The sequence below is a fragment of the Hypomesus transpacificus genome, chromosome 12, assembly GCF_021917145.1.
Source record: "Hypomesus transpacificus isolate Combined female chromosome 12, fHypTra1, whole genome shotgun sequence".
Lineage (NCBI taxonomy): Eukaryota > Metazoa > Chordata > Actinopteri > Osmeriformes > Osmeridae > Hypomesus > Hypomesus transpacificus.
Window position 1 is genome coordinate 9216623 of NC_061071.1, and position 59546 is coordinate 9276168.

A 59546-nucleotide genomic window follows, 5' to 3' on the forward strand; every position below is an offset into this window, starting at 1 on the left:
TAGGCTACTTCGTTAGGCTACATGTGTCATATTCATAGTTATTGTATCTTCCTAAGCAATATTCTGCTCTTATGTTAAATCGTGTATGTTTGAACTTTAAATTGGTATCAGTCTCACTGTTTACCTCCAAGTCTATGCGCACTAGCTCCAAATCGGGATCAAGACTTTATTCCTACGCCATCAAGTGGTCAGATTGTGTAATTGCACTCCCATGTGTACCGCAACAGGTCGCCCTTATCAATGTTGCTATTCCACGCTCTACATATTTGGCAGCAACTTGGCAGCAAACTTGGAACTGTGGAACAGTTTAAAGACAGTCAGCCTTACTTGTCTTTTATTGAACTATAGAACTTAGAGCTCATCCTGTAGAGTTTAATCCAACAAGCTTCAGCTCAACACTCCTATACTGTATCCTTACCACACACTATCCTACGCTCTCACAATTCATCACCTTGTTGTAGACAGTCTTTCTCTTTCTCTTCCTCTCCTGCTCTCTCTCTCTCTCTCTCTCTAACTCTCTATCTCTCTCTCTCTCTTTATCTCACACACTGTCTTTATATCTCAGTCTTTATTTCTCTCTCTCTCTTCCTAACTCACTGTTTCTGTCTTGCATACGCATCACACATTGCTCTCTCTCTTTCACACACACACTCAAGCCTATATCCTCCATAACAGACCACATATAGAGATGATTGTCTGCATGTCAGTCTGAGACACTTCCGGGTCAATCACGAACATCGATAACGTATCGGAAAGCGAATGTTCATTTAACGTTTTCAGGCAGCTAATGGACTGATCCACTGCAGTGGCTCACTTTTAGTCAAGTTTGCACGTAAGTAAGTAGTTTTAAACCAAGCCTATAGGCTACATCCGGAAATATAGACAGACCTTGATTAATGCCTTCCTCACTCAGTGAGGAATTCATGGAATTCATGGTGTCACATTTACCGGAGGTATTTTTCAGCACAGTGGGCGACGGCCTATCAGCCCACACACACGGCTAGCCCTTGCCTCCCACACCTGCTAAACTCTGTGCTTTGGAAGTTTCGGTGAGACACTGCGCTGCCAAGAGGGAGTGGTGATGAGCGCTAGGCAGGGAAAGGTCACTTGCAATTATGGAGCATTTTGTGTTTTTCTTCTGCTTCAGTAGAAGTTGGCATCAGCAGAAGGGGGATGGCTGTAAACGAGAAAAGGAGGCTGGAGGATTGAACAGGAGTTACGCTGAGATACAGGATTTTAATCATTCATGCCAATGCATGAGTCAATAGGCCTACCTGTCGATCACATTCTCGGAGAACAGTATAGGCCTATCCCTGCCACTCTCTATAAAACCAACTTTCATTGCATTGAGTGTTCAAAGTTTATGTAGCCTACAAACTGGCGGTTACGCTGAAAATATCTTATTTGCTCATGTAGCCAACAAGGTGCTATTGCGGTCAGTTGTTTGCCGCAAATGTATGCCATGTAACTGCCAAACAGAAGAAGCCTGGCAGAGGGAGAGGCCTGGATCTGGTCGTGGCTGGAGATCAGTGAACGCCGAGTGTTATTTGGATCGCTGTCATTCGAGTTGCCGTGTGTCAGTGCGTCTGTAGTTTCGCTTGCTTCTCTCCCAGCACCAGCCCACGTAGGCAACACCACCTCCTCTAAATCTGTGTCCTCGCGGCAATTAAAGACTGGCTGCAGTAGTTACTGGAATCACATATTTGTAGAAAATTTGCTAGGTGTGAAATTAAGTATTCAAATAAGGGGTAGGTGTAAAGGAAATGTGAATATATAGGCAATAGGTTATGTGCTGTGGAGAGCAAGCCTCGCTAAACAATGCAGAATTTAGACAATGCTTTCGGTTTAAACATCTCCATTGCCGCAGTTTCAAATGTCCATTTACTCCACACATGCCCATGCAAGATCCAAACAATCAAATAAGACCTTAAAAGCCAGAGCCCATCAAATATATATTATTCAAGTCCTCCATAATTTATGTTCATAAAATGATGCACGGCATTACCCAATAGCCTACAGGAAAAATACGGCGATGTAATAAGCTTCGATGTATTGGCAGATGCACTTTAATGGTATCGATTTCCGGTAGGTTTACAACTACCTTCAAAACTTTCCAGTTTATAGACGCGGATTAGCTCCTCCTCTGGTCGGTGTTGACAGCTATTCTTGATGATAAAACTACCAGCGAAAAACACTATAGCAACCAGTGCAACATGGTCAATAATGCATGTGGAGGCAGAGGCTACTCAACAAATTCGTTGAGACTGGTCTACACTAGTGTCTATTTAAGTAATTTGGTCAGTATCTATTGACAGCATTGCATAGGCCACTCTGAATTTACGGTATCACAAGAAAATCGTCGTCTGGAAATAAGCTTTCTTGGTTTTGCTGTTTTTGTTTAGTCCACTCGCATAACTTTTCGAACATGAATCAAACAGCCAGCGTCTCTCATCAAATACCATGCCAGTCATCCAAGGATATCAAGGTGAGTTTTTTGGTATATTTTCTTCTCCCAACAGAGATTCGTAGAGCATGTTTTCCTCTTAAATATAAAATAAAGTATCTCAATAATATAGTTTAGCATATGTCTGAGATTGTCTCCTGCATGTTGGCTACCCTGCTGAACCTCACTGTATATGCAATGTAAAATATATATTTATTTCTCAAATGCAAATATCCGTTGTGTGAGCAATATGTAAGATATCGTATTTGTACGTATATTTAGGGTTCAAGTACACACACGATTTGCCAAGTAAATAAAACATGAAACAAATTATGTATTCACTGATATATCTCCAGGTGAAAATGTCTTAATTGCCTGTGGAAAACAACTTATGGGACTGGTGGAAAAAACGTCAACTGTAATGTTCAGTCAGTATCCCCACAAAGATATAAATATGGTGATCACAGCTAGTCTCCTAGCAACAAGTGATTAGTACTTGGTCTACATGTGCATATGGGTCCTGAAATATTACAGTTTTTATCCACAGCGGGTTGGCAAGAAACCGCCCCCGACATGAGATGAAGTATGTTGGAGAACTGATTGCATTGATACAATGTTTTGGGGGCACCTGCTAGCTAGTTTATACATAAAAACACCCCTCAGAAATCGTTAGAAATCTACTTCCGCGAACAGAATTGAAGGCAATTGATACGTATTGCTTAAATGAACCACAGCAAAGGTAACTAGTAAAATATACTTGTGAAATTAATTGATTTAGGGAGCCCCTCAAACGGCTGCATCATGAATGCAGGACAGTAGATTTATGCGGGTCCAAATCTAATCCCAACCCTCATTCACATATTGGAATAGCTGTAGAGGAGACTGATGATGAATTGATGATTATGTCACTGGGTTAGGGTCAAAGGGGGGGGGGGGGGGGGGGGGGGGGGGCTAATGCTGTATGCTAACATAAGAAAACTAACATGTTTCTAATTTTAACAGGAACATTTTGCTTTAATGAATCATATATAAGCTCCATCTCCACTGTACATTTCCAAGACAAAGGTTTGATATGCTTGACACCTTCCTCCTCCATCCCAAGTGTCAGTTGTTTGTAACTCCTGTCTTTGCCAGTAGAGGGCAATACCTTCTAATTTTCAGTTTTCAAACAAAATTATTCACAGAAACTGTTCTTTCACAGAAAACTGGGACACAAGACTTGATAATGACTGTCCACCAGTGAAAGTCAAATGGAAGCAACGTTTCTCTGGCTCAGATCACAGTTTCGTGAGGAACAGTGAGAGAGACACAGAGAGAGAGTGATGAGAGAGAGAGAGAGAGGTAAAGGTACAAAATAAAATAAATGCACCCCTAGCTGGCACTGAGGTCAGATTCAAAGTTCTTGTCCTACCCCTGTATCCCAGTGGTTCACTCAACACCTGTGGCTATAGGAAATTAAACCAACTATTTCTCTACGCTCCCCCCCCCCCCCCCCCCCCCCCACACACACACAGACACACACACACACCCTACTGCCACCATACGCAGAAACATCCCAGTGGGCTCTTAAGCAAGTCTGCTTACTGTTTCTCCGTTTCATGTAGCACCAGATAGCTGGTTTGAGGTCAACTTACAAAGGAAGGGCCATGGCATTTTCATGGAAGGCAGATGAACTGAATCATGCCTCTGTGTGTGAGAGAGCACCTCCTGGTCGCTCTCAGTAGAGTTGCACATCTGCAGCGAGTGTGCCTTGGCTTGTTTTGGCTGGGTTTCGTTCACATGAAGGTCAGCTGACTTGTTTACTCGAGAGGTGCACCGCCCGCAGCATGACCCACTTTCTTGCTTTTGTCACGATCATCTGCCTTGACTCTGACCAACGGAACGCTGTTAGAACTCGAGCCTTCCAATTCTTGATCTTCTGCTGTACTTTCCATATGCGCTATTTGTAACGTCGCTTTTGATGAAAGTGTCTTCCAACTGTGTGAAATGTTTACGTCAAGAAAAGGTGGAAAATGAACCATGTTCGGTGGGTTCATGTTAACTGAGCTAACATAAGATCAAGGTTGTGAGGTTGTGGAGACTGGAGGCTTCGCCCGGTCCTCCTCATGAATACAGCTCGAGTCTAATGAGGAGAGACCGTGGACCTGTGGCACAGCTCGAGGAGCAGACAGCAGAGGGGATATTTAGGGAAAGTGTGTGTGTGTGGGGGGGTTAGGTCTCTGTCTCTGTCTCACACGCACAACCCCCCCCCCCCCCCATCTCCACATACACCCCCCCCATCACCACCTTCTCACACACATGCACCCCCCCTGTCATCCCCACATAACACACGCATACACCCTCCAGAATCTCCCACCCCCCCTCCACACACGCATACACCCCCCCATCACCCCTTCCACACACGCATACACCCCCCTGTCATCCCCATCTAACACAGATGCACCCCACCTCCACCACACACACCCCTCCACGCACAAGCATAAGCACACACACACGTACACCCCCCACCACCACACACACCCCCTCTGTGTGAGATGATGCTGTCATCTGTTCTACTGTAAAAACAGGGGCAAATGCCTCTTATAAATCCAAAGGATGCAGTGAGCTGGGAAATCCAATTAATTTGTGCATTAATGTGGAGAGAGGCGGTGAAACAAGCCTACTTTGTTGGTGTTCAGAAAGCAAACAGGGCGCTGCGGTATGGTGTCAAGCCCACGACAGTCTCGAGGCCTAGAGGCCTCTTTTCAGGGTTAACTAATCCAAAGGCCTATACGTTTTTTCCCCTGCACCCCTGTGTCCCACAAACCCAATTTTAGACTGGAGGATGGAAGTGTGTATGATGCAATGTTTGTAATCCATGCTGCAACAAGTCCCAGTGCGTAAAGCTGTCTGACAGACCAGCGCCCTGAATAAGACTCATGAAAACCAGAGACACCTGGAGACACCTGGCTGTTTCAGTTCTGGTGCAGCCTAATGATTTGACGAGAGATTTCGGTGGCTTCAACGTCCTGAGGGAAGGGAGGCTGGTGTAGAGGTGAGGTGTGCCTGTTTGGATAATCCTACTTTGATCCTTCTTTCCCCATGTGTTGAAGATGGAAGATGAGAGTGTGTCTGTGTGTGTTCTGGAAGGTACCATTGAAGTGGGAAATGAGTGGGCCTCAGGGGAAATGAGGAGCTCTCCTCAGGGAGGGAAAGTGTGTCAGGACAGAGTTTGTTCCCTTAAGTAGGACTCATCATGTCCTTGCCACTGACACACATAAACATGTTCTATCTCCTGTGTGACAAGCAGTCCCCTTCTTTGTTATTATGGTTACTTCTGCCATTGCCATAAATACAGATATTTTATTACATATAATATGTTGGATAAAAAGTAATATTTGGGAAAAAAAACCTTTGTGCCAGACAAGATAATCTGAACCAGCCCCAGAAATAGACAAGTGATGTGTTGTAAAATATTGATGTTCTTGTACCATTTATGTCTGATTATTAAGAATGTTTCCGCCTGCCTGAACAGCTGTATTGTGATTGTAAGCTAATCCTTCCCAATTGAGCATGTACAGTATCTCATGGCAGTGTGGATTGAACATTTCACATGGGCTCTATTATAATCACCATCTAAAACTAGAGAAAACAAGGGCTTAAGTGAATAATGGAAAAACACTGTGACCTAAATATGAGTAATTTACTCAGATGAAGCGATTCCTGCTATTGGAAATATGTTTACATCTGTGCACTGCAAGGCCTGGTCAAGAACTGCAAGCCATCTGCAGCCGAGAGAGGGGGATGAGCAGAGGAGCGTTATCATCCAGAGCCCCTGAGACGAGGGGGATGAGTCAGTGCTGTGATGGCCTCAGGGAGGCTGGAAGCGGAATTTTATAGATCCGGGGCCGCTTGTTGGCTTGGCGATGGTGTCTGTTGGCTACTCTGCTGTAGCACTCGATGTGGATGGTGATGGTGATCCTTTCGTCAGCCACTCCCTGTTTGACAGTCTGAAACCCAGAAAGGAAACGAGATGGTGTGTGTGGTTCACCTCCAGAGCACTTCATCCTCTACAGAATAAATAGACCATAGTGCTCTGGGATCCATTAAAAAAGCGGTTACAGGATATTAGTGGCCTAGCAGGATGTTTAAAAACAGCACCCAAAGGCGTCTCCTGTCAGGTCGTTATCAAGCCTTTGTCTGATGCTGCTGTCTGTGTACGGCTTAAGAGAGAAAGTTTTTGAGAGAGCATGGCTCTGTTTCATACGACACACCACCACTTTAATATTCTGTATAGCGGAGGTATGAATAATCCTTATTATTATTCAATCCCTTGTAATTCATTTAATCTCCATCACTTTATTGAATTCAAAATAATGCACGACCACCATCTCACCAGAAAGGGATTAAGGCTAATTAAATTACATATCTAGATGGATATGTGTGATTATTCCTGTTGTAAACACAGAGCCTCCGTAGTCTCCACTGCCCTGGTCTGAGTAGTCCTGATGTGGGGAGCGGGTTCCCGTGTCCCTGAAGCTGCCCTTTCAGCCAACAGACTGGGGATCAGCAACACCCAGCCACGGCTACAGCCCTGACCCCAGCCCTTGCCCCATACCCAGCCCTGGGGCTGTAAGTGAACTTGGAGGGACCCGTGGAGGTCATCTCTCTGAACTAGCAGGGTTTCCATGTGCTCTCTGATTCCACCACTTAAATATTTAATGGGGAGAGCAAACAACAACTAAGGTTCAGACTCTTCTCTTTCTGTCTCCCTCCTTTCTCCCTCCCTCCCCTCTCTCCCCCTCCTTTCTCCAGTATTACTCATTCCAGAACATTTAAAGTCTCCCAAGCAAAAAAAAAGAGACAAAAACGGCATCCTGTGTGTCGCTTTTGATAATAGCAACTGCTAAATGAATACATTGTTGACATTTAATGAACTGTCATCAGCTCCTATGATATATGTAAGAAGGCTAACGATGTGGAGTTGATTTAATGTCAGTTAGTGGATAGGCAGAGTGTTGGACTGCAGTTCAAATCCCCCCTGCCCCTGGACATATCTTAGGATAAGAGTGTCTGCACAGTGAACTCAGTACTATTCACCTGTTGATCATCACACTTATAGTCTGCAGTCTCTACAGAAGAGAAGATGATTCTCTCCTTGTCCAGAACACAGTATACACACACTGTGATGACGGAATGCATTCATGACATATGGAATTAGTACCAATGTGTTCCACAGTTGGAACTGGTACAGTTTGAGATCTCGTTACGAAGAGACAGGATGTGGTGGGTCTGGGGGGTAGTTCTGACTCATTCACTAAAGGACAGGACAGGACTATTCTGGGACGTAATTGCATTGGCTACAGATACAGGCAGTAATCTACATAATTAACTCGAGGGGGAACGATGTCAGATTGTCGCTCTCTGCCCTTAACCTTGCTTGGTTTCATTTATTGGTGTTATGGTTGGACGGTCAATACGTTGATGCTTTTAAGTTGTTCCGCGAGACCAAGGGTTTTAGGACCTACGCTACGTCAAAACATGATCACATGATAAATGAGTTACTTCGTTTCAGGACCATGGACAGCTCAAACGCATGACGCGTGAGATATGGTTCTAGAACGTTCAACATTTCGTGAACCAATCACCTGTTTGATGATCATACATCTATCCCTTCATGCGCGTGGATCCAATCCTGAAAACTATGTTCTGATCACGAAGTATCCGTGTCCCCGCCCCCTGTTTCTGGGACTATTATGGGGAGAGCGTAGTCCGAATAGACTTAAATTCGTTGGTCATAACAGTGCTCACCAGAAACTTAGTTATATTGATATCGCTTGGAAGATAGCCTATGTAATGACAGGAACAATGCTCAAGTACTTAATAGCGTAAATAGGTTGCAAACTGGTATTCGTCCCGATGCCCGTCTGCTAGCCTTTAGCGGTACGCGCGTGGTTGATCTCCAGGTGAGAGGCATATTGCTCGTGTCATCCTTGTCTTTCCCACAAGTTGACATTCGGGACTTGAGACCAGCTACTACACGATAAGCTGTCTTCCCTTCTATATGGATTAATTTGTTAGCTAGCCACATCTTCTGTCAAAAGGTAATAAACGTTGGCAGCATTGACGTGCTATTTAACGAGGTCCAAAAATCAAGACTTTAAAAATGACAGCTTCGAAGGAGCAATCAAAAAAAAAATCCAGTCTGCAACGGGAAGAGGTAAAAACTCGTTTAATATTGTGTCAGTTCGTGCGATGTTTGTGCTGTTTGTGCTGTTTGTTCGAACAATTTTTTATTAATATAAGGCTGTTGATGCTGTCCGTGGTATGAAGACAAATTTCAAATGCGACTAACAGTCAATCAAATACAAGTTAGTTCTTCATTGCATTTTTTTCTTGACCTGCGTAGCTCAAATATGGTGTAGGCAATATTGTTGAGAAGCACTTTTTGTCGTATTTGCCGAAATAAACTTCACATCTTTCTTGATAGCAACCAATACATCTAAAGGTTTGACGGTAATATTAAATCAATCCCATTGTCGTCCCACTACAAATCATGAAGACCGTTCCGAGACCTAATGATTGACGGGTTGTAGTGTTGTCTCTGAAAGGCCATCACATTTTACGTCATCTCGAATTAAAATACCTTTGATTGAGATCAAGCCGCTCAAGCTACTGTAAGAGTGAGTGGCCGAGAGCCGTTTCATTCTTGTTTTAATAGTACACGGGGCTAATCAGTTAATAAGCCTGTACAAAGCAGAGCGTCAATCAGTAAGTATAAGCCTGTTACACGCACGTATAGGAGAGGACTACCCATCGTGATATGTTTACTGGGATGCTGTTTCCAAATCTGAACATAAACAGTCGAACATTGTTTCTGTCAGACAGCTGTGATAGTGAGCCTGCAGAGGTCTGTACAGGTCTCATTAGAGGAGTGAGTACTGCTCATCTGCATGTTCTCTTTCCCTGACACTCATCACTGACAGAGAGCCTGGGGAACGTCTGCCCCCCCCCCCCCTACACATACACACACACACTCACACCGGCACAAACACACACTATCACACACACACTCTCTCTCACATACTCTCATACACAGACTCACCCCCCATCCTCATACACACAAACCCCCCACCATCGACACACGCACACACACACACACGCACACACACACACACACACACAGACTCACTCCTGTCGTGACCCCCTCCCTCCCTCTGGAGGTTCGTCTGGCTGCACTGATGCGAGAGAGATGTCATCCCAGGGATGTTGAACACACCTGGGGAGCTGGAGCCCCAGTGCTGCCCTCTGCGGAGGCCAGGACAGCATCCTTGTGGTGTAGAGCAGGATGTCTAACGCAGTCAGTCTCGGTGAAACCAAACCTCGGATGAGGGTTGCACAGGTAGAAAGTGGTAGAAGAGGGATGAGGGATGAACTGGGATGAGGTGGTAGAGGAGGGATGAGGATGTTGTGGAGGGATGAGGTGGTAAAGGAGGGATGAGGGATCTGGAGACATATGTGCCACATTCCTGTCCCACTGCACTCTGATACACACATGATTGGAGTGACTGCTATGCACCGGAGGGTTAATGTAGTAGATATGGACAGACAATTCTCTGTATTCTCTGTAACATTCTGATCGCACCCCAATGCAAGTCCAGGATTGGATTAAGAAAATCCGGGAATTTGGAAAACACTAAATTCTATGAAACATCTGCCAAAAAAAAGAAAAGGGAAGAATGCGTTTATTTGCAGGCAGCCAGAGTCTTCACAGCCTGTGTCCATGTTTCTACGTCGTTATCCAATAACAACAGCTTCCAATCACAGCAGGTACGCAGCGATGCAGCCGGCTCCAGATGGGATGTGTCCCGTGGTCAGGACCAGATCTGTCTGGGTGTTCTGTAGGACAAGGTCTGTCTGGGTGTTCTGTAGGACAAGGTCTGTCCGGGTCTTGTGTTCCTACACATCCATCTCCAGCAGCAGCTGCTTCCTGTCAGAGAGGCTGCCTGCGCAGCAACCTGGAGGCTGGGCTGGAAACATGGGCTAAGAGGCCAGCATGCTTCAGCTGTCCATGTTTATCAGAGACAGAGAGAAAGAGACAGAGAGAGAGAGACAGAGAGAGAGAGACAGAGAGAGAGAGACAGAGAGAGAGAGACAGAGAGAGAGACAGAGAGAGAGAGACAGAGAGAGAGAGACAGAGAGAGAGAGACAGAGAGAGAGACAGAGAGACAGAGAGACAGAGAGAGAGAGAGAGACAGAGAGAGAGACAGAGAGAGGGGGAAACAGGGAGAGAGAGGGAGAAAGGGGGAGAGAGAAGGACACAGGAAGAGAGAGGGAGACAGGAAGAGGGAGAGGGAGACAGGAACAGAGAGGGAGAGGGAGAGGGAGACAAGAAGAGATAGGTAGAGCGAGACAGGAACAGAGAGGGAGATAGAGACAGGAAGAGAGAGAGCGGGAGAGAGAGACATATTTTGAGTGAAGGAGAGACATGGAAAGATACAGTGAGGGGGAGACTGATCCAAATCATGGTGTCAAATCTGCTATTATCAAAGCATCCTTCAAACCCTCCCCATCCATCCGTCAGTCCCACAATGGTCGTTTGTCCCATCTGATCCGCTGTCATGACAACCGTTAATGGGTCTGTCTGGACGGGGGTCAGATGATGAGAGGAGGATAGAGCTCAGTGGTTAGAGCACTTGACTGGAGATGGAGAGGTTGCAGGCTCAGATGTCCACCCGTACTGTACACTACTTTGAAGGGTCCGCTAAATGAAACATGGTTTTATTATTCTGCCTGGTGTCCCTGTGGAGACGTTGGGTAAAGACCTGGCCGGCTGCCCCCATCTGCCCCCGTCCTAATTACTCCTGTTTGCAGACCGAGTCTGCCTTTCTGACAGGTGGCTGGAGCCACAACATTCTCTACTCCTCACTAGCAGACAGGTGTTGTGGCAGTGCTGCCATAGCCAGGCTAGTTTAGGATAGTCTATCAAGGATAAATCAGCACTTCATGTCATACATACAACAACAAAAATGGGTTCATAATGTCAGACTGAAAGGCAGACAGACAGACTGTAAATTCAACGGAGGTAATTTTTGCATAAGTGGATGTAGCAGAGATTCATTGATCTGTATGGCAGTGAACCCCAGTTAGATTACGTGCCCTGGATCATTCACACACACACACACACACACACACACACACACACACACACACACACACACACACACACACACACACACACACACACACACACGTCTAGGTTGACTGTACACAATGTGCGGGCTTGCAACGGATTTGTGAGCAACCCACGTTTCACCCTAAAGATGGAGTGATGTCCATCTCCAATATTTACAGAATCTGCATACATGTAAAAAACAAAACAAAAAACAGTTGTGATAGTAATCGTCATGAAATAAAGCCAAGGTCAAAAATCGGAGAAATCAAGCCCAAGAGTTTCCCTCTTTGTGAGGAGCAGAAATTGCCGATTTGTTTTTGAAGGTCTAAGGATGGTGCTCTCTGCTGAGAGGGCTTCTAGAGTACGATCGATAGGTTAGTTTCTGGCTCTCCATGCCTCCCTCCAGACCCCCTGTTTCTGCAGAGGGAGGTGTACAGTAACATCACTCTATTTTTTACACTGTACTCACAAAAAACGACTCCCCCCCCCCCTGGGCTGTCACAGGAGGGAATGTTTCATGTCTGGATACTTTGGGGGGGCTTAATCAGAATATTCTGTGTCCACCCTGAGTCAGTTTCTGTAGGGTTTGCACAAAGAACGGCCTGTGAGTTGTCTCTAACAGGTGGGGGCCATTAATTACGTTTATAACTGGAGCCTTTGAGACCAACAGACTAATTATGGATATGAGGGTGTAAAATTAAAGCTGCCTGTCTGTCATGCAACCTGTGTCTTTGTCACAAGAGCCAAGTCGCAGTCCCCATCATTTGAGTTTACAGAACATGGAAATGTGTGCTTCTCTGTGCATAGACAGATGCACTGTTTCAGTTTTGTTGTATTTTATTGAAACAGGCGATGCTGGATAAATCCTCTCTTTTTTATTTCCATAGTGAACTGATGTCTTTTTCTTCCCAAATTTTTTACCAACGATTTTGAGACACAGGTTCATTCTTCTCCAGCTGGATCTGTTCTGCCAATCCTGGTCATTGTCATAGATGTTTACAAGGACGGGTGTAGATGTGGGGCAGTAGGCTGGTTCATTGTGAAGATGATTACCGCTGTTTTGAAATGCTGTACATCTCATAATGTGTGTTTGTAATGTATTGTGTTGTAGGCGGTTGCAGTGTTAACTTGGCCATCTGAAAAGTACAGTCTCAGTGGTTCACAATCACATTTTAAAAGACATTCCTGTTTCTCTCTCTTTCTCTTTCTCTTTTTTTCTCTCTCTCTCTCTCTCTCCTCCTCTCTCTCTCTCTCTCTCTCCTCTCTCTCTCTCTCTCTCCTCTCTCTCTCTCTCTCTCTCTCTCTCTCTCTCCTCTCTCTCTCTCTCTCTCTCCTCTCTCTCTCTCTCTCTCCCTCTCTCTCTCTCTCTCTCTTTCTCCCCTCTCTCTTTTCCCCTCTCTCTCTCCCTCCTGTCAGGACTTTGTAGAGGTGAGTCCCCAGCAGAGGAACTGGAAGGGGATAGCCATCTCCCTGCTGGTCATAGTGGGGGGTGTGCTCCCTCATCACCATGTCTGTGGTGGTCCTCACTCCACGTATGTACCCTCCACCTGCACAAACATGGCCTACGTGTGTGTGGTCGGGCGCAAAGCTCTGTGTGTGTGTGTGTGGGGGGGGGGGGGGGCGTGTGTATGTGTGAGAAGGTGCAAATGCATGTGTATGTACTGTATGTGTATTTGTGCGTCTGTGTGTGTGTGTGTGTGCATCATCCTTCGTGTGAAACAACACAGCACAGCATATGATTTAAATCTACAGCCCGTTTAATTAGATTGTGTCATTAAATTGCATGATTTTAGTGTTATTTATAAGGATGCAGCATGAATGTATATGGCTCTACCATCATCCCTATGACGGTGTGTCTCTGTGACTCTGCAGTGGGGAGGTGGCAGGTGGCAGTAACTCCAGACTGATCTCAGATGACCTGTTCAGGCCAGAGTTCAGCCTGCACCACCCAGAGCCCAAATGGATCAGCAGTAAGTCTTCTGAGAAGGTCCTTCCCCTCCTGACTGAACAATGCCTTTTTCCTTCCCTGTTTCTTTCATCACTGTGGGTCCCCTTTTCTCTCAGACAAATTAGTTTAGAATATAAAGTGTGTGTGTGTGTGTGTGTGGGGGGGGGGTATGCTAAAAGCTTTTTTCTCATACATTTAACACACACATTTGAAATGAGTTGAATTATGGAACTATTAAAGATTAACAAATATACATATGGATTTGAGCCCTTGCCGTTCTGGGTTTTTCTCAAATGTGGAGAGTTAAAAGTCCCTAAAGCCCCTACATTAGACTTGCAAACTTGAACATTAGTTACAGTATTAGTAAATCCATCATTATACTCTCATCTTAATCTTTAGAATTGACTGCTCTACCTGTAATACTGCAGCTGCAAAACCATAACAAATGATGAATTGTAGTCATTTTTTTTTCTTTTTGCCCTTGTCAAAAGAAGAAAAAAACAATATTATCTACAGTCTAGTCCTGGTATGCCCCTACGGAAAGCTCCAGTCTTTCAGCCAGGCCCTTCCCCTACAGGAACACAGACCAAATGCCAGCCCTGCCCTATTTTCTATTCCCCTGTATCAGTGCTGGAGCCAGCAGGGGTCCCGAGGGCTGCTTGAGCTCGTATATCCTCCACACTGCCCGGGCCTCGCTGGGCCCCAGACAGGGCTGTGGAACAGTCTGGGCGCCGGCTTGTGATTTGTGCGTGGCTCCTTGCCACAGCTCCCCCCCCCCCCCCCCTGCCCCCCCCCCCCCCCCCTGCTCCCCCCCCCCCCCCCCCTGCGCCCCCTCCCCCCCCCCCCTGCTCCCCCCCCCCCCCCCCCCTGCTCCCCCCCCCCCTGCTCCCCAGACTCCTCTCTGAAACGGAGAGCGGGAGAGCGTGGACATGGACCAACCCCCCCTTCCCCCGGAGGGACGCAGATATTAATGACTTTTTCCCATAGCCTGTTGATTCTCATCATGTGTTTCAGGGTGTGAGGACTTCTCCCACGCTGCTTCTCTCCCTCCCCCCACACTCCTCTCTCCCGCGCCCCCTCTCCACCCCCCCTCTCCCTCCCTCAGACGTCCTGGATGGTCGTCACGCCAACACTGGCAGACGGGACAGCGCCACATCTCCTCTCCCCCCCTCCTCTCCTCTCCATTCTCCTCCCCTCTCCCTCCTCCTCCCTCTTCCCCCCCCCCTCCTCTTCCCCCCCCCCTCCTCCGATCTCCGTCCTCCTCCCGTCTCCCTCCTCTTTCCGCTCTCCCTTCCTCCTCCCCTCTCCCCCCCCTCCTCCCCCTCTCCCTCCCCTTTTAACCCCCCACCCCTCCATGAGAGAACAGCCAGTCATGCACCACTCTGAGTTACTGATTCTATTCCCATCATTGGGATGAGTATACATGACGATAGAGGGAAGGGGAGAGGGTGATGGAGATACAGACATCTGAGGTGAAGAAACAGTTGCAAAGAAAAAGTATGAACAGATAGAAGGAGAGAAAGAAACAGTTGAGATGGTAAGTGAGAGAGAGGGAGAGGAAGCAAGAGAGAAACTTTTGAGATTGAGAAATGAGGAGAGAAGGCAAGAGAGAGAGAGGGTGGGAGTGAGAGAGAGAGAGAGATAAACAGATAGTGATACTGCAGTAGCCCAGTCTCGGCTCCTCCTAGCGCTTGGTTATTACATTTAAGGAGAGATTCCAGATCTCTGCAAGCCTGCTGCTTCTCAGTATATCATCATCACTCTGAGACAGACCTTGTGTTCAGTCATGCACATATCTACAGCACTTGGGTTATTTAATCCTACATGTTGTCTGGTTGCGGGTGGTACAAAAACAGCAATTTTGTCAATTTGCAATCAAATAAAAAGACAAAAACTAATTGGAAGTGAAGGGGGTCTGGATATTTCCGGAAGCCTCTGTATCTATAACATTGGGGTTGTAGATAAAGACACCAGTAACCATCCTAAATGCTGTCTGGTTACTGGTGTTTCAAATCAAGGTTTTTTAAAAGTTGCTTTCACTTGTGTTCACCAGGTATGGGCGTGTCACGTCGGCTGAGGCCTTATTGCAGGGGCCCGGGTTCGATTCTTGCCCGGGCTCTATCCTGCCTCTCTATAAAGCAGAAACACGGTGAAACCTATCTTTAAAGTTACTTTCAATTCATTCTTCAGTTTGGTACCTTTTTTAGTTTGTTTAACGTGGTTGATTTTCCAGTTACCGAGGCAAACGGACGTCTTTGAAACAAGACTTGCCACGCAAAGACCATAAATAAAATAATCATGCAATGTGATATATTCCTTGTCACCGTTGAGAACAGATTACAGAGCCTAGGCTTTAATCTATACCCAGCATCCTCGGTGTGACCCGCCTTCTTGGCGCTCGCTTTCTTAACCCTAGCGTTTCAATTAGCGTAACCATGGAAACCATATAATTTTGACATCTAAATATAGATGTTTGTCCTTTTCGTGTGGTGCGTTTTGATTCCCAGCATTCCGCCAGTAAACATACAGTACGCAATTGATTAGTCGTGAGTGGGGGCTGTCAAAACAGCTTGTTTTCAGAGAGGGGAAGAGGGAGTAGGCAGAGGCAGTGTGTTAGGTTGGAAACTGTAGCAAATAACCAGAATATATATATATATATACATCTAGACCATAACAGCATCATAGCAATGAAGTGATGTGTCTTGGTCTATAGGCTGTATACGCAGCACGTTCACCAAAGTAGAATGATTTTAATATTGTATCAAAGACTATGAGGCCCAGTATCCAACACAATACGGTGTGTATATGCTCTCAGAGAAGGGCTAGGGTTTTCGGAGAACGCAGAACGCTGCACCTCTAGGGACAACTGGGATTGCCTCGATGAGCATGTCGAGATACTAAAAGCAAAGCTCGGAAGAACGGTAGGTTCTGTAGTTGTAGGGATGTGAAGCGTGTTAACACAGTGTGTGTGGTGAGCATGGAGGTCATCACAAGTTGTTAGTGAGAACAACACACGACTGCCTAATGACGGGACTGCCCTGAAACACAAGCAGCAGGGTGAAAGGTCACGGAAAGGTCAGTTAGTCGTCCTTGCATTCAGCATCAGTGGCGACGCTCATCGCCTCTCCCGTCCTCGTTCTGAATACAGAAACAAACGTGAACTGAGAAACTACTGTGGTTTCCATCAACACTTTGAATCATCACAGGAAAAGGCTATACCAGGTCATCCCTGTTCATCAGCTTAGTTTGAATGAGATCATGAGTTCACCCAACTTGTCAGAATAGAATAGAATATCTATTTTGCCGAATGGAACTGTTGGTGTATACAGAATCCCCGGGTATACAAGGAAAAAATATAAAGTATTTTTATAATTTATTGTAGAGAGTTGTTATTATATTTAACAGCTATACTGAGGCTGGCACAAGGTTATTTGAGGCTCCCTGGGGCTTGTAGAGTTCAGACATGAGAGCCAGTTTATCAGTCAAGCCACCTTGTATTAGAGGGGCAATGAGGTGTGGAGCTGCCTGGTGTCCTTCTACCAGCCTCTCTATGGATCCATTACACACACACACACACACACACACACACACACACACACACACACACACACACACACACACACACACACACACTAACAAACCCAGAGCCTTCAACTTTTCCTACAAAACAACAACCTCCACCAACAGCCTTTCTATGGATCCAATACACAACCACCACACAAACACACACACACACACACACACACACACACACAAACGGCAGTCTTGACGTATAATTTGAACCTTCCTTAAAATGAACAAATGTCATGGGAACAGAGCAGAGAGAAGGAACAGTATCGCTACGGTAACATCCTTGACGATCAACTTTCGACTAAACACCTGAATCCATGGATTTAGTTTAGGTGAATGAATACCTTGACGAAAAGCCTTGTGGGAAGGGACTTGTTAGTTTCATTACACACTGTCAGTCCTGTCCTAAGTGAGCCAGTTTATATTAATGATATTTCTTGCTAAAGATATTTTTCCTACTGAGATTTGGAGGATGTGGTGACCAAGGATTCAGCTTCTACAGTATCAGGGACGGCCACACTTGAGACACCCTGAAATATTTGTGTTTAAACCCATGATAATTTAGTTTTTGTATTCACATTTTTCTCTTTCAAATTGGCCTTTGTGGTTGCTTTCAAAAGGCACCTGAAAGAAGCCGTAACAAGATCCTGATGAGCAGATTCCAGTGACCCATAGACAGTGAAGATGGTTTCTACAGTTCCATTTACTGATACTGAAAGTTTGTAACTGTATGAAGGTTGTATAGAAGCCCTTTCGCACAGTCAGTACCGGTATACAGTTTTTGGAAACACAGTACTGTCCCCCCCCCCATAATATATCTTAACATGTGGTGGGAATGGCTCAGCAGTCGTATAACACAGTGACACATTATTGCTTCCTGTCAGCTGGGAAGAATGGGTGAAAAAAGGGAGAGACATAGAGTAGGAGAGAAAAAGAGTGAGAGAGAGAGTGAGAGAAAGAGAGAGGGAACAGGAAAGAGAGAGAGAGAGAGAGGGCTAGTGGCTAAAACTGTAACAGCCAGTCCCAGTGATAGATGGTGTGGTGAACACGTAAGCTCTCTGTGTCAACTGTTGATCAGTATTTCCTGACCACAGGCAGTCACACTCCCCTTGTCAGCACTGACCAATCACATCACTGAGTGAACAGGGGCAACAGATGGACATAAATATATCAAATCGCATCAAAAGGCCGTCGTGCTGAAAGGCTTCAGGGCTCTGCTGGGGCTTGTCGCTCTGTCTCTGCCGGCCTTCCGTCGACGTCTCAAAATGTTTGTTCCAACTTCCATCTTAAACATCAACAACGTCTTCCTCTGTCTTTATCACAGATTCTGAAGTTCTGTACCGAAACGGAGATGGACACGTGATCAAGTTTAACTTTGTCGTAAACAAAACAGACATGTTCCTGACCAACAGCGTGTTTGTAAGTGAATCTACATGCTTGATGGAACCTGCTCTGTCATATTCATGAGATGGATTTGGGTTGAAAAAGCAGAACTGTGAGGAGCTAAGCTCTTTTTATTTATTGTCACGTTAGAAGGCTTCTGATGGGTTCTTTTAAAAAAAAAATTGCGTAAGTCTTTAAGCAGCTTTGGTATTCATTGGCAAGCTCGCTCCAGTAATTTAATGGAGTGGAAAAACAGGGGGTTAACCAGTTGTCAAATGTTTATTTGCAATAGACCACTTTCCCTGTGTGTTATTGGTGAGGTTATGGATTGTCTGTGAAGTACTGTAAAGTAAACATCAGGGTTTTCCACCACATTGACTCCATTGACTCGAAGTAAAGAACCATTATCCGTCTCCTTTCCAAGTCTGATGTCATTCGTATTCATATCTGTGTTTATCATTGAAATTCAGACCTGTTTCATGTGTTACAGGTGGATTTCAAAGTTGCTAGGTATTCTGTCTCCCCAGACATGAAATATGCACTCTTCGCCTATGATGTCAAACGGGTATGTCACTCAACACGCCACTGATGGTCGCTGCTTCCATAGCGTTGGGTCGTCACTTACAAGATTCAATTCTATTCAATTCAATCTAATCATTAGATTAGATTCTCAATCTTTGATTTGATTCTCAATCTTTAGATTCGATTCTCAATCATTAGATTCGATTTTCAATCATGCTCAATCCGAAAACACGAAAGCTAATATCACAAGGCAGGTTTCTTAGGATTCAAACCTCACAAACAGCCTGGGAAACATTCCGAGAGTGATTCTGAACTTAGCAAAGGTCCACACCATCCGACAGTATAGAGGGTTATGATAATATTATTGATGAGTTGTCATTACATAGTTCTCTTTTCAGGACAGGGTGGTAGAATACGTCAGATCCTTCAGCTTCGGCTGTGGCCGTTTAGCAGAGAACACGGAAGGTGTTTTAGATGGTTCAGTCATGAAACATCACATAATGGTATCAGTATTCAGTACTGTACATCACAGTATTTGGTACTGATGATGTGTTTGCTGTGACGGAGTGCGGAGGTCTCCTATTCTAATATCCGTATTGATTTTAGGTTTACAGGCATTCGTACACTTCGTCATACATCGTTTACAACATCCACACAAGGTAAGAATCCAAATGGAGTTGATGACCAGTCTGTCCTCTTTGTGTTGACATTAATACTGCAATGTTTGTGTGGATAAATGCTTTTCTGCTGTATTATTCACCAAGGCTAAAGAATCCTTTATTCAGTAACAGATGGTGTTTATTAATGTGTGTGTGTGTGTGTGTGTGTGGGGGGGGGGGGTATGCGTGAATGTACATGCGGTCTTCTGGCTATATGTGTGGTTGTGTGCGTGTGTGCAAATCTGTATATATGTGTCGGTGTGTGTGTATATCTGTGTGTGTATGTGTGTGTGTTAGGGAGGTGTGGGAATTGAACCCCCCTGAGGTTCAGAATGCAGTGCTCCAGCATGCAGCCTGGGGGATGCAGGGACAGCAGCTGGTGAGTGTGTTACACACACACACACACACACACCTATGCAAGCATGCACACACACAGACTTTCTTTAAAAGAAAACATATACTGAAAACTATTTTGATCCTCACCTAATAAAAACAGCATTTCGTATGCAGCTTGGTTTTGATACGACTCTTAAATGTAAAATTGAAATCCTCTGCACCCCCTCCAAAAATAAACTTCAAATTAACTTTGTTGTCTTGGTGGAGCTGCACGTCTCTGACAGAAGAAGGAGACAATGCAGTCTCCTGAGCGGGGGTCACTACTGCAGCATGATAGACTCCCTGACTTTCTCTATGAGCCCTCTGCCTAAAGAGAATATTCTCCCCTTATGGGGATGGACAATGACGCTTTTTGAATTGAAAACGACTGTATGAGTGTTCACACCGCTGTGTTCATTTCAGATGTACATCTTTGAAAACAACATCTATTACCAATCAGATGTGAGAAGCAATTCTCTGAGGATCACGTCCTCCGGGAAGGAGGGAGTCATTTTTAATGGGATCGCTGACTGGTTGTATGAAGGTTTGTATGGATGGTCGGCGACTTGCAGATTCAAGGCCCTACCAAGGACACTCCAAGAATATATAATATACTTCAAAAGGGGGGGAGAGAGAGAGAGAGAGAGAGAGAGGGAGAGAGAGAGAGAGAGAGAGAGAGAGAGGGGGGGGGGGGGGGAAGGGAGGGGGAGGGAAAGGGAAAGGGAGAGGGAGAGGGAGAGGGAGAGGGAGAGGGAGAGGGAGAGGGAGAGGGAGGGGGAGGGGGAGGGGGGGGGGAGGGGGAGGGGGAGGAAGGGAGAGAAATAGGCATTGGGGGAGAAAGAGGGATAGGGGGAGAGTGGGAGATGAAGAGAGAGGGAGGGAGAGAAACAGGGAATGGAGGAGAAGAATGGGATTGGTGTTAATAAATAACCGATAGACACAAATGAGTAAATCACATTTCCACAGATGAATGGCTTGTGCTTTCAGAGAAAGATGGGCTGAAATTCCAAATGAGTGCTAAATGCATTAGTCTGTCGAGAACACCAATTAAATCCAGGAAAAGTAATTCAGACATTTAGCTCAGATAATTAGATTCAAATGAAGGCAGGCCATTATCTTTCGCAAGGCAACATGGCAGACACTGTCTACCCTGTAACCTCAAAGATCATTCCAGGTGCTTTCGGAAGCGATCAAATAAAACATTGCTCCAAACAGGCTGCACTCGCTCACTGTCACTGCCAGTGTCGCCATCTCTTTCATACGAAAAAAGTGAAAGTCAAAAGATCAGGCTTTCAGTAAATACAAAATGAAAACTTTTGGGATGTTTTTGGTGTATTTGAAATGTTCCCCGACACCTTTTAACTGCAGTGGTGCATTTGTGTCAGAAGGGGGGAGGATAACAGCTGTTGTTGTGTTCAGAGGAGCTTCTGCGGTCGTATGTGACCCACTGGTGGTCTCCCGACGGGGCAAGGCTGGCCTACCTGACGATCAACGACAGCCTGGTGCCCAACATGTTGCTTCCCCAGTTCACTGGTAGCACATACCCCACAGGACTACATTACCCATACCCCAAGGTGAGCAGGAACCAGGAAATGAGATTGTGTGTGATTCCGTCTTGCGGCAGCTGTTGCGAAACCTTCATTTGAGCTCTTTGCTGAAATTTGCAGAACTCTGAGCCTTTTTTTCTCTACTACCTGTAGGAAAATGCCTAGCACCTCTAGCTTTGTAGTATACTTTGCGCAGGGCTTTGCAACTCCCACGTCTAAACCTCACATTATGTCTAGTCAAATGTAAAACAACCTTTTTGATGTTAAGATGGGTTTTTTACGGTTGTGTTTTTTACGGTTGTGTTTTGGGCGCAGGCGGGCCAGCTGAACCCCACCGTCCGTGTGTTTGTGGTCAACCTATTTGGGCCCACACACACCCAGGAACTGGTGGCTCCCAGTGACCTCCACTTCAGGTGACACAGTCACAGCCGAGCACAGTCTCCTCACAGACCCATACAGTACAATGACATCTTAATCATCCCCATCCGCAAGTTTCTGTGTATGCACGCTGGACGAATGGTTTATAAACTTTTCCATGTAATGTGTGTCTCTGGTGTATGCATGTCTCTGGTGTGGGTGTCTGATGTGTGTGTGTGTATCTGGTGTGTGTATGTGTCTGGTGTGTGTGTGTGTGTGTCTGGTGTGTGTGTGTGTGTCTGGTGTGTGTGTGTGTCTGGTGTGTGTGTCGGTGGCTCCAGGGACCGCTATGTGACGATGGTGGAGTGGATCAGCACCACCCACCTCAGCGTGCGCTGGATGAACCGTGCCCAGAACGCCTCGCTGCTCAGCGTGTGTGAAGCCGCGGCGGGGTCGTGCGTCCAGGTGTGTGTGTTCGCCCGGGCGGCAGGAGAGGCATCTCTCAGGACTTGGCCTCGTTAGCCCTGGGACGCTAATGACACCACGTTGTTCATCATCCATTAGCCGGGAGCAAGGACGCATGGCTAGTGGTCCTGGGAGGCCAAGCTGGATATAGCATGATCTTGACATACCTAAAATATGGCTTTTTCTAAACACCAGAAACGCTATTTTTGTGATCTACTTTGTTCATACGGATCTATCTGATTTCTGTCTTTCTTTCCAGAGACACGAAGAGACGTCAGATCTCTGGCTCACAGGACAGGTATCGCCGTTTGGGGGGGGGGGTCAAAGTCTTTTTGCAGTTTTTTTCGTGCCAATAGAGGGCAACAATGAGCTGAGTGTCCCCTGAAAGCTGTGTTTTGATCCCAGGACCAGAAGCCCATGTTCTCTCAGGACATGAGCCGGTTCTTCCTCACCACCCCTGTGAGGCAGGGCGGACATGGCGAGTTCAACCACATCACCATGTTTACCAGGAAGGTGAGTGCTGCTTTCACTGGGACAGAATGGAAGATATTGAATGGTGTGGTGTCTGAGTAGGGGTTGTTAATATTGAACGTTCCACCTCCGATTGGGTTTCCTGTCCTCAGTCCAGGAGCGATCAGAGCGAGGTCCGTCACCTGACGTCCGGGAGCTGGGAGGTCACCAGGATCCTGGCCTACGATGAGGACAACCAGATCATGTGAGTGACATGGCATGCTTGTTTGCATTTACTTCAGGGCTGTGACATCATTTAAAAAAAAACTTTGAGTGAGATTTGGTGGGGCCAGAATGTTAACTCCCCCCCACCCCCCAAGAGACGAGCTTTCACGGGTGTTCGTGTGTGTATATTGCTTCACGCTGTGTGCCAGCGCCTCGTCCAGTACGGTTTACAATGTCGGCAGGGCTACTAGGTTGGCGTTGCCTTCTCAGGGTGAGAAATACAAGGTGTGGCGTGTGAGCGTGTCAACTGGTTGAAATGCGTGTCTCACTCCCACATACATGAGAGTTGGCAGCCCTGATACATAGATCACACAAAATATTTATACCACATTTTATATTTATATTCAATCAGCAGACTGTTATCCGAAGCGACGTGCAAATAATGCCTGAAGTAAGTGAAGCTGGTAATCAAGGATCAGAAGTGCGCAGTTCTAACAGAGTTTCAGTGGCCACGAGCCAAGGAACAGTCTGTTTTTCTAACCGCCTCCTCATCTACTTAACACATATTAGCTGTCATATTTTCTCCATCACCTCCTTCCGACTATAACCAGATCTATCTTCAGTTTGAAATTAGTAGCATTCATTAGCGTTGTTTTAATGAACCGTTATTTATTTTTGAACCTTAATAGATATTTTCTCAGTACTGAGGATTCACCACAAAAGCGACATCTGTACAGGTGAGTCCTACACCACACAGTCTGAGCACAAACTCTTGTCATGCACCTCCGGACAACACTGGACGTTAAACCGTTAAGCACTCAAGCAGACCCAGTGATGAAACATCCCATAATATAACCGCTCGCCTTCCCAGTGTGTCTGCCGTCGGTGTGTTTCCACGGCAATGCCTGACCTGCCAGCTGAACCATGAGTGCAGCTTCTATGATGCCGAGCTCAGCCCCAGCACCCAGCACGTCCTGCTGCGCTGTCGAGGTGAGAGGCGGCTCCGCCCACGCTCCTCTCTCATGTTCCTCGCCTCCTCCCCCACGCTCTCTCCCATGTTCCTCCCCTCCTCCCCCACGCTCCTCTCTCATGTTCCTCCCCTCCTCCCCCACACTCTTCTCTCATGTTCCTCCCCTCCTCCCCCACACTCCTCTCTCATGTTCCTCCCCTCCTCCCCCACGCTCCTCTCTCATGTTCCTCCCCTCCTCCCCCACACTCCTCTCTCATGTTCCTCCCCTCCTCCCCCACACTCCTCTATCATGTTCCTCCCCTCCTCCCCCACACTCCTCTATCATGTTCCTCCCCTCCTCCCCCACACTCCTCTCTCATGTTCCTCCCCTCCTCCCCCACACTCCTCTCCCATGTTCCTCTCCCACACTCCTCTCTCATGTTCCTCCCCTCCTCCCCCACACTCCTCTCTCATGTTCCTCCCCTCCTCCCCCACACTCCTCTCTCATGTTCCTCCCCTCCTCCCCCATGCTTCTCTCTCATGTTCCTCCCCTCCTCCCCCACACTCCCCTCTCATGTTCCCCCGCTCCTCCCCCACGCTCCTCTCCCATGTTCCTCCCCTCCTCCCCCACACTCCTCTCTCATGTTCCTCCTCCCCCACACTCCTCTCCCACATAACTGTATATAATTCAGTTCATACATGGATTATGATGATTAAAAAAAAAAAAAAGACAAGTTGCTATATTTGTTGCGTTTTGTCTCTCACAGGCCCAGGTGTCCCCATGGTCATGTTGCTGAGCTTCCAGAATCCCAACTGTGAGTGTGTGTGTGTGTTTGTGTGTGTGTGTGTGTGTGTGTGGGGGGGGGTGAAGGTCTTGCAAACATTAGCTGGCACTTTAAGATTTGAATGCCAGTTTTTCTGCCTGTGAGCGTCCAGTAACTCTGAACCTGTTGCAGTGATATCATAATTGCGGTGCACTTACATGTCCATTTTTTCAAGCAAATCTAAAACAAACAACAAATCAAGATGCCACTATGCAGATTAAATTGCCTTTGGCATTTTATTTATTCGATTTAAACCTTTCGGTTTGTCAAGAAGCCACGTCTGTTCGAGTTCGTCTTTCACGCGAACAGTGTCTGTCACAGTCCATTTCTCCAACCCAGTTCTCCAGTTGATGGTGAGCCATGTGTTTAACAGCGTACTATATCCTGGAGAACAACGCTGCTGTCCGAGCTGCTTTGGAGAAGAAAAAGACCTTTAAGATCGAAATCAGGGCCATTCCACATGAACACTTTGGTAAGAGTCACTTCTGAAGTGGTCTTCGCCTCCGTATCACTCTGTGTTTTTTTTTTCTCTTTCTCCCTCTCTCTCTCTTTTTCTCGCACACACGCACACCTACACACAGTAGTGGTACACAAACGCAATCCTTTTCTTCTCAAACTCATTTCCATCCCTGTAATTTTCTCTTTTCTCTTTCCTCTCACAGAACTTCCTTTGAAATTGACCTATCCTGTTGACTTCTCTGAATCTTTTTTCTACGGCCTTCTCTTGATTGTGTAAGCACATTTCCATGTATTCTACGTCAATATGTATGGTAAAAGTTGAATGTGTGCTGTCACATTTGTCGCTAGCTTTGCGTGCAGTAAACATACTTTCTTTCTTCCTCCCTCTCCCTCCCCCCCTCTCTCCCAGAGACGGCAGTCCTGGCAGCCAGTCTGTGAGTGATGAGTTCCAGCTGGGCTGGGACTCTGTGCTGGTCAGCTCGGAGGACGTCATCGTGGCCCGTGTGGATGGCCTGGGCTCAGGCTACCGGGGCCAGCGAGTCCTGCACCAGGTCCATAAGAAGCTGGGGACCCTTGAAGTCCAGGACCACATTGCTGCATTGGAGTAGGTCCAGTGTAGTACCGTTGTTTAGAAATGCAGTTGGTTTATCTATTGTTGTTGGTTTTCTGGTACGTTTTTTTTGCCTGATTGCCCTTGGTGAAATGAATCAAGTGCCCCTAAAGTATCTGAACAATAAATTCTCAATTGAAACCTTGATTTTAGGCCTGTCCTGTGTTCGTTGAAGTTTGTAGGTGGGACGATATAGATGGTGGTTGAGGTATATCTCGTTTGAAACACAAGGCAATCAAAAATCTCAAATGGTGTTTGTTTTGTTGTTGCCAGGTACTTGATGAAACTTCCATATGTTGATCGCTCACGCATTGGGATCTACGGAAAGGTACTGTAAATGGACTGGAGAGGAGTCATTTGATTGGCTCAGAGAAGTCGACACACCTCCAATGAAATACCTGATAGAGGGGAGGGGACAGACTTAAAGGAAATCTCTCAGACTTCAGTTTACTATGATTTTGCATTTCCATCAACTCTCCTTTTGGAAATTATGTATTATTAACATTCTTCCGTAAGTAATTACAATATTGATTCATTTAGTGGAGAGGTGTTCTTTTTACAGGGCTATGGTGGTTACATCTCCTTAATGTTACTGAAGTCGACAGACAAAATCAAGTGTGCCGTTGCCATGGCTCCGGTGACTAATTGGACTATGTATGGTAAGCAAATGCTGTGAACTTTACAAAGCGTCTTCACTGGCTTAGGTGACACATTTTCTCTGAGGAACAGGAAAAGTTATGATGAATATTGTTTATTTTCCAAATTGCAGCTTCGGCATTTTCAGAGCGATACTTGGGCCTTCTGTCGGAAGGTGAAAACAGATATCAAGTAAGTTGTTTACCTTGGCCCATATGCTGTTTGAATCCTCTCATTCTGTCTTCTCCCCTGTTTCACACACACTGTGATGTCACACCAGATTGGAAAACAGCAAGACTTTTAGCACTGTACTGTGTGGGTGTGTCTTCAGTTTGTCTGCACATTTGTCCATGGTATTGAATTGACAACAACATAAAAAAATGGCACTAGCCCTGTTCACCGGGGCTAGTTCACCAGGGCTAGTTCACCAGGGCTAGTTCACCAGGGCTAGTTCACCAGGGCTAGTTCACCAGGGCTAGTCAAAGAGGAACATTGATTTAGAATGTCACAGGGTTCTCTGGAACCTCTCGGCACAGCTGCTCGTCTGTGTCTGATTAACGTAAGGCCATTGGAAGTGTGTTTCTTCAAGGGGGTTGTTGATATGTGGGCCAGACAGTTCTATTTCGGTCGCTCCCTTAGCTTTAGTGAGTCAAATGATGCTAGCAGTGAGAAGAAGCAGAAAATGACCACAAGTGCATCAGTAGAATTTCACCCATGCATTCTTTGGAGAAAAGAAATGATTATGATGATTTGGTTGTTGCTTTGTTAATGGCGCACGGTTGCCAGAGTTCGGCAACGCAACGTTTTATATTGTAATCAGCTGGGGGTTTGTGTAGAGAAGAAGACTGCTGTCATCCACATGAAGTCCTGCTGGTTGTCTTAAGCCGCTCTCTTAACTCTTCCCCCCCCTTGGACCCGTGCTGTTCTAGGCTTCTAGTGTGCTGCAGAACATGAAAACACTTCACGGAAAGGATCTGCTTTTGGTTCACGGAACTGCAGACAGTAAGGGCTGGGGGACTCAGTCGTCATGTCAACAAAAATCGCCAAAAAAGCGTCATAACAACAATTTGGGTTGTATCCAGAGGTAAAACAATGATATGTTTTTCTTTTTTTTTTCTAGCAAATGTTCATTTTCAGCATTCGGCAGAACTCATTCAACGTTTAATAAAGATTGGGGCAAACTACTCGATGCAGGTATGGTCTGCGATTCACATGAATCAGTACAGAGCAAACATCCTTTGGGCCGTTGTTGTGGATAATGCTGTGAAACATTAACCTTGACTGTAGTAAATATGTGTCAAACTGTAGCTTGTAGCTCCATGCTGTTTGTTTTGGCTCTGAGGACAGATGCTGTCTGAGTGACAGCTTCATCGCCTGGCTGTGTGTCCTCACCGACCTTGTTTTTGAGACAGATTTACCCGGACGAAGGCCATTTCCTGTCACCTAAGAGCCAGCGGCACTTCACGGAGTCCCTGATTGGCTACTTCAGAGTGTGTCTGCAGGGATACGGATCATTGTTACCCGAGCAACCGAAGGAGGAGGAGTGACGGGGCCTCCGGACAAGCAAGGAAAGCTGTTAGCACTGTGCTGGGGATTGAGATGTTGGCACAGGATTGTTGTGTGTGTGTGTGTGTGTGCGTGTGTGTGCGTGTGTGTGTGTGTGTGTGTGTGCGTGTGTGTGTGTGTGTGTGTGTGTGTGTGTGCGTGCGTGTGTGTGTGTGCGTGCGTGTGTGTGTGTGTGCGTGCGTGCGTGCGTGTGTGTGTGTGTGCGTGCGTGCGTGCGTGTGTGTGTGTGTGCGTGTGTGTGCGTGCGCGCGCGTGCGTGCGTGCGTGCGCGTGCGTGCGTGTGCGTGCGTGTGTGTGTGTGTGCGTGTGTGCGTGTGTGTGTGTGTGCGCGTGCGTGTAAATCTCCAAACTAGCAGATAAGTTAACGGACAACTAATACGGTTGTCAGTTTTTCGTTTTTTTTCAACTCAGTTGACAGATTTTCTCTACACACCTTGATTTTTGCCTGTACATTCCTTTCGTCACCTCCATAACCGCTTGCGCGTGTTGGCTGGTTTAGGAGCTGTTTTTATCGCAAAACAGACAATTTCTCCCTTGTTTCAGTGCACGTTCCTTTTTTTCCTCATTGATAAAATCAATGTGCACAAGATGATATACTTTTGCGTTTCAGTTCATTTGTTGATGTGCAGTTGCATCATGGTCGTGCTCTCAACTCTTCACACTTCATTTGCCGCTGGACGAAGGAACACGTACTGTACAGGGTACATGTGTATTTGCAGACTTTCTGCTCCATCTGAGCGAGAATATAGACACTGTTTTAGAGGGTAAAGTTGTACCCTTTGGTTTGATACATTTTGGTTTTAAACAATGGTGAACGTGGGCATGGTATCAATTGTGTATCAAGTCAACTATTGTGTTCTTTGCTTATATGGCTTCTGTTGGATATTTGAATAATAAATATTACAAAATACATAATTCTTCATGTTTTCTTCTTTCCACAGTACATGCATCTTTCTTGGGATGTGCAAAGTTAATCCTGTGTTTCGTCTGAATATGCACCAACAACGTTATTCAGAGGAAAAGGTCAAGGTATTGATTCATTTCAGTGCTGAGACCACCTGCTCAGACTATGATAAATGGATGTTTCCGAAACCTCCTGTAGTCCTATTGGCTTTATCTTTACTCTGTGCAGAGTAGGGTGTCTACTCAACTAAAGAAGTAGAGGTCGAACATTCCAGTAAAAGTTCCAGTAAAATTCTGTTGTTAGAATGTAACAGTAACATTCCTCTGTTTAATTGATTGTTCAAATTGTGACATTCTAATAATGGAATGCCACTGTGAAAATTGGTGCCATTATATTGTTAGAATGTCACAGAAACGTTCCGTTTATAGAAGGCGATTGTGACATTCGATTTCTAGGACAGGCGGGTACCGCAGAGATAAGCATACATTGTATGCCCATTAGCAGTTTAAGTCAAGTTCATCAATGATGCATACTTTTATTTCTAATATTTTTTTCAACCTTTCAAAACCTTTTTTCCCCCACACGTAAATGAACGGAGAGAGGAGTGAAGGAGAGGAGAAGAGATAAGCCTCGAGCAGAGTGCATACTCTAGGCTAGAGCACAGTAGAGTTTAGTAGGGTCCTACTCATCAATTATGCAAACTTTTTTTCGAAAGACATTTTAAAACCTTTCGCACTTAATTTTTTCACACTTGAAGTGAAGGAAAGGTGTGACTTTTCAGTAGTATGAATGCCAGTGTGAACAAAACTAAATGCATTTCATGTGTCTATGCAAGCATTTCACGCATGCGGAGGTGAGTTTTCAGTAATATGGATGTGTGTGAACGTTTCATATGTGAATGTGTTGCCTATGTGTTTCCTATGTGTTTGTGTAAGGACAGTTTGAATGATTTCCTAAACGGGCCCTTCTAGGAGAAGGTAGGCAGGTGAAGGTAACACTGTTTGGAGGGATAGCTCCACTGGGGCCGTGTCCTGGGGAGGCTACTGTCGCTGGTGACAACAGAGTTCCACCTGTTCCCAGTCCATCCTAACTTGATTAGTTTCAGATCAATTTAAAAAAAAACTTTGTCCTGAGCGCCTTCAGTAGACGTAGCTAATGAGTCAAGGCGATAATTCAGATCACATATCTTCTATATATTTCTATAACAATATACTATATGTTTCGCCAGCTCAAACTCTATATCTTCTTTGAATGTTTCGCATAAGCTCTCAGAAGTATTCTAGCGAAGAACCTTGAGGTGGTTAATGAAAGAACTTGTCAGGATGTAACATCTCCTCCAGTGGGAGATTCCTTTGTACCTCCATGGATTCACCTGTGATGGCTTTGCAATTTATTATTCATGGCTTGGGGATTTCAGCTATTGCTGCTGCGTTTTCAAAAGCGTTGATGTGAGGAGGTCATTCATCACTTTGACAAAGGGGGTTGCTCTCAGTAGCCTGGAAACCAATACAATTCCAACCTTGCTGATACCATGATGCTAGATGTGAACATCCAGCTCCACTGAAACGACTCTTAGCTTTATGATAAGCAATCTGCCCCACCTAGCCAGAGGTAGCGCGAGCACATGGATCACAAAGAAGTCTAAAGCAGTGAACCGCATGTTTCAACCATGATAACCCACTACTGCTTGACATTTGAGTGTGTTTTTTAGTTTTTTTAACCTTACGTTTACATATTTCCCTGATTTGTAAGATGGGAAGCAAGCAACCTAATACTAGGCTACTATAGAAACTATATGTGCTAACACTAATTAGCTGTCTTGGACGCTTTAGTCTTTACTAGGCATGGGGTACGTTTATCAATCTGCTGTCCACTCACCGCACTTTTCTGTTTCCGTCATCTCTTTCCCCCTTGCCTTTCTCCGTGTGTGTTGTACTGAGACAATGGAGAAAATAGTTATACACGATGTGTTTCCATGAGTGGCTATGGCCCCAGGCCTGGATAGTCTCGTGTTTATACATGTCATGAAATAGCCATGGACGAAATAGACAATGTGTAGGAAATATACATGATATAGCGCAACTATGCATACTGATTTAGTGTACAATACTAGCCTTTCTTGTGGCCAGATAGCCTAAGGCACAAAACAGCAGCTGTGTGTCAATGGCTGGACCAATTTTTCAAAGCAAATTTTGTGACTTGAAAAAAATTACTTTGATGTTTCAGTCGAGAAGGCCCTAGCAACAGCAAACTGGTTGGCAACACTGCAACAACACAGAGAAAACTCTCCTATTGATGCCAAATCTAATGTTGAGAAATATCAGGATTCAAATGAGATAATCCCCCCTGGATATGATGTCTATTATAGCTAACTGTTTTGACTTGAATTAAGAGTGTTGTGATGTCATAGCCAGAAATTATTTATGGGGAGTTCCATCTTAAAAAATAATAATATCAACAGTTCCAATTTGTGTTGTTGTAAGGACTCATGAATCTGATGGGGCTGTATGTGAATAAGGCCCCATTCCCCCTCGTGACTAAACCGAAGCGAGAAACACCTCTTCATGAGGGCTAGGTGTGATATTAGTTGACTAACTCCACAATTACTCTAATTTACTGATATTTCAGAATATGGTTGATATGATTTTTCCTGTCGTTGGAGTTCTAATCCTGCAGAACAATCCCCTTACATAACGTGTTTACAATCCCGCCATCCCGTGTGCCGGTGGTGGGATTCCATAGGAACCTGTAGTTCCTCTGAACCTTCCAAGATTACAGTTTCGCCTGGATCGATACTTATGAGCGGCATTAGAGCTCCATCTTGTGGTTAACTGTCGAAAACTCAACTAGGCTTACCTGTGCACGACCGCAAGGACCACAACATTGTTATTCAAATAACAACTATTTCATATGCTCCAAGACTGTTATTGTACAGACTTTGTGCCATTACATAATCCTATAACCTCAGACGCAAACTGTCGTCATCACACCAAACTGACCCTCTTGTCAAACTTGTGTTAGATGTTCAACCAAATCAAGCCTTAAAAAGTTAAAGTAAAGCGTGATTCATTGCGCATTCCGTCCCTGGGACCTTCTGTCAAGGACCATCCAGACACCGGCCTGATAACAAATCGTGCATCATTTCCGTGTCTGTGTTTCCGTTTCTCTGGCGCATTCTCGTCACTCTTACCTCTGTGACGGAGGAACCATATGAGAGAACACCTGCAACACATTAGCTTTAAATCACTCGTCTTCTCCAGCTGCACCTGCACCCGTCTACCGGAGATACACGTTTTTTCCTCTTTAGGTCAACAACCCCCCCCCCCCCCCCCCCCCCCCCCAGACACACACACACACACACATAAATGACTGTTTGAACTGGGTTAAAACTGATTTAAAATGATCTTGTTTTAGTGTGACATCTCTCTTTCATTCGTGTGAAGTGAGGTGGAGGACAATCTAAACATACTTAATCCTTTACGTAACCAATTTAATTTAGGCCCACTCCACATATAACTGATAGGCCTACAGGATCATCAGAACCAGCGTGGTTGGTGGTGCGCTATTCCCTCGCTCCCAGCCCACAGGCATGCTCAGGGCCGACTGAAGGAGGGGGCGGGGGAGGTCTGTGCGCACTAGTGGCAGTGAAGAATGGGGGAGATTTGCAGTAAATTCCAGAGCATGACCCGATCCGTTCATACCTCCCAGGGTACATCTGGGCCTACAGGCCGCTCAGGCAGCAGCTGCTCCGGCCGCAGACGAGCTCAGGGTGGGTGGGATGTGCCGGAGGGGGTTCCCGGCTGCTTCGAATAGCTCGTGCGTTTGTCGGGCACCTGTTATGTCAAGCTACATCACGCCATGTCATTTTGAACCGATGAATGACTAAATTATTTTTTTTTAAGCCAAAGATTCAGAATATGCTTTTTTTTTTTCTTTCACCATTCTCTGTAATATCATACGTTCTGCAACGATTAGACATAGCCTAAAGCGAAAGCCGTAGATGAGAATGGGCTTCCTCTGTTCATTCAGTTTGATTAAACTGTCTCTCCATTGGATGACAGTATAGCGGCTAACTACTGCCTTGTTATTGCAGTATCTTACCAACATTGCCAGCCTGCTCAGATAACAGCTTGTATGGCCAATTGATCAAGCTCTCTCCAGGACCAGGACCGGTCAGATTTGAACAACTTCACACCCCGTTTGGTGACAACAAGCCATGCCTGTTGAAAGACACAAACAGTTTCAGTCTGGTGCCATCTGTGCCCTTGCGCCTCAGACAGACTGGTAGATTAATGACCGATAGTGGCACGAGGGACTATTAAAACTAAGTTATAATGGTGGGTTTTTGTACTTCCATAGAAGTCCAGGGCCGCAGATTTGGCTGGCACAATACCGGATTATAGGTACTGCCAGGAATTTAATTGGCCAATGTATCATAAATGCTCAACACGTTTAAAGTATTTATCATTCAGTAGCTTGCCAAAAATATAAACGTGATGTTGGAACTTGAGTCTGATCAATAGTATCACATACTTTTTAAAGGCCTATCAGACAAATAGAGATGGGCGGTGGAATTGTAGCGATCACATTGGTTGCGGCTACTTTCTTTCACCAGCAGGTAGCATCCTAATCAAAGTATTTCGGTTTTCGAAGGACCTCTGTGGTCGACACCTGGGTGCGCTGTTGTCTACGTTTTTAAAGTGATGAGAAGCAGGACAGGAAGGATAATTTGTGCCCACGTGTTCTTCCTAGTGTGTAAAAACACATTTGCTTTTTACTGTAGAACATAACACAGTTGCAGTAGAGTTCACCAGCACAATGGGCTACCTGTTTCTGGCTTTGCTGTAGGCAAACAATGCATTACATGGGATATTTTATGAATTCTGCAGACACTTTAATTCGAAGCAACATAAAACCAGAACATATAGAAATCAGTACCCTCACAGAGGAAGTGAGTAAAGCTGTGTTTGTTTGCAGACATTGTTTTGGACTGATGGACAAGCGTACCATCTCAGTAGACTTCAATCGTGTCGTGTTAGACTGTAGGGGCGTCTCTCCATTCAGCTTGACCTAGTTTGATACCCTACACCTGCCTCTTCCAGAGCAGAACGGTGAGGCAGCAGCCCCATAATGATGTCCTCGCCCCATCTCAGAGGTCATCAGCTACCCGCTGAAGCAGAGCTGGAGTGGGGATGTTCTCCCATCCTTGCCCCCTGAACCAGTCATCTCTCCAAGAGCTCCCTTCACCCAACCCACCTGGGCCCAGTAAGTCAGTCTGCAGAGAAAATACTGTATGACAATGTACTGTTCTAATGCGGCGGTTGCTAAGCAGTCATCATCACCTCACAACAGGAACAGAACATTCATTTCAGAACATAGATATGTGATCCCTCTCACTAACTCATCCACTCTTCTGGAACTACTTAGTGTCTCTTTTCCAAACATTCCATCAGTGGGCCATCTCCTATACTCCTATCTCCTATACTCCTATCTCCTATACTCCTATCTCCTACACTCCTATACTCCTATCTCCTATCTCCTATACTCCTATCTCCTATACTCCTATCTCCTATACTCCTATCTCCTACACTCCTATACTCCTATCTCCTATCTCCTATACTCCTATACTCCTATCTCCTATACTCCTATCTCCTATACTCCTATCTCCTATCTCCTATACTCCTATCTCCTATACTCCTATCTCCTATACTCCTATCTCCTACACTCCTATACTCCTATCTCCTATCTCCTATACTCCTATACTCCTATCTCCTATACTCCTATCTCCTATACTCCTATCTCCTATACTCCTATACTCCTATACTCCTATACTCCTATACTCCTATACTCCTATACTCCTATCTCCTATACTCCTATACTCCTATCTCCTATACTCCTATCTCCTACACTCCTATACTCCTATCTGCTATCTCCTATACTCCTATACTCCTATCTCCTATACTCCTATACTCCTATACTCCTATACTCCTATACTCCTATACTCCTATCTCCTATACTCCTATCTCCTATACTCCTATCTCCTACACTCCTATACTCCTATCTCCTATACTCCTATACTCCTATACTCCTATACTCCTATCTCCTATACTCCTATACTCCTATACTCCTATACTCCTATCTCCTATACTCCTATACTCCTATCTCCTATACTCCTATACTCCTATCTCCTATACTCCTATCTCCTATACTCCTATCTCCTATACTCCTATCTCCTATCTCCTATACTCCTATACTCCTATCTCCTATACTCCTATCTCCTATACTCCTATCTCCTACACTCCTATACTCCTATCTCCTATCTCCTATACTCCTATCTCCTATACTCCTATCTCCTATACTCCTATCTCCTACACTCCTATACTCCTATCTCCTATCTCCTATCTCCTATACTCCTATACTCCTATACTCCTATACTCCTATACTCCTATCTCCTATACTCCTATACTCCTATACTCCTATACTCCTATACTCCTATACTCCTATCTCCTATACTCCTATCTCCTATACTCCTATACTCCTATACTCCTATCTCCTATACTCCTATACTCCTATCTCCTATCTCCTATACTCCTATCTCCTATACTCCTATACTCCTATACTCCTATCTCCTATACTCCTATCTCCTATACTCCTATACTCCTATCTCCTATACTCCTATCTCCTATACTCCTATCTCCTATACTCCTATCTTCTATACTCCTATCTCCTACACTCCTATCTCCTATACTCCTATCTCCTATCTCCTATCTTCTATACTGGGAGTGTATGGTGTAAGGTATCATGTCTCCTGTATTCCGGCCATACCGGGAGATGTGTGAGAATCGGATGTGCTCTCCAGGGCTACGCTGGAGTTCAGGTGAAACCACGGCCCTGACAAATGGCTGACGTGTCTGTATTACGGACGGATAGACATTCTATTAGAATGGGGTTGTTGGGATGGTGTTGGGGTTTGGGGGGGGGGGGGGGCTGGGGGTGTGGACTATAATGGACTGTGAATCACTGCAGATAATAGAGTTGCCAGTTTGAATGACTGAGGAGCAGGTGAATTCGATTAGACTCCTTTGTTTTTGATTCAGTCATTTTCTGGCCCTACCATTGGGGAAAGCCTGGGTATCAGGGTCTGGTCAGGTAATTATCACAGCTTAATATCCAACGTGATGTTCCAGTTTCTGTCAGTACAGCTGTGAGCTTCTTAAACGGTGCAGTGGGCTGAATGACAAATTCATCTCCAAATATTTCGTGGAAGAATGAAAGAAAGAAAATAAGAATGGTGGGAATTGATTACATTGGGTGTGTTTTGTTCTGCTGCTGTGGTTCTGTATCTTTTCACATCCACAGAAAATTATTTTAGATTTAGGCTTTCCGTAGTTGATGATATCACTTGTGTATTGTTGTATTGTAGTATTGCAGTAATTTGTGGAAATTTGGTAGCTGGTAGTAATGTTGTACATTGCAGTAATATACTAATGTGTAGTGGTGTATTAGGTATTTATAATAATATAGTCTTTAATGCATATAATAATGCATTAAAATATATACTTTTCTAATCTAGTGGTGAATGGGAGGATTGAATATGTGAGGCAGATATCCATGGTCACAGTCCTCTGCACTGCTCTTCTCCAGTCCACTGACCAATGATGAGCAGACAATGTGTGATGTCACACTGGGGATGAACTCTGCGTCTCTGTCACGCTCCTTATGTGATGTCACAATGAGGATGAACTCTGCCTCTCTGTCACCCTCGCTGTGTGATGTCACAATGAGGATGAACTTTGCCTCTCTGTCACTCTCCCTATGTGATGTCACAATGAGGAAGAACTCTGCCTCTCTGTCACCCTCGCTGTGTGATGTCACAATGAGGAAGAACTCTGCATCTCTGTCACCCTCCTTGGCTTCTGGAGAACAGAGCTTGTTTACCCACCAGTGCAAAATGTCGCATTTGATCCATCAGTTTCCAAACCTGGGCTACAATTCGTTTAACACAGTCTAGCATGCGGCAGTGAGCTATGACAACAATGTTTGTAACATTGTAACTGTGAATGTTGAAAAGCTGCCATTCTCTGTAACACTAACTACATGGGCTTAAATACTTAATACAACACACAAGACACACAAACCATGCACACGCACACACACACACACTGCTGTACTTTGTACGTTCGCACAGAGCCCGACGGTGAGGATGAAAGAACAAACACACAAACACAGTGAATCAGAGTCTGTTGTGTTTAGTCATCTCTGAATACCTCCCTCCTCTATGGAGGATCAGCTTATGAGGCATCCAGAGGGTCCATTTCCTTCTGCCTCGGCCTCTCCACTGTACCACGCTGACAGGTGTAAGATTAACTTTGTTAGGTGTCGACTCGTTCGTGCAAGCCAAATTAAATTAATGGAACAAATTTCCCCAGTAATTAAGATAAAAATTCATGTCAGCTGTAACCTTGCCGTGCACTAATTATGTACAAATGATTTATCATCTGTTTCGCCCTGAATTTTAATCTCCCTCTCATTGATAGCTGGAGCCGGTGTTAAGAGATGAGACTTGATTAACACTGACAGTTTGGAGCAACCCAAGGCTCGCCACGAGCCAGCCAATGAGAACGGTCCATCTCGAGAGTGCTCTTTCTTCTTCCTTCATGCAATTAGAGAGCATTAAAGGTGCAGGCGCGCAGAACAGCCGGAGCATGATGTATTCTCTTTACCAGGGGGCTTATTGTAGCGGTTTGCACAGGCATCGGCTGTCTCCATATCTTTATCCCCATGGCTGAGTTTGAGGTCGTTTTGACCAATAATTGCCCTCCGTGGTGCTGTATGGTGTGTAGAGTATGTGGTGAATGGAGGCACTGCCACGGTCCCTCACAGTGGTGCCTGGCATGGCAGGGTGGAGGGTCCGGGAAGATCAGAGACTTCACCACGCCACGGACCCAAGCTCTGGATCAGACAAAGGCATCTTGGGAGGCGTGTGTGATTTCAAAGACTACCTCTCTCTCTCTTGCTCTCTCTCTCTCTCTCTCTCTCTCTCTCTCTCTCTCTCTCTCTCTCTCTCTCTCTCTCTCTTGCTCTCTTTGTTCCTGCAAATGGGATTCTCTCACCTGCTTTGTCTATCCTTCAGCAGAGTGCGGGGCAGGGTGTGTTCAATCGCAGACACTTGGGGGCGCCAGACTGCCGGGGCTTAGAGAGGGAAGCAGAGTGGTGGTACTGCACAGAGGGTTCCACATCTAAAACAAACAGCCTCATTTTTTATACATTTATGGCTTGACTGGTTTATTCATTTCCCTTGATTTGCTCCAGTTGCTGAAACCCTGCATTAGAGGGCAAACACAAACAGAGCAGCATGCAGCATCGTGACCTCTCTCTCTAATGCCTGTGGATTGGAGACTGCAGGAAAATCCTTGGCCAATATGTGGCCCGGGCAGAAAGCAAAACAAAGAATGATGTATGCTATACTATCCCCTCTCTCACACGGCCTCGAAAAGCCTGTATTGTTTTCCTTTTGGATATTTTGCCAGGAGCTTTTCCCATCCACTGTTTAAACAGGGAGTGCTGTGTTTCCAGTGAAGCCTTTTACCACTAATGTGGATTAATTGATGTTGTGGCGAAAAAGATGTATCCCCAAAGAGAAGAGCCCCACAATGCGCATAGTGGAACAACAAAACGGCAATTACAGACCATCTTTGTACGACGACCACAGAGTTGGGTCCCTGTCATATCTGTTAGTTTGGAGCCAAACACCTTGACTGAGAGGAATAGCCGTCGTCGAAGAGTCTATTTTCCCTCGTGTTTGGGTACGGGAAGGGAGACGGCATGGATCAGTTGGGGTTCATGCATACATTTAGCTTCCCCTCGAGAGGCTCTGGGAGATACAAAGCTATTACTCATATTTCTCTATTCATTTGAGCTTGTCTCCTCCTCTCTGCTGCCCCCTCCCTGGCTCTGCCACTGCCCCTTCACGGCCACCGCCCGGCCCTGCGGCCTGTCACACACACTTAGAGCTGTTTCTTGATCTGCTCTCCCTCGGTGGAACCCATGCTAGTGCTCCCACTTCCAATTGCATGGAAGAGAAGAAGAAGAAAAAAAGAAAAAAAGGGAAAGGTATAATTGAAGAACAAAGCCCATGATGCTGTGTAGCAACAGGACTATGCCCATATGTTGTGCACAACCGAACAGATGCTGGGGACGCGAGCCCTGCTCTGATATTTGCTCTGAGATGCTTCGCTGAGATTTGTAGAGATTGGTGTTTTCTCAGTCATGCAGTACTTATGGACCTGCATTTACGTTGCTTATTGCAATGTGCATAATATTCCTATAAAAACATCCAATGCTATTACACTACATCACGCTGTATATACGCTATAACAACTGAGTTTCCTTATATGTCACTACAACAATTATATTTTAATAGGAACCATAATGCAATTGCAGCATTATTACTGTATTAATTGAAAGGTGGGTTGACTATGCAGCAACATTGCTTTACATTTGTATTATAGCCGACACTAATATACTAATTAAGTCCAAATCTCTGTATGAACCTACATAATCCACTTAAGGCTGACTCTAGAGGCAGGCTTAAGAGGCAGATCCCCAGCGAGGCATGTCCTTACGGGCATCTCTCAGCATCCGTCCTAATTTGTCATCATGAGCCGGGATCTGGAGGAGCGTTTTTATTGTCGTGGGGGAATTGAACCTACATGCAGAGGTTGAAGGGTTAATTAGAAACAAGTGAGGGGTCAGGGCGGACCGTTCGTGAGGAAGGAATGGAGCCCTGTGCTCTGGTAATGGGTGGGTGGGGGGAGGAGGGGGTCGGGGGGCTTGCTTTAACGAGAGCCCTCAACACAAGATTTATACCCAGGTTGTGACACTGGGACAAATAGTGCTGATAACTGAAGGACCCTCAATATTGGGTCGAGCGGGATGATGAATAGGGTGCCAGGCCGTATTCACTTATCGTCTGGAGCCCCTCTGACACCTAATAGGGATCCCCCTCTCTTTCCCCTTCTCTCTTTTTCTCTCTTTTTCTCTCTTTTTCTCTCTTTTTCTCTCTCTCTCTCTCTCTCTCTCTCTCTCTCTCTTCTCTCTCTTTACCTCCCCTTCCCTCTTACAACCCCCCCACCCATTCCTTTTCCCCTCTCTCTTTCTCCCTCTCTTTTCCTCTCTCTCTCCCACCTTCTTCATCTAGCTCTCTCGCCCTCTCTCTTCCTCCCATCCCCCCATCCCCTCCTCTCAGGGATAATAACCCTGGTTCAGTGTATAGGTTCACATTAACTGATAAGAGAGGTGAGCTGCTGACAGCACCAAATTAATTTACAAGCAATGCTGCCATTATGCAGAGAGATAACACACTCAGTATATATAGTATTTAGTATATATAGTATGATGGTGTATATATATATATATATATATATAGCCTATATATACACCCACACCCACCCACATGTATATAGGTACATTTTGTATATGTATTTTATACAAATATGACCAACAAATATTTTTGGTCCGACACCACGCTATCGGTGTGAAAGGCAAAGAAAAAAACTTGATACTGTATGAGGATTTCTGTGTTGTAAAATCGGACTCCGAGACTCCGTCACGTGTCTTTCATGGAACAGCAAAAGAGGTGAAAGCCCTCGAGCTGGGACTTTTTGAATCCTCCATGGAAACTGTGCAAAGCTGTTGAATGTTCTCTAGTCTAGTCTTGATCTGACCTCACTTTTTCTTCTTCTGTTTTTTCTTTTTACATCAGAGTACCTACAGTAAATTCCCTTGTAGTCTGTGTGTTTGTGAAAATCTGTGATACCTCACCAGGTTCTCCCGTGCGCTCTCTTACACGTACTGTACCACTCTGCACACTCTGTGGCCTAATAGGCTTAAGCTGTGGACTTTAAAGAAATCAGGGTGGATTAAGCAAATCTCTCCCACAGTTAGGATTTTATTCCTGTTCCTATTATTCACTTGAACAGTTTATCATTTATAGCTTGGGTGTAATACACACTTCTTATTGTGTTCCGGTTTTATTCGTCTAACACAGAAGATTGAGAACACTTTAGAGCAGAAGAGGCTTGGTTTTCCGTCAACGGTTATGGGGTTTCAGATAACTCTTTTAATTACATTTCTATGTTTTGGGACACTTTCCATGTCGTGTGTCTTTTGAATGTTACTCTATGGAAACTCGTGAAGCCGCTGCCGTTTAATGATGGCTTAAAATGAGTGTGCTCTTTCTGTGTACCTGCTTTCTAATTTTACCGGTGCGTTGCGGCTCGTAGACTGCTGGATTCGCAGCGGCATCCGACGGATTATGTGTTCTCGCGGGGGAGTGAACAGAGCTCGCATATTTTGGAAGCAAAATGCTTTACGAGGTGTGAAATGGTCGATTTCTCAAAGGCGGCGTTCGGGGGCAGCTGCGATGGCAGAGCATAATACAGCGGTGATGGAGACTCAACGTGGCGACACAGCAGGACGCCGTAAATCTGCCCCTGAAAACACCCTGGACAGGACAGGAAGTACGCAGTTAGAGAGGAAACTGCTGATGCTCTCCATCAGCGTTTTGGACAATCATGCTCTGCTAGTGTAGACTAACATCCGTACTAACACTAATACTTTAGACAGAGGGCTGTCAAACCTCTATGGAGAGTTGAAAATACAAAAACACTATAGCCTAGAGGTGAGGTAGACACAAAATAACCTCTTAAAGTAAATAAACTATGCGTTTCATGATAAGAAATAAGATGTGTTATTTGACATAGGCTTTAAAAAACAAACATGGTAAATAATTCCCTTTCTATCCTGCCTGGTTGAAGAAAGGTTGCATGAACTAAAAGAAGCATTGTGGAGAGAAGATGCTGTGCTCTTTTCTAAGATCAGCTCTCTTGATCGATCTTCACCACGGTAACATCATATTCCTCACCGCAGCCTTATGTAGAGGGACCAAGACAAACGCAAGAGCTGAAAACTCCATTAACACGCCTCTCCTACAGAGCGAGGGCTGCCAGACAGCTTTGTAAATCATCGTCGATTTGCAGATTTTCTGGGGGGGCGGGGGGGGGGGGGGGCGATGGGGCGGGGGCAACAATAGAGGCTGTGTGTGTGAGTGGGGGTTCAGGGGCCCTGTGGGAGTCAGGGTGGTGTGGAGCGAGACCGAGTGCTCTGATCCACCGTAGAGCAGGCCTCTGAGATGTGCACCTGTCAGTGACCACTGGAGCCCATCTCGTCACACCAGCCTGCCGAGCCGAGCATCATGTCTGTCTGTCGGGCCCCGGGTGCTGGCCCGGGTCTGACCACACCCCGCCCCTCGGCAGCCCTGGCTGGAACTCGCTGTGGAATCGGCAGTTAACGTGACGTGCTCGCACGCAAACGGACACCCTTAAACACACCCACGATCCGACTGGACGGGTCCAAAGTACAATCAACCCACTCCGACTCCACATCCACAGCGTCCCGCTGGTCGGCTAAAGAAAGAAACACACTACATGGAACGGAGCATAAATAACCCTTTAAACACGGCAGCAGGGTTCAGCATGTGACAGGTGATTTACGGCGGGCGGATTAGGCGTCTCTTCGTTCCCTAATCCCACTCCACAGTTTACTCAGCAAGCTTCAGCAGGTGCCAGACACTTGTCTGAGGAATGCCAGCGTCGCTCTCCCCAGACCTCCCACCACTACAGCTCCCATGATGCTTTGTGCTTACCAGCCCCCAGCTTGCAACCCGCCCTTCATTACACAGCTCCAGTCAGAGCCTGACCCTCGCCCGGAACGATGTAACCAAAGGGTGTGTTCGATTCGACTGTCAGGCCGTGCCTGTCTGACAACACCATGAAGAGCTCTCTAAAATACTTTTTATGGGTCTGTGGTCTGCGATGGAGCATTCTGTCAGTGGCACTCTACCAAGCATGAAATGTTCCAGTCAGTTCTCTAAGTGAACAAAGGTAGCACCTTACACAGTCAGATCAGAGAGACAACATGCAACCACAATGTGCCTCTTCCTCTCTCCCTCCTCCCTATCCCCCTCTCTCTCCCTCTTCCGCCCCCCCCCCCTCTCACTCTCTCCCTGTCTCTCCCTCCTCCCTATCCCCCTCTCTCTCCCTCTTCCGCCCCCCCCCCCCCTTCTCTCTCTCTCTCTCTCTCTCTCTCTCTCTCTCTCTCTCTCTCTCTCTCTCTCTCACTCTCTCCCTGTCTCTCCCTCCTCCCTATCCCCTTCTCTTTCTCCCTCTTCCCCCCCCCCCCCCCTCTCTGTGAGACATTGTGCCTTTGGCTCTTTTGTTGATCCAAGGCACATTTCTGCACGGTGGCAGGTTTTGCTCTTTGACATTGGCTCTGTAAATTATGGAAATCCCAGATTCAGAGGTGCCTGATAGGATGTAAGGTAAGTGGCTTAGTTTTAATTACGTTAATATTTTGTCTCTGTGACCTTATCTCTCCATCCCTGCTGGCACACCAAGCCCCGGTTCACAGAGAGATAACACCTCCACTGAGCTAATGCACCTTTCACACACACACACGCACACACACACACGCACACACACACACACACATGCACGCACACTATATGTATTCATATGTATATATATGTGTGTGTGTGTCTGTGTGTATATTTATGTTTCAGTTTGTGATTTTCATGAATTTGCAAACATTCCTAAAAGCATGTTTTCACTTTGTCAATTTTATCTATTTACAATTAACCCAATAAAATGTACAAAATGAAGGGATCCATATGCTTTCTGAATCCAGTGTATTACTGTAATGACACGTACCAGACATGCAGTCACACAGACACAACAGAAAACTATCATAACATTTCATAGGGTCCCAGCTCCAACAGTAATTTAAATAAATATAATTCCTAGAGCACACTGAAGGTCCGAAAGAATATTCCACTCTTCCTCTCCTGGAGAAAGGATTAAGTCCCAAGCCTTCCCAAGCCTTTATCCAGGTTCAATATTATCGCCTAACTAACATGCAGTCCAGATGAGTATGATTCAGCAGAAACTCTACCATGGCCTGCCAGCCATCCTAATGTAGATTAATGCTACCTGCCTCTTCTTGGCTGCAGTCACGACAAGCAATTAAGATGAATAATCCCCATTAAGGCCCTCTCTCTAAATGGGATAATCCTATCTCATCCTTTTCCACTTCTAAAAAGCAGATAATGTGGAAAGTTTTCAAGGATATTTGTAATTATTATTTTTTGGGGGAGGAGGGTGAGGTCGTTATTATGAGCAGCAAATACAAAAACCTCTTATGACATTTTATTCAACGTTTAAAAAAAACAAAAACACCCGCATATTATTAATAAATCACTTGAATTAATTTAAATGAATCATCTTGACAACCTGTAAGATCATTTCTGATGTATAGTTGAGAACTGGACAGTTTGGGCAGAAATAGCAATGTACTTGATGTTGTTGTTGTCTGTTGGTGTAAGCATGCATTAGCCTGCGTACAGCTGGACCATGTAGCTTTCCATTTGAGATCAGATCCATAAAGCTATTACATGTTCTGCTGTCATGGAGCAGCCTGTTGTATTTATTAGCATCTATTTAGACAACAGCAACAGCAGACACAGTCTAGGATGGTATATTTTTAGCCTGCGATTATGGAACATAATTACAGACCTTTGTGTTCCTGAGAAAATATACAGTGCATACAATGTGTGTGTGTGTGTGTGAGAGAGACGTGTGTATTTGCGTGTGTGTGTGAGAGAGAGAGAAAAAGAGAGGTGTGTGGGATTTGTGTGTGTTTTGTGTGTAAGAGAGAGAGGTGTGCATGTTACGTGTGGGTGTGTGTATAGCGGTTTCAGTTAAGTGTAGGGCGTGGGCCCAGGAATAGTCATATGGGCTAGCGTGTGTGCAGGCGGGAGAGTAAACAAATCCATTTTTAATAAGGGTTGTACCTCCTAATCCTCCCAACGGCAGGTGAGGCCAGCACATGGGGCGGGCTGGGAGGACAACAGCTCCAGCAGCTGGTTGTTGTATCTGCGCCAGTGAGCGCTGAGCTTACGCAGTGTGTTGCTGGGCCCGTGTCCAACACTGGAGACAAGAAAGGAGACAGACAGACAGACAGACAAGGAGAAAGGCGGGCAGGCGGGCAGTTAGACAGGAAGACAGGGAGACAGAGAGACAGACAGACAGACAGACAGGGAGAAAAACAGGCAGGCAGGGAGACTGGGACACAGACAGGTAGACAGACAGACAGACAGACAGACAGACAGACAGGCAGGCAGGCAGGCAGGCAGGCAGGCAGGCAGGCAGGCAGGCAGGCAGGCAGGCAGGCAGGCAGGCAGGCAGGCAGGCAGGCAGGCAGGCAGGCAGGGGCTATCCTTGACTCAAATGAGACTCAAAAAATCTGTTTTTTACATTTTCATTCTCTTTTCGTCAACACTTGCTTTCATTCACCATCACGTCACTGTCCTGTTAATAAATCACACTGAAAGATTGCAAAGATGTCGGTGGACCAATAATTGGACATTAGCAACCATGAGAAATTGCAGATCATAGATGACTACCTTACAATTCTGTGAACACATAATACTATAATGGGATCTCTTTACCCACACTCCAAGCTGTTATACTGTGGAATAATGTTTTCTTTATCCAATAGAATGGGTTTTGTACACTCCCACCCCCCCCCCCCCCCCCACACACACACACACAGCAAGAGGGGTTTCATAAGTACCTACATGTATTTCCATAGGTCACTTCACACTTTGAGCATGTGTCATGCAGAGAGTGGCTGCCGTTATAAAGCATGTTTGTCCTACCTCTATGGGACTTTCACCCTCTATGGAACACAAAATCTCTATAACCCGTCTTATTGAAATAGGGAAATTGAAAAGCGTGCACTGCTTTCAGCCCAGTCACCTCTCACCCATTTTGCCTCTCCTGAAGTGTAGAGAACGATCCTTTAAATGAAATCAAGGGAGAAGCCGACAGAATCCGGTTTAATGGGGTGACAAAATGAATCACAACTACTCAACGCATCCATCACCGCCACGAGGTGACCACAAATGATCTGTGAACTACTATATATTGATTACTCATGTACTACAAGTGTCGGGTTTAATGTTCGAACCGCGCGAAAAAGGCGGCCAGGACAGCTGGAGCTTTAACTCTTCGTTGATAGATTTTAATGGTGAAATATTGATTTCTGTCTGGCCAAGGTCTGCCAGTATGGGCCAAAGTCATTTGTTGGGTAATGCTGGACACCCAGTTTGCTGGTCACAATCAATCATTTTGGCACTGAGCACAGAAAAAGGGAAGAGAGGGGAAACAAATCTGAGACGAGCACCTTGGAACTCTAATACAATTTCTGTTGGCAGTGCCTCTTGAATCTATGACAAAATACGCTACTCATTTTGCACACAAAAAAAAGAAAAGACAAAGGAAATGATTTAAAAATATGAATTCTTTGTCACTTTATAGAGTGGAGAGGTCTGGCAAATTGCACATGACGTGAAATGGTTTGAATGGCCCGGAGCAAAAATGAGCATCTTGGTAAAGGTTCTCCATGTTTTATTTAAACATCCTTCGGGAGACTCGAGGTTCAGGTAATCTGTTGTGTTACAACTCAGTGCCCGGTCTCCCCATCCGCAGAGATAACACACAGAGTCTAATAGGAACCCATCAATCACAATAAGCTTCCAATTTCGCCGGTGTCTCCTCTCTCCTAGCTACTGTTTAAAGCCCCCTAATAGCGGTGATAACATAGTTCTATAGCCCCGGTAGCCTCGAGACCCTCAGAGGGTCATATTCATCCCTAGATTAAGCGGCTGCAATGTCAGCATCTCTTTTACGCGCGAAAATTAATGCAGGGAGGGTGTGACAGGCTCTGCTGAGAAGATATGGAGTTGAGGGAGAGAGAGAGAGAGAGAGAGAGAGAGAGAGAGAGCGAGAAGAGAGAGTAATGTGAGAGGATCCTTGAGAGACCGGTAGCTTGTCAGTGAGCAGAGTACACAGATGCGCGAGGGATAATGGCTGATTTGGTTCTGATTATCTTGCTTACCTAATGATTTTTGCTTCAGTGCCCAGCTCAATTGCACTCGTAGGGAAGAGGCATTCTATTAGGGTGTCGAGGAGGCTGCAATCGTTATCAGAGAGAGGCCCCGTGCACCACAAGTCTCTCACGCTCCCGTTAAATGGCGTTGGGCGTGAGAGAGACCTAAACTGTAAGATAGATTTGATGTGGCTGCCTTTGCAGTGTGCCTTAATTAAAATGCCACTTTGAAATAGTCTTCGTTCCCTGAAAAATCTGTAGGTTACCTTGGAAGTCAAAGAGTATTTAGGCTACCTTACTAGTTTAAAAAGAGCCAACCTTGAGACACATAAAAATCGTAGAGATTAAATCAAAAGTTTCCTTTTTTAGACTAAAAGCGTCTTTGACAAAAAGCAGTAGACAAAAATACATTTTACATTTTTTATATTTAAGTCACATTAATTGGCATATTCATATAATTGTATGAATATGCTAATTAGTGTAACTTATATATAACTTATATATAACTTATATATAACATATATATTTTTTTCTTTCTACGACATAACAATCGATAAAGCCAAGTCCATTGTAAGCGAGCGGCCTGTTGGCCTTCCATGCTCTAGCCTACACATGTACAATAATTAGACCACCCTTCATGTTAATCTGATTGTCTAGTTATATTTGCGTTATCATTAGTTTTACATTAAAATGTAGATTCTTATTTCTAAATAGCCAGAAGGGGGCACAAAACCACAGGTTTATACAATCTGCCATGCCCCCCTTGAAGCGCTTACCCGTTCGGTTTGGCGCATTACAGGCAATACTCAGCCTCTTGAGTGGACGGAATAACATCTACCATACAATGCTAAAAGAATAAACAATTAATATTATATTCATAATATAACAATCATGAATTATAAATACGCACCTAGGCAGTGTTCTTCATATTGTCCGTTCATCTTATCAGGCGCATTGATGAACAGATCAATCGATGTTTAAGATGCCGTTACTGTTCATTTCATTTAATATTGTCGTAGGCTGCTTTGATACAAACATAGAGATAATTTGTATGTATTTACATAGATTTACGTTTTGCAGACCTTTCAACGGTGAGAAATGAAATGTTATGTGTGTAGCCTATAGGGCTATATAGCCTACATCCCTTTGCCTTATGTCACTGTCATAAAATGGCAACAAAAATAATTCGGCCCCCAAAATTGTACAAATACATGTTTTATGTTTTATTTTAATGCCGCGCTTTATTTCTTTATGTATAATTAGGCTATATTACGACTATATCAGACATGTAGGCTACAGTAAGAATAATGTAGGATAGTGCCTAGCGATTGTATAACACGTAATAATTTGCTGTAGGCCCACTAGTAAAAGCAAAGTCAGAAGTATCTACTTCTGGATATAGTAGCCAATAAAATACTATATTTTTCAATTAACATTTAGGCTCAATTACTTGAAACAATTTTGTCTCTCGTGATGCAGTAGCCTATAGACGTATTTAAAACCCCCCCACTGTAATTACTTAAATGAATGGAAAGAATTGGACGGTAAAAATATCAAAATATTATCTTATAGGCCTACAAGAATAAAAGTTTACGTTTCAGTATCTAAGTATCAAAATAGGCTATATGTAAATTACTGCAAAATATAATGCAATATATAAATGACATGTCTAATTTATAGAATAGGATGATTTGAAACTAAATTTGTTGAAGCTGTTGTCGTTAGGTGTGTGTGTGTGTGTGAGGGGGGGGGGGGGGGGGGTTGTAGGATTGGAATGAAATTAAAATCAGGCGCAGGTTAAGTAGCTCAACCTCAATATAAAGCCTGTCTCCCCTTCGCTCTGTCACCTTTTGTGACCAGCACATTGGCATGGTGCAACTGCCACTCAAGCCCTTTAGCATGAGTCAAAACACCATGTCGTCCGGGCAACAGGACAATAACAAAGCACTATTCGGGCTTAACCCTTTAAAGGTTTTTAATGGGATGTATTAGAGGAACAGAAATCTGATTGTCCCTCTCAAATGCAGCATGCTACATACAATATGATACAAAACTGCTGGCAGAACAAGCAGTAAGAGGGACTGAGGCCTGTGGGGTCAGTGATATGTGTAGTCTGACATGTCCCTGTCAGTTGTAATTGAACGTGTGGATTTGTTTTGAACACATGAATATATTTCAGCAGTCAATCAAAGTCAAAGAAGAGGCATATCCCTAACATAATGCTTCTGAACCATAAAAAAAAAAAAATGTACCCAATTGGGTAGGAAATGGTGATGGTTCCCTTTCTTTATTTACCAGATTATTTTGCTTGAGGCCATACTAACACCCCCCCCCCCCCCACGCACACACACACACACACACACACACACAAACTGCTGTACTTTGTCCGTTAGCTTCTCAAACAGACTTTGGGCAGACTAGGGGCCAGCACAGATTGAAAAAGTTCTCTCAGTTAACCAAGCAGCACACATCAAAGTGAAGACTTTGTTTGGAGGAACAATGGCTGGCGTCACAGTCCAAGAAGCTGAGTGTTGTTGCATGTTTTCCTTCTGAATCCCTGCAGACACCAAAATCACTGGATTATCAAACCAGCAGATGCAAACCTTTAGTGGAGAACAATATTGTTCAGCCTGCAGAATCTGAGCAGCTTGGAACAGGAGAGAAAACTAAACGCAGGATTAAACTGAAGATGTCTTTTTTTTTTTTAAGGCTGTATGTCGTTCATCATCCCTGTTGTTTAATTGTTTTTCCTTCAAAATGGGTTCTTATCAATAGGGATTGCATGACCAGGATATAAAAAAAACAAAGAAATAACCAGAAATATAACAGAAATTACATTTTGGTTTATATATTTTGAAAATTACAAAGCTTTCGCAAAAAAAAACCTGTTTTAGTAATGATCTTTTAATAGTATCTTCTTTACCTTCTGATAAAATAGACATTTCCAATTGTGTGGGCAATCCTTTAAAGGTATTGCCGACTTAAATATGAGCCCAAATTACAATTCAGTACAAAGATCTATATACAGATTTGATTTATTTGTACCTACAAGAGATGCTCAAGATTGAACCCACTGTAAAGACACAAGGAGAAATCTATCTATACGGACAGCCAATGTATTCTCATCTTGAAAGCGAGGAAGATCTGTCTGAAGGCATATGGAAATGCTATTAGAAGGTGATTTGCAGTGTTGACATTCTCACAACCCCTGTGATGCTTCAGCAATGGAGGTCTAGTTTGAAGACCCTCTAAGAGACTTCAAACATCCCCACCAAGACCTGAAGATAATGTAAACCATAAACAGAGAGAGAGAGAGAGAGAGAGAGAGAGAGAGTGAGAGAGTGAGAGAGAGAGATCCCAATTCATAATATGTGGCCTGTGCTCTCGAAAAAAAAGGAAAGTATAAACATATTTCTACTTTGTATAAAATGGATGTTTTACACTTTTCACAGGTCAATATTTTATCTGTGACCATTCACAACAGCTCTGTCTCATACATTGTATTCTTGAAAATGATTGTGCATATCAATGCAACACCATTCAGCACTTCCACAGAGAAACACTCACATATTTTAGTTATGTTTGGAGACAGAGTTTACAGAAATGCCTTGGTTTGTTTTCCGCTTAAGATGTGGATCATTCAATTATTTAGTTGACAAGTTTTAATGATGAAAACTTCATTGTGCGGAAGCAGTCTCCTGTCTCTTTCGCGACATGGAAATAGTTCACTTGAGAGACAGACGTCCCAAGAGACGTCAGGCCCAGTGTTCACTACCTGAGCAGGAACTTAATAAGGGTTCCAAATGGGATTGACAGGTTAGCATCATCAGTGACTTGATCATCTGCCTTGCCGTTAAGACTACCACCCCCACACACAACCTCACACACACAAACACACACATGCACGCACACGTACACACACAATCACTATCTCTAGCGTTGGCCCTGGGTAACCAGGGGCTACCGTGAATAGAAATACCATTGATCGATAGATCTGCTAATGTGGCTCATTACTGACTTAACAAGGCCTTGGGTGGAAACGAGAGAAGGAGGGAGGGAGAAGGAGTGGGATGGGGTGGAGGGGAGGATTTACTCACTCTCTCTGGCAGTGTGAAGGGGTCGTACGTCTTGACCTTTGACTATGACAGCTAATCATACAGAACATGGGGATGGAGAAAGAGAGAGAGAGAGACATTTAGAATGGAAAGATAGAGCAGAGAGAGAAACAAAGATAAAGAACGATAGAGAGCGAGAGAGAGCGAGAGAGAGCGAGAGAGAGCGAGAGAGAGAGAGCAAGAGAGCGAGAGAGCGAGAGAGCGAGAGAGAGCGAGAGATAAAAAAGATAGAGGAAAAGAGAGAAGAGAGAGAGGTGAGGTTGCGTAACTGTTTGTGTAAATGGTCCCGATGGTTCCTCTCGCCCGACCCCCCTCCCACCACCAGCCCCCCACCGCTCCACGAGGGACTGAGAGCACGCCAGCCTCCCAGACGAGTCCCTGAGACCTCAGCTCTCTGTCTCTGTTCCGCTGAGAGGACGAATCTCTGAGGATCAGCGAGGACACTGACTCTGGCTGACTGACTGGCTCTTCACATTTCAGCAGTCGAACCTTGGACTTGTTTTTTGTGAAATAACACGTTGTCGCTTGTTGCAGCACACAAAACAACACATTTCGATCGATGTTTTTAATTGGATTAATTCTCTTTTATTAATTCTCCAAGATAACCATGGAGTCATAGTATATTTGAAGTTTTATATACAGCTGATTTATTATGCCATGGAAACAGTGTCTGCTTATTAAAAACAATAAACAATAATAAATAACAAAAATCTATGGAGTGACATGTGGACAGCTAAAGAGCTCTTTGGGCATTTGTCTTTAAGGTGTTTGAACAGTGAAGGAATCGGTGCGAATCCACCTGGGGATTCTCATGCTTGGTCTCCAGGGATCTTGCCCTTGGAGTTGACCTTTAGAGTCCACCATAATATTTTGTGGAATTGAATGTCAACAGCAGTTGGCAACCATCAAAATGACGTTCCGCCTTAAACAACATCAATTCCCTTCTTGTGAAACCAACTCGCACTCCCTCCAAACTACTACACACACAATCACACATGCACACACGCACACATTTGTACCAACACATGTACAAAAACACGTATGCACACTGTTGCACAAAGACACACACACACACGCACACATGGATACACACTCCAAACACCGGTCCTGGGATGTAAGACAATCTCTCTCTAGCTGTCAAAGAACAAGCCGCCACCTGCTGAGTGTAAAAAGGGCATGGCGAGAAGCGCACTCAATCACCTTCAATTAATTTCTCCTTGTGCTAACTTTTAAAGGACAGCTTTTCCACAGGAGGACCCTGTGGAAAGACTTGCGCTGTCTGCTCGTCGCGATGGCGCTCAACTATTGATTTATTATTCAGTCCGAAAATATCTATGGGCGCCAGGCCTCTCACCAGCCCCTCTGGCATCAGGAAATCATTAGGCTTTGCATTGGGAAGATAGGAACCTCATTGTAGACCATTGACAAGAGAAGCATCGCTGCTTTCAGCTTGAAGGGGGAAGGCTCTCCAACACCGGGTCCCTGGGACAACGCAGGCCGGATCAAAAAAAACAATCCCATTCATACATAAATTTTCCCCTGTTGTGTTTCCTCCTTCTTATCTTATGCAAATGACCAGTGTGATGATGAGAGAGAAAGGCTGTGGATGATGACCAGTGGCTTGTAAGATCATGAGGTCCTTGTGGAAATGATTAGCAGGTGAGTCCCATTATCACAGCCCCTCCTTGTCTACCTTTTGTGTCGGGCGTAATGAATATTTGGGTATTTGGAGCGCTTTAAAGGATTTAACATCGCTTTAAGCCCATAATCCTTAGAAAAACCAATTTTGTTCCCTTGAAAGGGGGTCATTTAACTCATGCTCATTAATTTTCTGCCTTGGAGATGCGGTGATGGTGGAGATTACGTTCATTAAAGCCTCATATTGTATGCGTCCGGGTGCAAGGTCTGTCAGAGATACCTAGTCATTACACCATCGCAGGGCGGCCTCAGAACTGCTCAGGTTCAAGCCAAGGGTTATCTCCCCCACCCCTCACCCCCTTCGCCCTCCACAGTTCCAGCCAGCTCCATTCACAACCGTTTAGCCCTGAACGGTAGCTTTGGGGGCTCGGCAGCGAAAAAGCGCAGCGCTACCACACTTACTTACAGACGCTGAGTGCACGATAGGTCAAGCGTTGCCTGACACACTGTGTCCTTTGCAAAATAGAATCATAGAACCCCAAACAGAACCCAACTCAGAACCATTGGAATCATGTAGGGTTCCCATCAGCACAGCAAAAAATACATTTGATTTATCTCAAATTATTTCTATTTATACTCATGGATTTGTATTTGGAACCTTTTTTTATTGGAGTTCGAAATACTTTAATTGACCACCCATGTGTTTTCTGGGCGGAGCCCAGTTGTCCTGGGGCGGTGTTGTGGACAGACAGGGGATCTGGAAGAGCCTATCTTAGTTGGACAGGGGGTTTAAGAGGCTTCTACCGACGCCAGCTGTGGTCTGTGGTCCTTACATGTCCTGTTTACTGTTGAAGATGATCCAAATAATGACCTTTGTCCTGTGTGTGTGTGTTTGTACTATATATATATATATATATATATATTTTTGTGTATTTGTGAGTGTGTGTGCTGTGTGTTGTGTAAGCTGTGTGCGAGTGTGTGTGTGTTGGTGTATGTATGTGTACTATTTGCTGAGAGCAACAAAGTGTACCTGTTTACGGCCGAGATTGTGACACTGAGTCAGTCTCCCTGATCTCCTGCAGGGGTGTGGCTCTGGCCAGTGGGGCCAGACTGGCCCGGTGGGCATACTGGGGCCAGAGGGTTTAGACAGGCTGGGTGACAGAGATTATATTCTTGAACATCACCCCTTACATGCCCTCTGATGCTCTACCATCAAGCTTGAAGACTTAGGTCTTGGTTGATATATTGATTGGTCAAATATAAATTGTGTCATTTGGACACCTGTGTGCAACATGCAGCCTATCAGATGTCAGCCTTTCAAAGGTCAAACTGAGTCACACTTTTACAAACATGTCCACCAGGGTGCCCTAGTGCCTCACCAGGTTAGTGTGTACCGCCATGGCTGCTAAGGCATGAACGCAGGGGACTGGGCCATTTCTTGCACACCTTCCCTTCTCTCTCTTCCAGCTTCCCCGTCTCTTTAAACAGGCTGAACAAAGATCCTTGTCAAAAAAAGTCTCAAAAACGTTCCGCCAGTATTCAAATGTGCTTCATAGAGAGAGAGAGAAACATGGAGAGACAAATGCCTGTACCCATCCAGAGTTCTTGATAAGATGGTGAGGTGATGTGTTTGGGTGAGAGGGCGACGGTGAGGTAGTGTGTTTGGCGGGTGAAGGGGTTGGAAGGTCCTAGGGGGCTGTGAGAGAGCCCTCCTTCCTCTGTCTGTGTGTGTGTGTGTGTGTGTGTGTGAGGGGGAGACACAGAGGAGTCTGGGGAGTCCTATCTCCACGCCCGGCACTGTGGAAAAGAGGCTACGCCACACAGAGGGCCCCCGGACACAAAGGTGACATTTTGAGCATTGAAAAGGCAGAAACGGGTGAGAGGGAGGGAGTTTAGTGGGAGAGGGAGGGGAGGGAGGGAAGGAGGGAGGAAGGGAGGGAGGGGGGCAGTGTCTGGGGAGGTGATCCCTCCCTTTTACCAACCAGCCGGCCCCGGTGGTTTCCTTAAAGGTGTGTAGCAACATAATTAGAAAGATAAAAGCCAATGAACGCAGACCCAGAGATAAGACCTAATGAGAAGGAGATGGAGGAGGAGGGAGGAGGGAGGAGGGAGGAGGGAGGAGGGAAGGGGATCAGATGGAGGACTGGAGTGAGAGGAATAAAGAAAGATGGAGACAGAGAGACAGAGAGAGAGAGAGAGAGAGAGAGAGAGAGAGAGAGAGGGAGAGAGACAGGGAGAGAGACAGGGAGAGAGACAGGGAGAGAGACAGGGAGAGAGAGAGAGGGAAGAGAGGGAGGGAGGAAGGAGTGCAAGCGGAGGAGAGACAGACAGCCCGAAGGGTTATTAGTGTGAGATGACACTCTGGAGGAGGCCTGGCCTGCCAATCTGATCCCTCTGCCCTCCTGCTGATAGTGACTCCTTTATTTCCATCTGGGTACAACGTCCACACTCTATGAGGTGTCACAGTTTATCTGTATCCCCCCTCAGAAAGGCCATCACCCACCCACCCGCACAGCCCCACCCTACACACACACACACACACACGTGCATGCACTCATGCACACATACACATGCATGCTGTCACGCACACACACACACACACACTCAAGAACGCAAAGACACACACACACACACCCACGGACGAACACAAACACATATACATTCACAAGCATACACTCATGCATGTGTACACACACACGTACACACACACACACACACACACCTAACCCCTCTGCTCTGGTGTAGCCTGACAGAGGGAGACAATGGTAAGAGGAGGTTCATTAAAGAAGCGGGCTGGGATACGGTGCCGGTAACCGGTAATGGTATTGATAAACACAGCCAGACTTCTTGAGAACCCGAAATAAGATGATCAATCAATGCTGAGAGTCACAGGTCACATGTTGTGGATGGTGCATTAATTCAATCACATTGCAAGCGCTAAGGGTGAGACTGTAATGGATTTGTGCACTCTAACAGAAAATGACTTTTAAACCATGTACAATTAGCAAAGAGTTTGGGATCATACCCATATCAACATAATGAGAAATAGCCAGGGTGCTCAAATGAGTAAAAGCAGGTGGGTAATGTAATATGTGAGGAAACTTTTCAACTTTAATTTATTGTGTTAGAATAGACCATTAATCAAAAAGTGAAGTTTGGATTTTTATTCTATTGATTTTAACCCCTTATTTATACCCTGGCTTTATTCACCCCGTCTAAGTCGAAGCCTAAAACGATAGCATAATTGAGCCCAATAATACAATGTATTATGTGGTGTATTACCAAACATATTTCTTACTAAGTTGACAGGCACACAAAAATTACAAGTAAAAAAATAAACATTTAGGCTACTATAAAATTTTTGTTCGTGTATTGTCTATTTTTTATTCATTTTTATCGCGTATTTTCGCAAACAAACAAAAAATCTTAGTGTCTGATCTGAACCTCACGCACGATCAGATATGAACAAGCCGGGTGAAGACCATAGAGGTTAAGACACACAGATAAGAGAGCACGAACTAACATACGAACAATTTGAACCCTGCCGGCTCCTTTAACCTGAAAACAAAGCCTCTTAACCTCACTCACCAATAATCAAAACTGTGCCAACTCAGCCCCATATTCTGCATAGGGGATTAATCTGTGACCTGCGGCTCCTGCGAGACGTTCCCGCACTTTCTCCGCGGTTTCATCTCACAATGCATAATCTCTTATTCCTGCGGGCGCTGGCGTGTGACCTCCACAGGCCAGCGCTCGTTGACTGACTCACGCGCGCTCATCTCCGCCACGTACGCTGTGTTAAATTCATGAACACAGCACACACTCACAGCCTCCAGTGTAAAGCTCGCGCTTTGACACCCCCAATTACAAGGCGCCGCAAAAATACATCTCAAACAAGATTGCCTCGTGCTACAATAGTTGCGAAGAAAAAAACGCGCCTGCACATTTCCGTCAGGTGCTTGGAGTGTAACACGATTGATGATTTACTTTTGAATCCTACGTGTGAAAGCGTGAACATACTTACTCGTGGAGCTTTAAGAGACAAATACATTACGTTTTGGTTTGCTTTGATTTCAGGCATCAAATGACACTAATCCCAACCTATGTCAGGACAGGATCAGTGTGTATGAGAAGTTGCGTAAGAATATGTCACCATTGCTGCTATATATACCTATGGTAGAAGTAGACGCCTAATATGCTGATTGTCAGGGTCTCTGCATGAAAGTCAACTCAACACTTTATCCGTAGTTAATATTTATCTTCCATCGAGTGGCACTATTCTTGACAATGTTGACAATTGTTCACTTGTCCTGTATGAGTCCTTGAGTATATGAGTATGTCCTTGGAGTATGGAAGTGTTTGTCTGCCGGGAAAAGGTCTGTTTGGCGCTTGGAGGGGTGAAAGTGAAAAAGAAGATAAAGCTTCCTTTTATATTACTTGAGAGAGAGAGATGAGGAACAGGGGAGAAAAACAGACCGACTTTTTAACTCAAGTAGGAACATACTTGGCTCACAATTCATCACCTTGTTGTAGACAGTCTTTCTCTTCCTCTCCTGCTCTCTCTCTCTCTCTCTCTCTCTCTCTCTCTCTCTCTCTCTCTCTCTCTCTCTCTCTCTCTCTCTCTCTCTCTCCCCCTCTCTCTCTCTCTCCCCCCCCCCCCCTCTCTCTCTCTCTCTCTCTCCCTCACTTTCTCTTCATAACTTTCTCCTTCTGCTTCCCTCATTCAATATGATACTCCCTCTCCTCCCCTCCCTTCTCTCTCTTTCTCCCCGTTTATCTCTCTCCCCTCTCCCTCGGTTGTCCAACTGGAAAGGCACAGTTCTGTTGTAGGGGTTATCTGACCCCACCATCGGTGCTAATCCGGCTTAGTTCGCTTAATGATGCCACTTGTGGTGCCACGAATGCCGTCGAGAAGTCTATAAACTGCTTCCATTAAAATGTAAATCCAACCAGCAGAGAAAGCCAGTTGACACAAAAGTGGGAGAATTCGGCCATAGACCCTGCGCCAGCCTAGGAGCTTGACGCTCTGCAAATACCCCTTTAATAACTGATTCACTGATTATCATCCTGGCTGCACATTGCTGATGAAATAGACTGTCTGCCAGAGAAGCACAACGTGAAAAGGGGGAAAAATCATTTCATTTTAAAGGGCGATTCATACTTTTTTTTTTTTTGTTGTCGTCAGGAAATGAACAAATGGTTATCAATGTAACCAGGGAAATCTGCTATCTAACAGACAGGGTCTTCCTCCTAGTACAATTTGCTCCCATATACGACAGGAAATGAATTTTTTGCGGGCTATGTCTCCTCTTTCCCTTTTGCACCTATCTGCTTCACCTTTTCATCTGGATATCCTTTAGCTACAGGAGCTTTTCTTCCCTTCTTGACACAGAGTTGTCCCAAACAATAACATGCCTTACACGTCAGCACAGACCTGCACAGGAGCTGAGCAGTTTCAATTTACAGTTATTTGCTCAAGGATGGATGTTGAGCTGGGATTATGCCTCCATCTTCATCCTCTCTACTGTGTGTGTGTGTGTGTGTGTGTGTGTGTGTGTGTGTGTGTGCATCTGTGGTGCGTGAAGCAGAGAGAAAAAAAAGAGTGTTTGAATGTTTAACAAAAAAAAAAATACAATAATTAAAATAATAAACTCTAAATAAAAAGGAAATGAATTCACATTTTGTATAAATTGTCTGTGTTCTATAGAAATAGTCCTGTCTCCATTCATTGACAGTGCCTGTGTTAGGGCCCCTCTCTGGTGTCAGCGCACACCCACACACCAGTGCTCCACTCTGGGCTAGCCAGCGCCTCACACACCCTGGTCACGCTCCCACACACCACTGGTGTGGGACCCAGCAGCCACAACCTTAACACAGTAAAACAAGGAATTATGGGCTGAACTTGATTTATGGTGCTCAGCGGTGGCATTACCATAAGTGAAGAAAGTTTGCGAGCTATCTTGTCCGGAACGGTAAGGGATCTTCTGCAACTGTGATCGTCCCGGATGGTTGAGTTTTTTTTGTTGACGTTTTTGTATGTAATCAATAAAAAGTCTTTTTTTTTTTTTACAAATAGCAGAAATTTGGACAATATCAAAACATTTCATTTAAATGTGTTTAAGATTTGTAGTTTTTTTCCAAATCATATAATTTCCAACATCAAGAATTTAATTCAACGATAACAACAACTTGTACCAGTTTCAACTGTAGATAATTCGATTAACTCAACGAAAACAAACTCTATCCGACAAGTATTAGTTTTGGCCTTTAAAACGTGAAACCAGACAACATTAAAACCAGTAAAAACCATGACCAAGGATTTAACCCCAAATGATTGCCCCCCCAGGATTTTGACATGGCTCAGAGAGTGAGGATTTGACCTTTGACACCCGGTACCTTTCGTCAACGTGAGTGGTCCTGGAGCCTAGCCTTGGAGCTGTCTGACATCACTGGTTATCCGTGAGATTTACAGGACACAGCCCAGGGTTTGTACATTCGGCTGTTTAGAGCCGTGGTGTCACTAACCTCTCAGTTGTGGTCCACAGCTGGGTCTGATGTAGGGCTTGTCTTCTTCGTTGGTGTATCTACTCTAAACAGACAGTTAGGAGCTCAAAACCTTTTATTGTTCATATGGCATATTTAGTTTGTTTGTTTTAGTGGATAATGGGTTGATCAGGCCTCACTGTTTTTGATGTGGACAAATGTTGTCCTAGATTGTGTTGTAAATGTCCTGACTGAATT

The 59546-nt window shown here is 45.1% G+C and overlaps 1 protein-coding gene across 1 annotated transcript; it reads left to right on the top strand.

The window, feature by feature from the left end:
* Positions 1-2225: 2225 nt before the first annotated feature.
* Positions 2226-28267, top strand: LOC124474612 (inactive dipeptidyl peptidase 10-like). Its single transcript, XM_047030942.1, has 27 exons — positions 2226-2297; positions 2403-2485; positions 13014-13129; positions 13470-13567; positions 18440-18534; positions 18989-19063; positions 19627-19679; positions 19977-20058; positions 20478-20598; positions 21474-21628; positions 21917-22014; positions 22300-22423; positions 22683-22721; positions 22829-22936; positions 23047-23138; positions 23788-23835; positions 23970-24088; positions 24815-24862; positions 25245-25343; positions 25534-25603; positions 25740-25934; positions 26214-26268; positions 26503-26599; positions 26710-26768; positions 27506-27578; positions 27697-27770; positions 27989-28267. Exons 2-27 carry the CDS (start codon positions 2426-2428, stop codon positions 28121-28123), a joined length of 2388 nt encoding a protein of 795 aa, XP_046886898.1. The 5' UTR covers positions 2226-2297; positions 2403-2425; the 3' UTR covers positions 28124-28267.
* Positions 28268-59546: the final 31279 nt, after the last annotated feature.

Excerpts from the sequence above, each read along its gene's own strand:
- LOC124474612 (XM_047030942.1), top strand. The coding sequence starts at position 2,426 with ATGAATCAAACAGCCAGCGTCTCTCATCAAATACCATGCCAGTCATCC. Across the intron at positions 19,680-19,976 it reads GTTTACAACATCCACACAAG|GGAGGTGTGGGAATTGAACC; the intron begins GTAAGAATCCAA and ends TGTGTGTGTTAG. Across the intron at positions 24,089-24,814 it reads CGTCCTGCTGCGCTGTCGAG|GCCCAGGTGTCCCCATGGTC; the intron begins GTGAGAGGCGGC and ends TGTCTCTCACAG.